We start from the raw sequence: 72089 nt of genomic DNA, 5'->3' as shown, positions 1-72089 counted from the left end.
AGAGCAGAATGAATGATACTGATGGGGACTGTGAGGGTTTGTAGTTAAATTCCTGCTCTTACAGGATCAGTGAGTGTCTGTTTAAAGATTATTAACATACTTTTACATCACTATGGAACACCAGCATTTCTGCAGAGGACAGAACCACCTGCTTTAAACTACCATGATGCTCTGTGTTATGTTGTCATGGCAATATGAAGTCAAATAAATACAAATGTAGAAAAATGCACATTTGAAGGAGGACAAGAAGACAGGCAACTGGAAGAGCTTTTGAAGCAGGAAAACTTTTTATGGATTTCTCTTAATTTAACTGGACATTTTGCGAATACAAGTCAAGGAGGAAACAAGGAGGCAGCTGGTTGGATTATATCTGAGGACAGGACGCATGAAGGAGAAGCATGAGGAGAAAACAGCAGAGCGACGGTGCAGAGCTAATCATGGATCAAGTCAAAGAAGCAAGCATCAAAACTGTGAGTAAACATAACACACAAAGAGTTAAAAATGACTGTGCTGATTAAGGAAACATTAAATTTGGTTAGTTTGGGGTCTGGAGCTTCAGGTTTGTGGATTCAGTTGGTCTCAAAATTGAGGAAAGACAAAAAATGTTTCTTTTGAAAGGTTGTTGGAGGATTCTTACTGTAAGAAATCTGCTTTAATTTAAAAAAACAACAACAAAAGTTGAATTTTATTTATTCACATTGGAAAGGGAAAATTGGAGGATCAGAACAACAATGATTTTGATCTGAACTAGAAATTTTGAAATGGGTTATTTTCTTTCTTCTCTACTGATCACTGTGTCACATGATGAGTTACTTGTCAGTCTACATTAATGTTAATGGTAATTTTTAAAAATGCAGTTTGTTCGTAATTTTGTAGAAAAAGGCTCTGCACCTGTGAAAAAATATGTATCCACACCCCCAAAATCACTGTAGATCAGAGTAGCTAAGCCCTGGTTAACTGCAATTAACAGGAGATGAAAAATATTGGAATGACTGAAAGAAACAAAGATTGCTTTAGGGTTTGAAGATTTGACTTTCTTATTGAAAGAGACGGAAACAAATCTATGTGTCACACTGAGAAAAAAACTGAAAGCTTAAAAGATCTGGAGGTCCAACTGTTGTTATACAAATGTGCAAACTTGTTTTAATGAGATTAGAAAGAAAAATCAGATGTTTAAAAAGGTAATATATAAAATTGATTTTTATATTACTTGAAAAAATGATGTTGGTTAGCGCGGCTGTATTTTGAAAACTGCTGGGTCACCAGTAGGCTGAGATTTAATGTGATAAATTGAGGATAGGTAAGATAATCTACACAGTCGCTATTACTGTTGTAATCCACACACATCCTTTATTGTTGTATCCATACACCAGGTAATATTTTATCAAACATCAATCATAATTGGTGATCAATGCAAGTTTTAAGCAATAATATTTATTTGAATTCACAACTAATTTACAAAACATGAAGAGAATCTTGTTTTTTTTAAGAAAAAAGACGTTTCTAACTGACTTCAAACTTTTGAGCTGTAGAGGAGATTGATGATCACGCAATAAAGTGAACTTGTTAGGGAGAGTTTGCAAACAACTCAATTTTTGATGATAGACACAGCTAAAAAATGAGCGTTTTTTAGACACTGATGTGTGAAAAGATCACATGGTTATAAACCAGGTGAAAATTGACTTCAAAATTTTGAGCTGTAGTGTAGATTGCAATGATAGAGTATAGTTATCTATTACAGAAGAATATATAAAAGTATGAGGACAGGGAGACTGTTAAAAAGTTATGTTAAACTTGGTTTAAAGAGGTTAAAAACAGAAACTGGGATGATCCAGACACATTTATTGTTTCTTTAATCCCCACAATAGTTTGAGTTTGTGCTAAAATGTCTTAAAAAGCTGTTTTGAGTGATAAGTTAGGCTTTTAATGTGTTAAACTTGCATTAGATAAGACAATGTACCACTGAACACAGGAGGGATTATTGCTGAAAATGGGTCTCTGAACACCTCTGTAGATATTCTATTAAAAATCATTCATGATTTGTGATCAGTGTTAATATTAAGCATTTATATGATTATTTACGCTTTTGATTAATTGCTGTGATTCAATTTGAAACCAAATTTGAGTCTATTCAGAAAACAAGACATTTCTAATTCACCTCAGACCTTTGAGCTGTGGTCTACATTGTAATGATAGTGTATGGTTATTGATTAGAGCAGATGATATGAGACCATCAGGAGAGACTGTTAAAAAGTTATGAGCTGTCTTGATGCAGAGAAAGTGGAGTTTGTCATCCTTGAATGATGGGATTCAAGGACTGAATGATGCTCTGCCTCTGTGCTCAAGTTCAGACATAGGCTTTAAGCAACCATGAGCCACTGATGCGCGTGATAGATTAATCAGCATGTATCAAGTGGGCTTGTTAAACAGCTCTGATAGGAGAAAGTCAATGAGCACGCAATAAAGTGGACTTGTTAGGGCCAGTTTACCACCAGCCTTGCTAAAGTTGAACTTCATTTATATTTAAAGACAGACTTTAAAGAAAATTCTTACTTGAAACTGGTGATAAAATCCAGGTCAGATACAGTTACATACAAACATACAGTACACACTGCTGCTCAAAGGTTGGAGGTCAGTTAGAAAAGTCCCTGATTTTAATAAAAAAGTGGCTTTAATATAATATCACATGAAGGTTATCAGTAATGTTTTCACAGCTTTAATCAAATCATTCATCATCCATAAGTTGTGATGGAAAAATGTCTGCAAGCGTGCAGGAGCCCATTTTTAGAGACAATCACTCCTGTGTTATAATGTTAATTGAAGTTTATCAGGTCAGATGACCAATAGATGATAAGAAATATACTCTTACTAATGATTAGAGTTGAAAAGTACTTTGCAAAGCAAAATTAAATGAGGTTAGGCTGCAACTTGAAACGTTTACATAAAAGGTTCAGTTGGTGATGCATGAAAGAAAACTAATTTTCTTCTACAAATCTATTGGAGAATTCTGATTGTAAAAAATGAAAAATATTCAAAGAGTGAAACTGTTAGAAAAGTGAAGGTTTTGTGCAGCTGGGTGTTGCAGCCCCTTTAGAGGAAAATGTAAACTTGGTTTAATGAGGTTAAAAACAGAAACTGGGATGATCCAGACACATTTATTGTTTCTTTAAACCCCACAATAGTTTGAGTTTGTGCTAAAATGTCTTAAAAAGCTGTTTTGAGTGATAAGTTAGGCTTTTAATGTGTTAAACTTGCATTAGATAAGACAATGTACCACTGAACACAGGAGGGATTATTGCTGAAAATGGGTCTCTGAACACCTCTGTAGATATTCTATTAAAAATCATTCATGATTTGTGATCAGTGTTAATATTAAGCATTTATATGATTATTTACGCTTTTGATTAATTGCTGTGATTCAATCTGAAACCAAATTTGAGTCTATTCAGAAAACAAGACATTTCTAATTCACCTCAGGCCTTTGAGCTGTGGTCTACATTGTAATGATAGTGTATGGTTATTGATTAGAGCAGATGATATGAGACCATCAGGAGAGACTGTTAAAAAGTTATGAGCTGTCTTGATGCAGAGAAAGTGGAGTTTGTCATCCTTGAATGATGGGATTCAAGGACTGAATGATGCTCTGCCTCTGTGCTCAAGTTCAGACATAGGCTTTAAGCAACCATGAGCCACTGATGCGCGTGATAGATTAATCAGCATGTATCAAGTGGGCTTGTTAAACAGCTCTGATAGGAGAAAGTCAATGAGCACGCAATAAAGTGGACTTGTTAGGGCCAGTTTACCACCAGCCTTGCTAAAGTTGAACTTCATTTGTATTTAAAGACAGACTTTAAAGAAAATTCTTATTTGAACCTGGTGATAAAATCCAGGTCAGATACAGTTACATACAAACATACAGTACACACTGCTGCTCAAAGGTTGGAGGTCAGTTAGAAAAGTCCCTGATTTTAATAAAAAAGTGGCTTTAATGTAATATCACATGAAGGTTATCAGTAATGTTTTCACAGCTTTAATCAAATCATTCATCATCCACAAGTTGTGATGGAAAAATGTCTGCAAGCGTGCAGGAGCCCATTTTTAGAGACAATCACTCCTGTGTTATAATGTTAATTGAAGTTTATCAGGTCAGATGACCAATAGATGATAAGAAATATACTCTTACTAATTATTAGAGTTGAAAAGTACTTTGCAAAGCAAAATTAAATGAGGTTAGGCTGCAACTTGAAATGTTTACATAAAAGGTTCAGTTGGTGATGCATGAAAGAAAACTAATTTTCTTCTACAAATCTATTGGAGAATTCTGATTGTAAAAAATGAAAAATATTCAAAGAGTGAAACTGTTAGAAAAGTGAAGGTTTTGTGCAGCTGGGTGTTGCAGCCCCTTTAGAGGAAAATGTAAACTTGGTTTAATGAGGTTAAAAACAGAAACTGGGATGATCCAGACACATTTATTGTTTCTTTAAACCCCACAATAGTTTGAGTTTGTGCTAAAATGTCTTAAAAAGCTGTTTTGAGTGATAAGTTAGGCTTTTAATGTGTTAAACTTGCATTAGATAAGACAATGTACCACTGAACACAGGAGGGATTATTGCTGAAAATGGGTCTCTGAACACCTCTGCAGATATTCTATTAAAAATCATTCATGATTTGTGATCAGTGTTAATATTAAGCATTTATATGATTATTTACGCTTTTGATTAATTGCTGTGATTCAATCTGAAACCAAATTTGAGTCTATTCAGAAAACAAGACATTTCTAATTGACCTCAGACCTTTGAGCTGTGGTCTACATTGTAATGATAGTGTATGGTTATTGATTAGAGCAGATGATATGAGACCATCAGGAGAGACTGTTAAAAAGTTATGAGCTGTCTTGATGCAGAGAAAGTGGAGTTTGTCATCCTTGAATGATGGGATTCAAGGACTGAATGATGCTCTGCCTCTGTGCTCAAGTTCAGACATAGGCTTTAAGCAACCATGAGCCACTGATGCGCGTGATAGATTAATCAGCATGTATCAAGTGGGCTTGTTAAACAGCTCTGATAGGAGAAAGTCAATGAGCACGCAATAAAGTGGACTTGTTAGGGCCAGTTTACCACCAGCCTTGCTAAAGTTGAACTTCATTTGTATTTAAAGACAGACTTTAAAGAAAATTCTTATTTGAAACTGGTGATAAAATCCAGGTCAGATACAGTTACATACAAACATACAGTACACACTGCTGCTCAAAGGTTGGAGGTCAGTTAGAAAAGTCCCTGATTTTAATAAAAAAATGGCTTTAATATAATATCACATGAAGGTTATCAGTAATGTCTTCACAGCTTTAATCAAATCATTCATCATCCATAAGTTGTGATGGAAAAATGTCTGCAAGCGTGCAGGAGCCCATTTTTAGAGACAATCACTCTTGTGTTATAATGTTAATTGAAGTTTATCAGGTCAGATGACCAATAGATGATAAGAAATATACTCTTACTAATGATTAGAGTTGAAAAGTACTTTGCAAAGCAAAATTAAATGAGGTTAGGCTGCAACTTGAAACGTTTACATAAAAGGTTCAGTTGGTGATGCATGAAAGAAAACTAATTTTCTTCTACAAATCTATTGGAGAATTCTGATTGTAAAAAATGAAAAATATTCAAAGAGTGAAACTGTTAGAAAAGTGAAGGTTTTGTGCAGCTGGGTGTTGCAGCCCCTTTAGAGGAAAATGTAAACTTGGTTTAATGAGGTTAAAAACAGAAACTGGGATGATCCAGACACATTTATTGTTTCTTTAAACCCCACAATAGTTTGAGTTTGTGCTAAAATGTCTTAAAAAGCTGTTTTGAGTGATAAGTTAGGCTTTTAATGTGTTAAACTTGCATTAGATAAGACAATGTACCACTGAACACAGGAGGGATTATTGCTGAAAATGGGTCTCTGAACACCTCTGTAGATATTCTATTAAAAATCATTCATGATTTGTGATCAGTGTTAATATTAAGCATTTATATGATTATTTACGCTTTTGATTAATTGCTGTGATTCAATCTGAAACCAAATTTGAGTCTATTCAGAAAACAAGACATTTCTAATTCACCTCAGGCCTTTGAGCTGTGGTCTACATTGTAATGATAGTGTATGGTTATTGATTAGAGCAGATGATATGAGACCATCAGGAGAGACTGTTAAAAAGTTATGAGCTGTCTTGATGCAGAGAAAGTGGAGTTTGTCATCCTTGAATGATGGGATTCAAGGACTGAATGATGCTCTGCCTCTGTGCTCAAGTTCAGACATAGGCTTTAAGCAACCATGAGCCACTGATGCGGGTGATAGATTAATCAGCATGTATCAAGTGGGCTTGTTAAACAGCTCTGATAGGAGAAAGTCAATGAGCACGCAATAAAGTGGACTTGTTAGGGCCAGTTTACCACCAGCCTTGCTAAAGTTGAATTTCATTTGTATTTAAAGACAGACTTTAAAGAAAATTCTTATTTGAAACTGGTGATAAAATCCAGGTCAGATACAGTTACATACAAACATACAGTACACACTGCTGCTCAAAGGTTGGAGGTCAGTTAGAAAAGTCCCTGATTTTAATAAAAAAATGGCTTTAATGTAATATCACATGAAGGTTATCAGTAATGTTTTCACAGCTTTAATCAAATCATTCATCATCCACAAGTTGTGATGGAAAAATGTCTGCAAGCGTGCAGGAGCCCATTTTTAGAGACAATCACTCCTGTGTTATAATGTTAATTGAAGTTTATCAGGTCAGATGACCAATAGATGATAAGAAATATACTCTTACTAATTATTAGAGTTGAAAAGTACTTTGCTAAGCAAAATTAAATGAGGTTAGGCTGCAACTTGAAACGTTTACATAAAAGGTTCAGTTGGTGATGCATGAAAGAAAACTAATGTTCTTCTACAAATCTATTGGAGAATTCTGATTGTAAAAAATGAAAAATATTCAAAGAGTGAAACTGTTAGAAAAGTGAAGGTTTTGTGCAGCTGGGTGTTGCAGCCCCTTTAGAGGAAAATGTAAACTTGGTTTAATGAGGTTAAAAACAGAAACTGGGATGATCCAGACACATTTATTGTTTCTTTAAACCCCACAATAGTTTGAGTTTGTGCTAAAATGTCTTAAAAAGCTGTTTTGAGTGATAAGTTAGGCTTTTAATGTGTTAAACTTGCATTAGATAAGACAATGTACCACTGAACACAGGAGGGATTATTGCTGAAAATGGGTCTCTGAACACCTCTGTAGATATTCTATTAAAAATCATTCATGATTTGTGATCAGTGTTAATATTAAGCATTTACATGATTATTTACGCTTTTGATTAATTGCTGTGATTCAATCTGAAACCAAATTTGAGTCTATTCAGAAAACAAGACATTTCTAATTGACCTCAGACCTTTGAGCTGTGGTCTACATTGTAATGATAGTGTATGGTTATTGATTAGAGCAGATGATATGAGACCATCAGGAGAGACTGTTAAAAAGTTATGAGCTGTCTTGATGCAGAGAAAGTGGAGTTTGTCATCCTTGAATGATGGGATTCAAGGACTGAATGATGCTCTGCCTCTGTGCTCAAGTTCAGACATAGGCTTTAAGCAACCATGAGCCACTGATGCGCGTGATAGATTAATCAGCATGTATCAAGTGGGCTTGTTAAACAGCTCTGATAGGAGAAAGTCAATGAGCACGCAATAAAGTGGACTTGTTAGGGCCAGTTTACCACCAGCCTTGCTAAAGTTGAACTTCATTTGTATTTAAAGACAGACTTTAAAGAAAATTCTTATTTGAAACTGGTGATAAAATCCAGGTCAGATACAGTTACATACAAACATACAGTACACACTGCTGCTCAAAGGTTGGAGGTCAGTTAGAAAAGTCCCTGATTTTAATAAAAAAGTGGCTTTAATGTAATATCACATGAAGGTTATCAGTAATGTTTTCACAGCTTTAATCAAATCATTCATCATCCATAAGTTGTGATGGAAAAATGTCTGCAAGCGTGCAGGAGCCCATTTTTAGAGACAATCACTCCTGTGTTATAATGTTAATTGAAGTTTATCAGGTCAGATGACCAATAGATGATAAGAAATATACTCTTACTAATTATTAGAGTTGAAAAGTACTTTGCTAAGCAAAATTAAATGAGGTTAGGCTGCAACTTGAAACGTTTACATAAAAGGTTCAGTTGGTGATGCATGAAAGAAAAATAATTTTCTTCTACAAATCTATTGGAGAATTCTGATTGTGAAAAATGAAAAATATTCAAAGAGTGAAACTGTTAGAAAAGTGAAGGTTTTGTGCAGCTGGGTGTTGCAGCCCCTTTAGAGGAAAATGTAAACTTGGTTTAATGAGGTTAAAAACAGAAACTGGGATGATCCAGACACATTTGTTGTTTCTTTAAACCCCACAATAGTTTGAGTTTGTGCTAAAATGTCTTAAAAAGCTGTTTTGAGTGATAAGTTAGGCTGTAAATGTGTTAAACTTGCATTAGATAAGACAATGTACCACTGAACACAGGAGGGATTATTGCTGAAAATGGGTCTCTGAACACCTCTGTAGATATTCTATTAAAAATCATTCATGATTTGTGATCAGTGTTAATATTAAGCATTTATATGATTATTTACACTTTTGATTAATTGCTGTGATTCAATCTGAAACCAAATTTGAGTCTATTCAGAAAACAAGACATTTCTAATTCACCTCAGACCTTTGAGCTGTGGTCTACATTGTAATGATAGTGTATGGTTATTGATTAGAGCAGATGATATGAGACCATCAGGAGAGACTGTTAAAAAGTTATGAGCTGTCTTGATGCAGAGAAAGTGGAGTTTGTCATCCTTGAATGATGGGATTCAAGGACTGAATGATGCTCTGCCTCTGTGCTCAAGTTCAGACATAGGCTTTAAGCAACCATGAGCCACTGATGCGGGTGATAGATTAATCAGCATGTATCAAGTGGGCTTGTTAAATAGCTCTGATAGGAGAAAGTCAATGAGCACGCAATAAAGTGGACTTGTTAGGGCCAGTTTACCACCAGCCTTGCTAAAGTTGAACTTCATTTGTATTTAAAGACAGACTTTAAAGAAAATTCTTACTTGAAACTGGTGATAAAATCCAGGTCAGATACAGTTACATACAAACATACAGTACACACTGCTGCTCAAAGGTTGGAGGTCAGTTAGAAAAGTCCCTGATTTTAATAAAAAAGTGGCTTTAATGTAATATCACATGAAGGTTATCAGTAATGTTTTCACAGCTTTAATCAAATCATTCATCATCCATAAGTTGTGATGGAAAAATGTCTGCAAGCGTGCAGGAGCCCATTTTTAGAGACAATCACTCCTGTGTTATAATGTTAATTGAAGTTTATCAGGTCAGATGACCAATAGATGATAAGAAATGTACTCTTACTAATTATTAGAGTTGAAAAGTACTTTGCAAAGCAAAATTAAATGAGGTTAGGCTGCAACTTGAAACGTTTACATAAAAGGTTCAGTTGGTGATGCATGAAAGAAAAATAATTTTCTTCTACAAATCTATTGGAGAATTCTGATTGTGAAAAATGAAAAATATTCAAAGAGTGAAACTGTTAGAAAAGTGAAGGTTTTGTGCAGCTGGGTGTTGCAGCCCCTTTAGAGGAAAATGTAAACTTGGTTTAATGAGGTTAAAAACAGAAACTGGGATGATCCAGACACATTTATTGTTTCTTTAAACCCCACAATAGTTTGAGTTTGTGCTAAAATGTCTTAAAAAGCTGTTTTGAGTGATAAGTTAGGCTGTAAATGTGTTAAACTTGCATTAGATAAGACAATGTACCACTGAACACAGGAGGGATTATTGCTGAAAATGGGTCTCTGAACACCTCTGTAGATATTCTATTAAAAATCATTCATGATTTGTGATCAGTGTTAATATTAAGCATTTATATGATTATTTACGCTTTTGATTAATTGCTGTGATTCAATCTGAAACCAAATTTGAGTCTATTCAGAAAACAAGACATTTCTAATTCACCTCAGACCTTTGAGCTGTGGTCTACATTGTAATGATAGTGTATGGTTATTGATTAGAGCAGATGATATGAGACCATCAGGAGAGACTGTTAAAAAGTTATGAGCTGTCTTGATGCAGAGAAAGTGGAGTTTGTCATCCTTGAATGATGGGATTCAAGGACTGAATGATGCTCTGCCTCTGTGCTCAAGTTCAGACATAGGCTTTAAGCAACCATGAGCCACTGATGCGCGTGATAGATTAATCAGCATGTATCAAGTGGGCTTGTTAAACAGCTCTGATAGGAGAAAGTCAATGAGCATGCAATAAAGTGGACTTGTTAGGGCCAGTTTACCACCAGCCTTGCTAAAGTTGAACTTCATTTGTATTTAAAGACAGACTTTAAAGAAAATTCTTATTTGAAACTGGTGATAAAATCCAGGTCAGATACAGTTACATACAAACATACAGTACACACTGCTGCTCAAAGGTTGGAGGTCAGTTAGAAAAGTCCCTGATTTTAATAAAAAAGTGGCTTTAATGTAATATCACATGAATGTTATCAGTAATGTTTTCACAGCTTTAATCAAATCATTCATCATCCATAAGTTGTGATGGAAAAATGTCTGCAAGCGTGCAGGAGCCCATTTTTAGAGACAATCACTCCTGTGTTATAATGTTAATTGAAGTTTATCAGGTCAGATGACCAATAGATGATAAGAAATATACTCTTACTAATTATTAGAGTTGAAAAGTACTTTGCAAAGCAAAATTAAATGAGGTTAGGCTGCAACTTGAAACGTTTACATAAAAGGTTCAGTTGGTGATGCATGAAAGAAAACTAACTTTCTTCTACAAATCTATTGGAGAATTCTGATTGTGAAAAATGAAAAATATTCAAAGAGTGAAACTGTTAGAAAAGTGAAGGTTTTGTGCAGCTGGGTGTTGCAGCCCCTTTAGAGGAAAATGTAAACTTGGTTTAATGAGGTTAAAAACAGAAACTGGGATGATCCAGACACATTTATTGTTTCTTTAAACCCCACAATAGTTTGAGTTTGTGCTAAAATGTCTTAAAAAGCTGTTTTGAGTGATAAGTTAGGCTGTAAATGTGTTAAACTTGCATTAGATAAGACAATGTACCACTGAACACAGGAGGGATTATTGCTGAAAATGGGTCTCTGAACACCTCTGTAGATATTCTATTAAAAATCATTCATGATTTGTGATCAGTGTTAATATTAAGCATTTATATGATTATTTACGCTTTTGATTAATTGCTGTGATTCAATCTGAAACCAAATTTGAGTCTATTCAGAAAACAAGACATTTCTAATTCACCTCAGACCTTTGAGCTGTGGTCTACATTGTAATGATAGTGTATGGTTATTGATTAGAGCAGATGATATGAGACCATCAGGAGAGACTGTTAAAAAGTTATGAGCTGTCTTGATGCAGAGAAAGTGGAGTTTGTCATCCTTGAATGATGGGATTCAAGGACTGAATGATGCTCTGCCTCTGTGCTCAAGTTCAGACATAGGCTTTAAGCAACCATGAGCCACTGATGCGGGTGATAGATTAATCAGCATGTATCAAGTGGGCTTGTTAAACAGCTCTGATAGGAGAAAGTCAATGAGCACGCAATAAAGTGGACTTGTTAGGGCCAGTTTACCACCAGCCTTGCTAAAGTTGAACTTCATTTGTATTTAAAGACAGACTTTAAAGAAAATTCTTACTTGAAACTGGTGATAAAATCCAGGTCAGATACAGTTACATACAAACATACAGTAAACACTGCTGCTCAAAGGTTGGAGGTCAGTTAGAAAAGTCCCTGATTTTAATAAAAAAGTGGCTTTAATGTAATATCACATGAAGGTTATCAGTAATGTTTTCACAGCTTTAATCAAATCATTCATCATCCATAAGTTGTGATGGAAAAATGTCTGCAAGCGTGCAGGAGCCCATTTTTAGAGACAATCACTCCTGTGTTATAATGTTAATTGAAGTTTATCAGGTCAGATGACCAATAGATGATAAGAAATATACTCTTACTAATGATTAGAGTTGAAAAGTACTTTGCAAAGCAAAATTAAATGAGGTTAGGCTGCAACTTGAAACGTTTACATAAAAGGTTCAGTTGGTGATGCATGAAAGAAAACTAATTTTCTTCTACAAATCTATTGGAGAATTCTGATTGTAAAAAATGAAAAATATTCAAAGAGTGAAACTGTTAGAAAAGTGAAGGTTTTGTGCAGCTGGGTGTTGCAGCCCCTTTAGAGGAAAATGTAAACTTGGTTTAATGAGGTTAAAAACAGAAACTGGGATGATCCAGACACATTTATTGTTTCTTTAATCCCCACAATAGTTTGAGTTTGTGCTAAAATGTCTTAAAAAGCTGTTTTGAGTGATAAGTTAGGCTTTTAATGTGTTAAACTTGCATTAGATAAGACAATGTACCACTGAACACAGGAGGGATTATTGCTGAAAATGGGTCTCTGAACACCTCTGTAGATATTCTATTAAAAATCATTCATGATTTGTGATCAGTGTTAATATTAAGCATTTATATGATTATTTACGCTTTTGATTAATTGCTGTGATTCAATCTGAAACCAAATTTGAGTCTATTCAGAAAACAAGACATTTCTAATTGACCTCAGACCTTTGAGCTGTGGTCTACATTGTAATGATAGTGTATGGTTATTGATTAGAGCAGATGATATGAGACCATCAGGAGAGACTGTTAAAAAGTTATGAGCTGTCTTGATGCAGAGAAAGTGGAGTTTGTCATCCTTGAATGATGGGATTCAAGGACTGAATGATGCTCTGCCTCTGTGCTCAAGTTCAGACATAGGCTTTAAGCAACCATGAGCCACTGATGCGCGTGATAGATTAATCAGCATGTATCAAGTGGGCTTGTTAAACAGCTCTGATAGGAGAAAGTCAATGAGCACGCAATAAAGTGGACTTGTTAGGGCCAGTTTACCACCAGCCTTGCTAAAGTTGAACTTCATTTGTATTTAAAGACAGACTTTAAAGAAAATTCTTATTTGAAACTGGTGATAAAATCCAGGTCAGATACAGTTACATACAAACATACAGTACACACTGCTGCTCAAAGGTTGGAGGTCAGTTAGAAAAGTCCCTGATTTTAATAAAAAAGTGGCTTTAATGTAATATCACATGAATGTTATCAGTAATGTTTTCACAGCTTTAATCAAATCATTCATCATCCATAAGTTGTGATGGAAAAATGTCTGCAAGCGTGCAGGAGCCCATTTTTAGAGACAATCACTCCTGTGTTATAATGTTAATTGAAGTTTATCAGGTCAGATGACCAATAGATGATAAGAAATATACTCTTACTAATTATTAGAGTTGAAAAGTACTTTGCTAAGCAAAATTAAATGAGGTTAGGCTGCAACTTGAAACGTTTACATAAAAGGTTCAGTTGGTGATGCATGAAAGAAAAATAATTTTCTTCTACAAATCTATTGGAGAATTCTGATTGTGAAAAATGAAAAATATTCAAAGAGTGAAACTGTTAGAAAAGTGAAGGTTTTGTGCAGCTGGGTGTTGCAGCCCCTTTAGAGGAAAATGTAAACTTGGTTTAATGAGGTTAAAAACAGAAACTGGGATGATCCAGACACATTTATTGTTTCTTTAAACCCCACAATAGTTTGAGTTTGTGCTAAAATGTCTTAAAAAGCTGTTTTGAGTGATAAGTTAGGCTGTAAATGTGTTAAACTTGCATTAGATAAGACAATGTACCACTGAACACAGGAGGGATTATTGCTGAAAATGGGTCTCTGAACACCTCTGTAGATATTCTATTAAAAATCATTCATGATTTGTGATCAGTGTTAATATTAAGCATTTATATGATTATTTACACTTTTGATTAATTGCTGTGATTCAATCTGAAACCAAATTTGAGTCTATTCAGAAAACAAGACATTTCTAATTGACCTCAGACCTTTGAGCTGTGGTCTACATTGTAATGATAGTGTATGGTTATTGATTAGAGCAGATGATATGAGACCATCAGGAGAGACTGTTAAAAAGTTATGAGCTGTCTTGATGCAGAGAAAGTGGAGTTTGTCATCCTTGAATGATGGGATTCAAGGACTGAATGATGCTCTGCCTCTGTGCTCAAGTTCAGACATAGGCTTTAAGCAACCATGAGCCACTGATGCGCGTGATAGATTAATCAGCATGTATCAAGTGGGCTTGTTAAACAGCTCTGATAGGAGAAAGTCAGTGAGCACGCAATAAAGTGGACTTGTTAGGGCCAGTTTACCACCAGCCTTGCTAAAGTTGAACTTCATTTGTATTTAAAGACAGACTTTAAAGAAAATTCTTATTTGAAACTGGTGATAAAATCCAGGTCAGATACAGTTACATACAAACATACAGTACACACTGCTGCTCAAAGGTTGGAGGTCAGTTAGAAAAGTCCCTGATTTTAATAAAAAAGTGGCTTTAATGTAATATCACATGAAGGTTATCAGTAATGTTTTCACAGCTTTAATCAAATCATTCATCATCCATAAGTTGTGATGGAAAAATGTCTGCAAGCGTGCAGGAGCCCATTTTTAGAGACAATCACTCCTGTGTTATAATGTTAATTGAAGTTTATCAGGTCAGATGACCAATAGATGATAAGAAATATACTCTTACTAATTATTAGAGTTGAAAAGTACTTTGCTAAGCAAAATTAAATGAGGTTAGGCTGCAACTTGAAACGTTTACATAAAAGGTTCAGTTGGTGATGCATGAAAGAAAACTAACTTTCTTCTACAAATCTATTGGAGAATTCTGATTGTGAAAAATGAAAAATATTCAAAGAGTGAAACTGTTAGAAAAGTGAAGGTTTTGTGCAGCTGGGTGTTGCAGCCCCTTTAGAGGAAAATGTAAACTTGGTTTAATGAGGTTAAAAACAGAAACTGGGATGATCCAGACACATTTATTGTTTCTTTAATCCCCACAATAGTTTGAGTTTGTGCTAAAATGTCTTAAAAAGCTGTTTTGAGTGATAAGTTAGGCTGTAAATGTGTTAAACTTGCATTAGATAAGACAATGTACCACTGAACACAGGAGGGATTATTGCTGAAAATGGGTCTCTGAACACCTCTGTAGATATTCTATTAAAAATCATTCATGATTTGTGATCAGTGTTAATATTAAGCATTTATATGATTATTTACGATTTGATTAATTGCTGTGATTCAATCTGAAACCAAATTTGAGTCTATTCAGAAAACAAGACATTTCTAATTCACCTCAGACCTTTGAGCTGTGGTCTACATTGTAATGATAGTGTATGGTTATTGATTAGAGCAGATGATATGAGACCATCAGGAGAGACTGTTAAAAAGTTATGAGCTGTCTTGATGCAGAGAAAGTGGAGTTTGTCATCCTTGAATGATGGGATTCAAGGACTGAATGATGCTCTGCCTCTGTGCTCAAGTTCAGACATAGGCTTTAAGCAACCATGAGCCACTGTTGCGGGTGATAGATTAATCAGCATGTATCAAGTGGGCTTGTTAAACAGCTCTGATAGGAGAAAGTCAGTGAGCACGCAATAAAGTGGACTTGTTAGGGCCAGTTTACCACCAGCCTTGCTAAAGTTGAACTTCATTTGTATTTAAAGACAGACTTTAAAGAAAATTCTTATTTGAAACTGGTGATAAAATCCAGGTCAGATACAGTTACATACAAACATACAGTACACACTGCTGCTCAAAGGTTGGAGGTCAGTTAGAAAAGTCCCTGATTTTAATAAAAAAGTGGCTTTAATGTAATATCACATGAAGGTTATCAGTAATGTTTTCACAGCTTTAATCAAATCATTCATCATCCATAAGTTGTGATGGAAAAATGTCTGCAAGCGTGCAGGAGCCCATTTTTAGAGACAATCACTCCTGTGTTATAATGTTAATTGAAGTTTATCAGGTCAGATGACCAATAGATGATAAGAAATATACTCTTACTAATTATTGGAGTTGAAAAGTACTTTGCAAAGCAAAATTAAATGAGGTTAGGCTGCAACTTGAAACGTTTACATAAAAGGTTCAGTTGGTGATGCATGAAAGAAAACTAACTTTCTTCTACAAATCTATTGGAGAATTCTGATTGTGAAAAATGAAAAATATTCAAAGAGTGAAACTGTTAGAAAAGTGAAGGTTTTGTGCAGCTGGGTGTTGCAGCCCCTTTAGAGGAAAATGTAAACTTGGTTTAATGAGGTTAAAAACAGAAACTGGGATGATCCAGACACATTTATTGTTTCTTTAATCCCCACAATAGTTTGAGTTTGTGCTAAAATGTCTTAAAAAGCTGTTTTGAGTGATAAGTTAGGCTGTAAATGTGTTAAACTTGCATTAGATAAGACAATGTACCACTGAACACAGGAGGGATTATTGCTGAAAATGGGTCTCTGAACACCTCTGTAGATATTCTATTAAAAATCATTCATGATTTGTGATCAGTGTTAATATTAAGCATTTATATGATTATTTACGCTTTTGATTAATTGCTGTGATTCAATCTGAAACCAAATTTGAGTCTATTCAGAAAACAAGACATTTCTAATTCACCTCAGACCTTTGAGCTGTGGTCTACATTGTAATGATAGTGTATGGTTATTGATTAGAGCAGATGATATGAGACCATCAGGAGAGACTGTTAAAAAGTTATGAGCTGTCTTGATGCAGAGAAAGTGGAGTTTGTCATCCTTGAATGATGGGATTCAAGGACTGAATGATGCTCTGCCTCTGTGCTCAAGTTCAGACATAGGCTTTAAGCAACCATGAGCCACTGATGCGCGTGATAGATTAATCAGCATGTATCAAGTGGGCTTGTTAAACAGCTCTGATAGGAGAAAGTCAATGAGCACGCAATAAAGTGGACTTGTTAGGGCCAGTTTACCACCAGCCTTGCTAAAGTTGAACTTCATTTGTATTTAAAGACAGACTTTAAAGAAAATTCTTATTTGAAACTGGTGATAAAATCCAGGTCAGATACAGTTACATACAAACATACAGTACACACTGCTGCTCAAAGGTTGGAGGTCAGTTAGAAAAGTCCCTGATTTTAATAAAAAAGTGGCTTTAATGTAATATCACATGAAGGTTATCAGTAATGTTTTCACAGCTTTAATCAAATCATTCATCATCCATAAGTTGTGATGGAAAAATGTCTGCAAGCGTGCAGGAGCCCATTTTTAGAGACAATCACTCCTGTGTTATAATGTTAATTGAAGTTTATCAGGTCAGATGACCAATAGATGATAAGAAATATACTCTTACTAATTATTAGAGTTGAAAAGTACTTTGCTAAGCAAAATTAAATGAGGTTAGGCTGCAACTTGAAACGTTTACATAAAAGGTTCAGTTGGTGATGCATGAAAGAAAACTAACTTTCTTCTACAAATCTATTGGAGAATTCTGATTGTGAAAAATGAAAAATATTCAAAGAGTGAAACTGTTAGAAAAGTGAAGGTTTTGTGCAGCTGGGTGTTGCAGCCCCTTTAGAGGAAAATGTAAACTTGGTTTAATGAGGTTAAAAACAGAAACTGGGATGATCCAGACACATTTATTGTTTCTTTAATCCCCACAATAGTTTGAGTTTGTGCTAAAATGTCTTAAAAAGCTGTTTTGAGTGATAAGTTAGGCTTTTAATGTGTTAAACTTGCATTAGATAAGACAATGTACCACTGAACACAGGAGGGATTATTGCTGAAAATGGGTCTCTGAACACCTCTGTAGATATTCTATTAAAAATCATTCATGATTTGTGATCAGTGTTAATATTAAGCATTTATATGATTATTTACGATTTGATTAATTGCTGTGATTCAATCTGAAACCAAATTTGAGTCTATTCAGAAAACAAGACATTTCTAATTCACCTCAGACCTTTGAGCTGTGGTCTACATTGTAATGATAGTGTATGGTTATTGATTAGAGCAGATGATATGAGACCATCAGGAGAGACTGTTAAAAAGTTATGAGCTGTCTTGATGCAGAGAAAGTGGAGTTTGTCATCCTTGAATGATGGGATTCAAGGACTGAATGATGCTCTGCCTCTGTGCTCAAGTTCAGACATAGGCTTTAAGCAACCATGAGCCACTGATGCGCGTGATAGATTAATCAGCATGTATCAAGTGGGCTTGTTAAACAGCTCTGATAGGAGAAAGTCAGTGAGCACGCAATAAAGTGGACTTGTTAGGGCCAGTTTACCACCAGCCTTGCTAAAGTTGAACTTCATTTGTATTTAAAGACAGACTTTAAAGAAAATTCTTATTTGAAACTGGTGATAAAATCCAGGTCAGATACAGTTACATACAAACATACAGTACACACTGCTGCTCAAAGGTTGGAGGTCAGTTAGAAAAGTCCCTGATTTTAATAAAAAAGTGGCTTTAATGTAATATCACATGAAGGTTATCAGTAATGTTTTCACAGCTTTAATCAAATCATTCATCATCCATAAGTTGTGATGGAAAAATGTCTGCAAGCGTGCAGGAGCCCATTTTTAGAGACAATCACTCCTGTGTTATAATGTTAATTGAAGTTTATCAGGTCAGATGACCAATAGATGATAAGAAATATACTCTTACTAATTATTGGAGTTGAAAAGTACTTTGCAAAGCAAAATTAAATGAGGTTAGGCTGCAACTTGAAACGTTTACATAAAAGGTTCAGTTGGTGATGCATGAAAGAAAACTAATTTTCTTCTACAAATCTATTGGAGAATTCTGATTGTGAAAAATGAAAAATATTCAAAGAGTGAAACTGTTAGAAAAGTGAAGGTTTTGTGCAGCTGGGTGTTGCAGCCCCTTTAGAGGAAAATGTAAACTTGGTTTAATGAGGTTAAAAACAGAAACTGGGATGATCCAGACACATTTATTGTTTCTTTAATCCCCACAATAGTTTGAGTTTGTGCTAAAATGTCTTAAAAAGCTGTTTTGAGTGATAAGTTAGGCTGTAAATGTGTTAAACTTGCATTAGATAAGACAATGTACCACTGAACACAGGAGGGATTATTGCTGAAAATGGGTCTCTGAACACCTCTGTAGATATTCTATTAAAAATCATTCATGATTTGTGATCAGTGTTAATATTAAGCATTTATATGATTATTTACGCTTTTGATTAATTGCTGTGATTCAATCTGAAACCAAATTTGAGTCTATTCAGAAAACAAGACATTTCTAATTGACCTCAGACCTTTGAGCTGTGGTCTACATTGTAATGATAGTGTATGGTTATTGATTAGAGCAGATGATATGAGACCATCAGGAGAGACTGTTAAAAAGTTATGAGCTGTCTTGATGCAGAGAAAGTGGAGTTTGTCATCCTTGAATGATGGGATTCAAGGACTGAATGATGCTCTGCCTCTGTGCTCAAGTTCAGACATAGGCTTTAAGCAACCATGAGCCACTGATGCGCGTGATAGATTAATCAGCATGTATAAAGTGGGCTTGTTAAACAGCTCTGATAGGAGAAAGTCAATGAGCACGCAATAAAGTGGACTTGTTAGGGCCAGTTTACCACCAGCCTTGCTAAAGTTGAACTTCATTTGTATTTAAAGACAGACTTTAAAGAAAATTCTTATTTGAAACTGGTGATAAAATCCAGGTCAGATACAGTTACATACAAACATACAGTACACACTGCTGCTCAAAGGTTGGAGGTCAGTTAGAAAAGTCCCTGATTTTAATAAAAAAGTGGCTTTAATGTAATATCACATGAAGGTTATCAGTAATGTTTTCACAGCTTTAATCAAATCATTCATCATCCATAAGTTGTGATGGAAAAATGTCTGCAAGCGTGCAGGAGCCCATTTTTAGAGACAATCACTCCTGTGTTATAATGTTAATTGAAGTTTATCAGGTCAGATGACCAATAGATGATAAGAAATATACTCTTACTAATTATTAGAGTTGAAAAGTACTTTGCAAAGCAAAATTAAATGAGGTTAGGCTGCAACTTGAAACGTTTACATAAAAGGTTCAGTTGGTGATGCATGAAAGAAAACTAATTTTCTTCTACAAATCTATTGGAGAATTCTGATTGTAAAAAATGAAAAATATTCAAAGAGTGAAACTGTTAGAAAAGTGAAGGTTTTGTGCAGCTGGGTGTTGCAGCCCCTTTAGAGGAAAATGTAAACTTGGTTTAATGAGGTTAAAAACAGAAACTGGGATGATCCAGACATATTTATTGTTTCTTTAAACCCCACAATAGTTTGAGTTTGTGCTAAAATGTCTTAAAAAGCTGTTTTGAGTGATAAGTTAGGCTGTAAATGTGTTAAACTTGCATTAGATAAGACAATGTACCACTGAACACAGGAGGGATTATTGCTGAAAATGGGTCTCTGAACACCTCTGTAGATATTCTATTAAAAATCATTCATGATTTGTGATCAGTGTTAATATTAAGCATTTATATGATTATTTACGCTTTTGATTAATTGCTGTGATTCAATCTGAAACCAAATTTGAGTCTATTCAGAAAACAAGACATTTCTAATTCACCTCAGACCTTTGAGCTGTGGTCTACATTGTAATGATAGTGTATGGTTATTGATTAGAGCAGATGATATGAGACCATCAGGAGAGACTGTTAAAAAGTTATGAGCTGTCTTGATGCAGAGAAAGTGGAGTTTGTCATCCTTGAATGATGGGATTCAAGGACTGAATGATGCTCTGCCTCTGTGCTCAAGTTCAGACATAGGCTTTAAGCAACCATGAGCCACTGATGCGGGTGATAGATTAATCAGCATGTATCAAGTGGGCTTGTTAAACAGCTCTGATAGGAGAAAGTCAATGAGCACGCAATAAAGTGGACTTGTTAGGGCCAGTTTACCACCAGCCTTGCTAAAGTTGAACTTCATTTGTATTTAAAGACAGACTTTAAAGAAAATTCTTATTTGAAACTGGTGATAAAATCCAGGTCAGATACAGTTACATACAAACATACAGTACACACTGCTGCTCAAAGGTTGGAGGTCAGTTAGAAAAGTCCCTGATTTTAATAAAAAAGTGGCTTTAATGTAATATCACATGAATGTTATCAGTAATGTTTTCACAGCTTTAATCAAATCATTCATCATCCATAAGTTGTGATGGAAAAATGTCTGCAAGCGTGCAGGAGCCCATTTTTAGAGACAATCACTCCTGTGTTATAATGTTAATTGAAGTTTATCAGGTCAGATGACCAATAGATGATAAGAAATATACTCTTACTAATTATTAGAGTTGAAAAGTACTTTGCTAAGCAAAATTAAATGAGGTTAGGCTGCAACTTGAAACGTTTACATAAAAGGTTCAGTTGGTGATGCATGAAAGAAAACTAACTTTCTTCTACAAATCTATTGGAGAATTCTGATTGTGAAAAATGAAAAATATTCAAAGAGTGAAACTGTTAGAAAAGTGAAGGTTTTGTGCAGCTGGGTGTTGCAGCCCCTTTAGAGGAAAATGTAAACTTGGTTTAATGAGGTTAAAAACAGAAACTGGGATGATCCAGACACATTTATTGTTTCTTTAAACCCCACAATAGTTTGAGTTTGTGCTAAAATGTCTTAAAAAGCTGTTTTGAGTGATAAGTTAGGCTGTAAATGTGTTAAACTTGCATTAGATAAGACAATGTACCACTGAACACAGGAGGGATTATTGCTGAAAATGGGTCTCTGAACACCTCTGTAGATATTCTATTAAAAATCATTCATGATTTGTGATCAGTGTTAATATTAAGCATTTATATGATTATTTACGCTTTTGATTAATTGCTGTGATTCAATCTGAAACCAAATTTGAGTCTATTCAGAAAACAAGACATTTCTAATTCACCTCAGACCTTTGAGCTGTGGTCTACATTGTAATGATAGTGTATGGTTATTGATTAGAGCAGATGATATGAGACCATCAGGAGAGACTGTTAAAAAGTTATGAGCTGTCTTGATGCAGAGAAAGTGGAGTTTGTCATCCTTGAATGATGGGATTCAAGGACTGAATGATGCTCTGCCTCTGTGCTCAAGTTCAGACATAGGCTTTAAGCAACCATGAGCCACTGATGCGCGTGATAGATTAATCAGCATGTATCAAGTGGGCTTGTTAAACAGCTCTGATAGGAGAAAGTCAATGAGCACGCAATAAAGTGGACTTGTTAGGGCCAGTTTACCACCAGCCTTGCTAAAGTTGAACTTCATTTGTATTTAAAGACAGACTTTAAAGAAAATTCTTATTTGAAACTGGTGATAAAATCCAGGTCAGATACAGTTACATACAAACATACAGTACACACTGCTGCTCAAAGGTTGGAGGTCAGTTAGAAAAGTCCCTGATTTTAATAAAAAAGTGGCTTTAATGTAATATCACATGAAGGTTATCAGTAATGTTTTCACAGCTTTAATCAAATCATTCATCATCCATAAGTTGTGATGGAAAAATGTCTGCAAGCGTGCAGGAGCCCATTTTTAGAGACAATCACTCCTGTGTTATAATGTTAATTGAAGTTTATCAGGTCAGATGACCAATAGATGATAAGAAATATACTCTTACTAATTATTAGAGTTGAAAAGTACTTTGCTAAGCAAAATTAAATGAGGTTAGGCTGCAACTTGAAACGTTTACATAAAAGGTTCAGTTGGTGATGCATGATAGAAAACTAATTTTCTTCTACAAATCTATTGGAGAATTCTGATTGTAAAAAATGAAAAATATTCAAAGAGTGAAACTGTTAGAAAAGTGAAGGTTTTGTGCAGCTGGGTGTTGCAGCCCCTTTAGAGGAAAATGTAAACTTGGTTTAATGAGGTTAAAAACAGAAACTGGGATGATCCAGACACATTTATTGTTTCTTTAAACCCCACAATAGTTTGAGTTTGTGCTAAAATGTCTTAAAAAGCTGTTTTGAGTGATAAGTTAGGCTGTAAATGTGTTAAACTTGCATTAGATAAGACAATGTACCACTGAACACAGGAGGGATTATTGCTGAAAATGGGTCTCTGAACACCTCTGTAGATATTCTATTAAAAATCATTCATGATTTGTGATCAGTGTTAATATTAAGCATTTATATGATTATTTACGCTTTTGATTAATTGCTGTGATTCAATCTGAAACCAAATTTGAGTCTATTCAGAAAACAAGACATTTCTAATTGACCTCAGACCTTTGAGCTGTGGTCTACATTGTAATGATAGTGTATGGTTATTGATTAGAGCAGATGATATGAGACCATCAGGAGAGACTGTTAAAAAGTTATGAGCTGTCTTGATGCAGAGAAAGTGGAGTTTGTCATCCTTGAATGATGGGATTCAAGGACTGAATGATGCTCTGCCTCTGTGCTCAAGTTCAGACATAGGCTTTAAGCAACCATGAGCCACTGATGCGGGTGATAGATTAATCAGCATGTATCAAGTGGGCTTGTTAAACAGCTCTGATAGGAGAAAGTCAATGAGCACGCAATAAAGTGGACTTGTTAGGGCCAGTTTACCACCAGCCTTGCTAAAGTTGAACTTCATTTGTATTTAAAGACAGACTTTAAAGAAAATTCTTATTTGAAACTGGTGATAAAATCCAGGTCAGATACAGTTACATACAAACATACAGTACACACTGCTGCTCAAAGGTTGGAGGTCAGTTAGAAAAGTCCCTGATTTTAATAAAAAAGTGGCTTTAATGTAATATCACATGAAGGTTATCAGTAATGTTTTCACAGCTTTAATCAAATCATTCATCATCCATAAGTTGTGATGGAAAAATGTCTGCAAGCGTGCAGGAGCCCATTTTTAGAGACAATCACTCCTGTGTTATAATGTTAATTGAAGTTTATCAGGTCAGATGACCAATAGATGATAAGAAATATACTCTTACTAATTATTAGAGTTGAAAAGTACTTTGCTAAGCAAAATTAAATGAATTTAGGTTGGAACTTGAACTTTTAATATAAAAGTTTTAGTTGGTGATGTATTTAAGTTTCACACATTAGAAATCTGTGTTCATCATTTTTTTTTGGGTTTTATTCTGAGTTTAGTGTTTATTTGTGAGCGTTGTTTTTATTTGCATGATTTTACTCTGTTTGTATCACATGTTATATGTCATTTATTTTTACATTGTTTTAATCCACTGTGGATTGGCTGGGCATGGGACAAATGAGCTGATAGTGATCACCTGCTGAGGCATGTGTGTGTCCAGTGGTGTCCTTTCAGCTGTTTAAAGGCCTTATTAAAAGGAAGCAAGCTGAGCACTGGAAGGAGAGAGGCCCTAGATTGGAAGAGGAACGCATGAAGGCCAGGTGGAAAAGAGGGAGCCGCTGTGTGAACGTGGGGGTGCGACGCCTCATCTGGAGACCCGTCAGCATGATGTGGTCAACCAGTCCCGACAGCAGGAACGGCGACAGTAGGAGACAACGTGTGATTGACATCAGGGCAGATGTATACCACTGCCTGCATTTGTGAGTAGTATCTCACTGTTGTTCACTGGGTGCAGCCGTGTTGGGAGAGGGTCGCCATGGCTATAAGCCAGGGCAGCTTCCGGGATGATGGTTCTGGCTCCTATTTGTTTTAACTTACAGGTGATGGCATGAGGGGAACCGCGGTGGTATCGAGCGACGGACTCCAATGCAGAATGCGAACTGGGCTGGGATGTGATGGGCCCAGTGGATGGACGAGACTGGGACAGGAGGCTCCTCGTCTGCCTGGCACGAGGCTGGCGTGGAGCCCGCTCAGCAAGAGGAATTTCTGTCCAGCTCAAGAACACACAAGGAATATTCATCCTGGGTTGTGGGACTGGGTGGGATTTCTGTGCATGAAGAGAATTGTATTTTTACCAGTTTTAGAATAATCTTATCTAGTCTCAGTGGGAATTTTAGCATATTGAGAAAAATGTTGTTGTGAATTGTGATTTAAATCAAATTGAACTGCATTCAATTAAAGCCAAATATAACTTGTAATCAAATCTATTCAAATGTAAAGTCATCTCACTCAATTTGGACAACTAGCACTAAAAAATACACTGACATCCTCTGTTTCCCAATTAGCAGATCAGAGGTTGCTGTTTTATTTGTCACTCAGTACTTGAATGGTTTTATCCTGTTTATAAATAAACATTTAAAAATGGCATTGCTTCATTGTATGATTAATTCTTTGTCTGTGTTAGTCCTTTAAATGTTGTTCCTCCATAATTATTCTAGAGTCTTTACAGTGCTCAGCGACTGCTGTGATTTGGTGCTACATACATAAACTTGAAGTGAATGAATCCACCTGTTCACAGGAGATCACAGGAAGATGACACCAAACATCAGATGTTATCGTGCGCCACAGTAAGGGTGGTTTCTTGGGATTAAAAGCACATAATAAACTACAGCAGAAGCTCACATAAAGCAGGAAATAAGCAGGCAGCACTTCATCTGCTAATGCACGTTTTGCACTTTTATTGTTGTCTCATTCACTAACAGTTCAATGGTGCAAGATTACCATACACAGAATTAGGATATCTGCATGACACATCTATGCTGTACAGCGAATGGATTATAATTATTACAAATACAGTAAACATATTTACATTTTAGTTCAAGCTCCATACAACATAGATATTTACAAAGTATGAAAATGAAACCGGTCTGACAAGTAATGTACAGCGTTAATGACGGGTTTTTTTCTCCTTTTCTTTTGGTGAACAAATCTGAAAGGGGGCGGGGTTAACTGTTGGGTCTAAACTCAGACCCCGCTGTATCCCGGACTTATTCCCATGAAAGAAAAACAAGGTAACAGCATTCGATCGATTACTTGCGCAAGGGAGGCCTCGTTGGTATCTTAGCTCATCACGAATGACCCCAACGATGGCCTCCTCTCGCTGCCTTTTATTGAGAGACAGTTCACACAAAACACAGCAAAGCAACGCCCACATGGTTCTAAGGCATTGTATGTATATGTGTGAACTTCTATATGTAAGTAGGAATGTGTGTGTGTGTGTGTGTGTGTGTGTGTGTGTGTGTGTGTGTGTGTGTGTGTGTGTGTGTGTGTGTGGCCTCCTGCTGACCAAAAGGGTCATAAAAGCAGGAAGCTTACAACACAAGAAACAGATCTTTCAGATAGGATGTATCTACAATAAAAGACTACAGCCCCTCACCCAGAACCTCGAGAATCTGGGGAGGGGACTGGAATTCCTTTCATCCTACAGTTAAACAATGTAGAAATGGATGGTAAGCATAAAAATGACAAACATTTAACAATTCACTCTAACACTAACTGATATTAATTGTCAGAGGGGGAAAATATCATGGCTAGTTTTGTTTGAAAGGCATCAGCGGAAAAACAAACACACACACAGAAAAAAGTGATGAGGTGAAGAAAGACACATTAAGTGTGCTGTTGTTTTAAATGTCACAAGCTACTTTGTATAGTCCTATATCCCTGATATGAGAAAAAATTAAAATGAGTTAAAATACACCTTTATTTTGATAGAGTTCAGATGGATGCCTAGCATGACTAATGAGTAGATATCCCCCGCCGCCAAAAAAACAACAAAAAAAACAACAGACTTCTAATTCACTCAAACTGCTTTCTAATAAAGAGGAAGCACTAATGTAACTCACCTCCTCAGTCGAGCTGCAGGGGGTTACATTTTAGGTCTCCTTTTCCTCCCTCCCCCTCTCTCTCTCTTACATTCAAACCCTCTCTTAGTTCACACTAGAACAGGCCGCCACACCATCATTTGGTTTAATATGAGTGGAACAACTAAACCGCACAGACTTTATTTGACCAGTTAGTTGAACCTTTTATTAATATGTGCAAAGAGCTGCAAACTAATATATATACACTGCAAACAATAAATACACAATCCAAAATAAAAACACCTCTGCAAATGAAGTGGAAACGTTTGCTCTGGCGGCGCTTCGCATCAACATGTATATGAGGTACATTGCACTTTTGAGATTTGATCTGTGCATAGGTGCATCTTTGATGTGCAGCTCAGAGATCCACAATCCAGCACGTTTCTGTTTCTCTGACCGTCAGGCTGGCTGACCCGAGGTCACGTCAGAGCTTTGTTTTTTATCTATATGTAACAGACAGTCGGTTCCTCTCCTTCCACGCATTTCATACGACACAGCAGGCAGACTGCTGGTTGGTTGACCAGAGTATTTTAATGTCTGTCATTAACACATCTCGAGAGGCGAAGGCGCCAAAAAGTGAATCCGGAGCCAAATGTAGCAGCTGCAGCACGGCACACAGAGCAAATATTTTCATGGGGTAGTATCAGAAATAAGACCTTTGAATATGTAGTCCCTTTAACTTCTTTCCTTCTATTAAACCCTTTGAGAAACAGCTATCCAGTGTACTCCTGATATGAGCTCTTATCATTTGTTCCTGATGCTCAAATACAATCCTGGACTCAACATATGTGGCTGTGTCTCTGTCCTTGCTATAGATATGTGTTAATGTGCAAAATAAGGTTAAAAAAATTAAGAAATAAATGTGAGTTAGAGCAAGCTAGAGGAGCAGAGAGGAATGTGTTAAATGAGGGTTAACTACCACAACAGACCGCATGTACAAATCAAGTTCTCCCTCTAGTTCGTTTTCATTCTCCTAGTCCTCCTCCTCATCTCCTTGTAACCCTGTTTTTACTCTTGGGATGAAAAAGCAAAAAGGGGCCCGAATCTACTCCTGCAGGAACAATCGGTCTTTTTTTTTTTTAAACTGCTGAGATATGAAGCGATCCTCGCTTGTTTGTCTCTAGTTAGTCTGCAGTTTTTATGTTAACAAGAATGCATGAGTATTTTACTGACTCACTAACTGACACTGGCACTATCGGGGGTTTAGAGGCGGCGTATGTACACAGATTGAGGAGGATCTAAGTATGACGTGGATGACAGTGGAAATCGGGCGTGGCCCTCCTGTCAAATTTCATTCCCACTTTGAGTTTTTGTTTCAAAGATGGTTCAGCCTGATGCAAATCTCACTGCGAGAAGAAAAATACCCTATAAATCTATTAGCAGCTATAGTTTAGGCAGCAGAGCATAAACTAACACGTCACTTGGAGAGATCTGTAGATTTTTCCTTCATGGTTTCAAATGTAAGCTGGCTGATTTGGTTAATTTTTGATTGTATAGGAATTTCTTTTATTTATGTATTAATCACATTATTTTATTGTATAATGCCTTGGTGCCACTGGATTTTAACATGTCTGACACCCATACTGTAAGACAAATGGTGGGGGTGTAGTAAGGAAGTTGGGGGAAGCAGACCACTCCACAAGGGAGTGTGAACCTTAAGGTGTGAAACAGCTGTGTACTGCCTTTTGTTCCTGGAGAAGGTATTTAACTGAGAGCCATGTTAGGCTCAGTGAGACTCTGCTGACCCTGCCCCGCGGTCATGTAGGCTCTTCACAAGCTTGGTTTTCTGTTCTTTGTGTGTTTGGATTATAAAATGTTAGCTACCGCTCACCGCTCGTCTGCAGGCTTTATTTAAATGGAAAACTTCCACAACATGTTTTTTGTTTTAAACTGAGCAAACCTGGTCTTCTCCCGAGGACTGCTGCAGGTATCATGCAAGCATGTTAATTTAATAAAAAACCAACAACAAAAAAAACAAAACCCCAAAATAGAATGGAACTCATTTCAGGAGACAAATAACACTGATAGCGACATTTTTTTGTACAGATGATTGGCAAACGGAAAGTTTCTAGAGAGTCGTGCACACACAAGTAGACTACTACAACATGCTACTTAGTTAGGGGAGTTTGGGAATGACAACGAAGTGGAAAAAAATTAGACCCAAACATTGTCATCTAAACGAAAACACAAAAAGCTGAGGGGAGGGAATAGAGAGGAGGAAAGCTAAGTTGGCAGCGGGATTGCTGGAGGGAAGCGGGGAGGCAAAAGTTCTGTGGAACTTCAACGTTTTAGTCGCATGAAAAGAGACTTAAGCCACAAGTCGACTTACAAGAGAAAACTGTCAAGAATCACAATGTTTAATAAGTTTTAACACTTGGTATTTTCAGTTTGAAGGCTTTTCAGAAAGATAGAAGCGGTGGTTTTCCCGCGTGCCGCTCCGCCCGCTCAGTTCTTCGTCAGGCCGCTGCGCCACCTCGCCGGCTTAGATCTGCGGGGAGAGTTTTACGTTGTGAGGAGAAGGGAATGTTTTTGAAGGGTGCAGAAGCTGCATGTTTGACTGTGGTGTGAGGAGCGTGTGTGTGTACCTTATCGTTCCTGCTAGCAGAGGATTAAAAGCATACAGCCAGTCGTTCATGTCTTTCTCGTTGTTGGCCTGCAGGAGGATGCCTCGATGTTTTGTGCACACTGCAAATGTGTTGGGCACTGAAAAGAAAACATCCCATTATATTCATGTTCATTCAAATGATAAATCCCAGTCCATTTGCAATTTCATCAATCAATGTGTCCAAAACTGGCCAACGTGCATCAAAACAATTTGAATAAATTCTCATTAAAGACAAGCGTGTTACATCCAGCCTTTCTCTATCCTGCCTCAAACCGTACCTTAAGCATGTCCTGCTGGTCTTCGCTGTATTCCACCTGTGCTGCGGAGAGGTTGAGGACGCCTCGCTCCACGGGGTCCTTGTCACCAAAGACCTACAACCTCATCTTGCAGCAGATGGAGTCATTGTGCATCGTTCAACCATTCGGCGCACTTTACACAAGGAGATGCTGTATGCGAGAGTGATGCAGAGGAAGCCTTTTCTCCGCCCACAGCACAAACAGAGCTGCTTGAGGTATGCTAAAGCACATTTGGACAAGCCAGCTTCATTCTGGAATAAGGTGCTGTGGACTGATGAAACGAAAATTGAGTTATTTGGGCATAACAAGGGGCGTTATGCATGGAGGAAAAAGAACACAGCATTCCAAGAAAAACACCTGCTACCTACAGTAAAATATGGTGGTGGTTCCATCATGCTGTGGGGCTGTGTGGCCAGTGGAAGGACTGGGAATCTTGTCAAAGTCGAGGGACACATGGATTCCCCTCAGTATCAGCAGATTCTGGAGACCAATGTCCAGGAATCAGTGACAAAGCTGAAGCTGCGCCGGGGCTGGATCTTTCAACAAGACAACGACCCAAAACACTGCTCAAAATCCACTAAGGCATTCATGCAGAGGAACAAGTACAATGTTCTGGAATGGCCATCTCAGTCCCCAGACCTGAAAATTATTGGAAATCTGTGGTGTGAGTTAAAGAGAGCTGTCCATGCTCAGAAGCCATCAAACCTGAATGAACTACAGATGTTTTGTAAAGAGGAAAGGTCCAAAATACCTCCAACCACAATCCAGACTCTCATTGGAACCTACAGGAAGCGTTTAGAGGCTGTAATTTCTGCAAAAGGTGGATCTACTAAATATTGATTTCATTTCTTTTTTTATGGTGCCCAAATTTATGCACCATCGCCAAGATCTTTCCGTTTACACAGACCCTCAAGACCCTCTGTGAACACAGCAAAATGCCTTTGCATTATTTCTTTTAATCAAGTCTTATCTGATCATTTGAGGAAGAAAGAAAACACAAGCGTCCCCAGTCTGTTTATAGTAAAACCAGAAACGATAAATTAACAGTTCACTTTAATCATGCATTAACAATTCGTTGGCCGCTTAGAACAACATTTAAAAAACAAAAAGCCCATAGCTCAGAGTATAAATCCCTTTGAGGCAATAATAATTTTAGGTTACTTTACAAAAGTAAAAAGAAAAAAAAAGGTACATTTTAAAATCCTTTGTTTATGGACAGAATTCTTCCTGTTGGACACAAGAAGCAGACTCCAAAAAAACTTTGAGACTCTGCAGAAGTCTGATTAGGCTGCTGTTCATGCAACTGGCTCACTGTGGTGTGATAATAGTGTGTTTCTCAAAGCATAGGGTGTAACAAAGAAATGGATGCCTCCTGATGGGAACAGTGAAGATGGTTTGGAAGTCCTAAAACCTCTTCCTTTGTAATGGGCAGCAGTTGGTGACTCCTCTTGTTACAGGCCAGTTATACCACAGACAATCCAGTTAAAATTCTCACAAAATTTCTCACAATTGAGAAAGTTTCTTATTTCCTTCTGACTTTCCCATCTTACTCTTGTTTTTATTTTTTAAGTACATTTCCTGAAAAGTCCACCATTTCTATGATCAGAGATGTGAGCCTGATCTCACAGGTTAGGGTTCGGTAAATGAACAGTCATACCATTTATTTTTTTCATTCACAACATGCTAGATATTATTCTTTGGTTCATAAGGTGGACCAGCTCTACCAAGTTATCTATCACTGTACTATGCAATTAACAGCATTAACCCTTCAATGCCTGTAACAAAAAACTGAACGTCCTTCACATGATCCAAAGTGGGGCCTTCAAACAGTCCAGCACCTGGAACTGTTTGTGTACTTAATAATATATTGCTGAGCTTCTCTAAGTTACAGTAGCTTGTGTTAGGATGTGTACACAAAGACATAAACGTTCAATGATAAAAACACACAGTAGAATAAAATTGTAAAAAGTCATCAGTTGATGCAGTTTAAGGACACTTGTTCTTCTGTGCAGTCTCACCTGGAGCTCACGTTTCTAGTTCATGCCATCATGACCAAAGATTCTTCAATTAATAGTTTAAAGATGTCCATGAATGCACTGCTAACTGCTCTTCAACCCTATAAAAATCAACATGCATTTTGAATAAGAAACACTTTTACAAAACCAAAAGCTTCACTGTGCTTAGTGATTTATCTGTCTAAAAGAACAGGTTCACTTTGTAACTGGGAGAGCGGCTCGGTGGCGCTGAATTATATTTCCAATAGAAACACAATTTCATATATTGTAGTAACAACAGACTGCCACTAGATGGGACCCTAGGCCTACTTTACCATGCTGTTCCAGTAAAAAAGTGACAGAGCCTAGAAAGAGTGACAGTGACACTTTTTATGAACTCATCTGTAATGTGTCACCTTTTCTATAGAATGAAGAAGTGCTTCCCTTCTTTTAAAGTAAATACAGGCTTACAAAGATCCTGTAAACATGTTTCTGAAATAATCCTAAACACAATCATTAAATCAAAAATGCAAGAAACAATTTATTTAATCACTCTTCTTAACTTAATCCCTTAACCTATTACAAAAATAAACAAAGACTTTTCTGCTGTCTCACCCTGTCAGTGTTCATGCTGTTGCAAGAACAGGTGGGATTAATAAGGTATTCTGATTCTGATTGTTTCAGGATGACCTGCCATTATCCAATGACACATCTGCTTACCTGTATCTTTAGCTCGTTTCTCCTCCTCTTCTTTTCTATTTTTTCTAAACTGAGCACCTGATGGCTTTGAACGTTTCTTGTCCATCTTCCATTTGTTTTAATTTTGCACTCCAGTATGAACACCCATCCCCCAACCCGAGGATCGCCACAACATAACCTAATAGACCTACACCTTAGTTCACAGATTCACTTTGTCTAAGGTGTATTTCTGGGATTTCACACAACCCAGGATTCAAATCATGAATACATAATGGGCTTGGATTTACAACATTATAAAATGTGCTCTCTTTGGAAGCAGCCGGCCCCTCCCCTTTCGACGGGTTGTGTGTGAGACTTTGAATCATTAAACTGTAAATTATACATTTTAAATTGTTATTGACCCTTTACCCCTGGTCCTAAAGTGTATATTTATTTTCTTACTCTTCTTATATTTATTGTTTGTTTACTTGCACGTCTCGTCTCTCTATATACTGGACTGTATATAGCAGAGATGACAATAAAGTTTACTTTGACTTCAGCAGCGAGCAGGTGCACCGAGGGCTCTCGCGCTCACTTTTCGCATATAGAATTTCGAAAAAACATCGGTGCAAATTATAAGTTTGTATAATAACGTCTGGTGTTTTCGTGTTTGTTGGTTTGTTTTTATTTTGTTTTATTTTGCGAGTTGGTTATTACATGCTGCTCCAGCCACCAGTGAATCCCTCACCGCCCCGCCCTCTCCTCCCTGTGCCGCAAGCAGCAGGCGCACCTCGCAAACGGAGGGCGCCCTTACTCCCAGCAAATGGGCGATAGAAATCCGATCGGTGCCTATGCCATCCCAGTCATGTAGGCGCCTGTAACGAAGACACAGAGAGCATCCATCTTCAGACACACACTTTTCGTGCGAGAATGTGACAATCACATACCAATAGCACAGAGAGGTTAAATCCGGTGAACACAAATTTTCCACTACACACAACAGGCTCCATTTTTTTCTTTTGTTGCAATATACATAATGTAATTTTTTAAAACGTGTATTTATTATCAAACAGTCTCCTCACCTGGGTTAACTGGGTCACTCAAACATTCAGATTTATGCTGATATTTTTAACAGTGAATGAGTGTAATGTTGATTTATATTTGAGTTTTAGCATCATTACAGCTTCTTCTCTGTGTTGTGTTTGTGCTTCTTTAATGAGTAATCTTGTTTTTGTTTGCTGTCTATCAGTTTTTGGTGAAAAGTTCATCTACAGTTTTTCTTTACTTTTCACACAGAATTAAAATTAGTTTTAACAAACATACCAGAAAATTCAAAACTTGTGTTTGTGTGCACCAACAAGCATTTGAGCAAAAACTCTCACTATCACTTTTTTTACTGTCCCCTTATCAGTCAAATACAGCTTCACAACTGTCACAAAATCCACGATTACAAAAAAATCAAATTTTCTTTATTATTCCTTTTAAAATGTTCAATGTACAACATGTTTCAGTTTTTAGATTTAAAAATGATTCACTGCTTATAACACAAAAATGTTATTATTTTATTATTATTTATTATTTTGCTATAGCAACAGTAGTTTGGAGGCAATTATCAGCTGAAACAGGCCATGAGATCAAATTAGAAAGGTTTGATGGCCTCATCGCTGCTGTGGTTTTCATTTACGTCAGTTAGCTTGATCACTCCCACATCAGGTGGAACATTTTGACTGACATCCTCCACAATGCACTTGGATCCTCCCACATCAACCTGCACGCAAAAGAGACAAAAAACATGTTGTATGTTTGACACTAAATATCTTCATTAACACTTTTAACAGCACATCTAAAGTGTTCTTTCTTGTCTTCCAATTTCAGTGAATTTTTTATAATGAATATGACAGAAGTACTTACCTCGATTCGATAGGATTCCGTTCCATTCTCATGCCCAACAAAGTAATTAAGAGCAAGGAATTCACTGTATATCTTCATGGTCTTTGCCTCCACTAAGAACTTGATCTGTGTTTGAACAAATTAGAATATGATGTAAATCCAGAGTGACGTACAAATCAGAGCTTTTGGTTGTGAAGATTATGAAGAATGAAGATAGAATAAAGCTCACCTGATCACAGATCCTCTGAATTCTTGGAGTAGCAGGAATTGCAGCCATTCTGAAAGAAACAGAGACATAAGATATCTGCGTTTATGAATCCAGTTGGTTATCACACATATTTATACTGAAATTTAGCAGAAGGTGTCTCCCATACATAAAGGGTGGAGCTATGAATCCAAGCACTGCCCTCACATTATTATGTTACTAATTGTTGGTGACTTACTCCCCAGCTCCAGCTTACACTTTTGCATGTCACCTAAATTATAATTGTGAAATACAAATAATGGCAGGCAAAAAAATTCAAATTCACAGACAGAGCAAGATTTACTAAGCTCGGTAAATTAGTCGTGATAACAATGATGTGCCACTGAGAGTGGAAAAAGTCTTTGTGATCTACTAGCAATGCAAAGATGCAGCCAGTTCATTTAAATAATTAGCAACATAAACCAAGAGCAGGCAGACAAACTTGTCGAAAACAAGAATCCAGGAAACTTGGATGAGTGACGAAACGTTTCTCCCACAAAACGCTACGTCCACATGAACAGATTCAACTTTTGGAGACTCTTCCTGCATGGGTTGATTACCAAATAATCTTATGTGAAGGTTGTTCATACCATCTAGATATTGTAATGATCAAAGTTGTGATATGTCAGAGAACTGAAAAGAAGACACATTCACAAAAGGTAAAATCAGAAACTTTATTTCGCGACCAAGATGGAAACGTCAAAACAAAAATTAAGAGGGGAAGATTTATAATTCCTGGAAGACAACAAACACCATATAATGTAAATGTAATGTTATATAATGTAAAATACACATGTTGGTCTGTTTGGTCAAAGAAAATTCTCAAATTTTCTTTGACCAAACCACACAGATGATGAACACAGCCGGTTAAAAATAAAAACATTGTGCTGTATCTTAAAAGACTTGCAGAGAAGTCATAAACATTTGCTGAAGGTACTGGGATTGTCATTCCACGAACAAGAATATAATCAATCAAAATCAAACTTGCAGTAAATTATTGTTACCCTCCTGCTCTCACACTCTGTCTCGCAGATGTATTCAAGTCCTGTAACTGCAGAACAACTGAAGCCATTTCTGGTGAATTTCCATGTGTAAGGAAGTTGTGGAAGAGCAGTACTTTCACACTTCCAAAGAACAACAGAGTGTGATGAAACTTTCCAGTGAAACATTGGAAACAACGTCCTTATCATTTGTTCTCTCAGATAAAACAGTGCATGGAAAACGCTGCAAACCGCAATGCTTCAATGTATTTTATATCACGTGTGTAAGCAGGTGGAAATTGTTTACGAGTGTATAAAGAAACTGAATAAATAAATACATCCAGGACAATTTGATAACTAGAGCAGAATATGTGCAAAACAGTACAGATGACAGCAGACTTCAGGAGGAGCCCATCTCCATTATCCCTGCTCACCTTACTCAGCAGCATCCAATCATCCAATATAGACACTAACATCAAAGCAGTCCAACAGAGCGCTACAGGGCACTGTAATCCTCATGTATATACTCTCTATATAGTAACTACTTATTTTTTGCATATTTTTTTTCAGCATCTTTGCACTCTGCAACATTGCACCATAAATAAAAATATGCTACATGTGCTGTTTTTGTCTGTGTCATGTTGCTACTGTCAGTATTGTCTGCTGCCTTTTCTGTAATGTACATTGACCTCCTGACTAAAAACAATGTATAAAATTAGCATCTTCCAGTCTTCATCTCTACATATTTTGTCTTATTATAATTTTTCTCCGTGTCATGTTTATGCTTCTGTAATGGGAGGCATGGGTGTCTTCTCTTTTTCAGATTATTCATGACCTAATATGAAAATATAAACTTTGAAGAATCAATGTTTTTGATGTAAAAACCACCAAGAGTTTTTCTGCACTTTTCAGGTACAATTAAATATCAACTTTTTGTCCCACCAATGACATTTACTTCATGTCAATAAAACCATGAATTCACATTGTCTATGAGAAATACGACTTCATGACTCAAGGAATCAACAATCAACAAAATATTTTATGATGCTTTATTTGTCATTTAAAAAATTGTTCATTCAACTGTACAGTGCTTATTACTCTCAATAATTGTGGATTTAAAGTAATACACTGTTTGTATGTTATTCCATTGAATTATTTGATGTTAACAGAATAGTACTTCTTTTTTCCCCCCATGAACAGCTGTTTGGTCGCATTGAGCAGCTGAAGTGTGATCAGATCAGAAAGTGTTGATTGGATCATCTTTGGTGTGGTTTTCCTCCACTTTAATCAGCTTAATCTCTTCTCCGTTAAATGGAGGGGCTTGAATGAGGTCCAGATGAAGGTAACTGGGTCCACCAACATGAACCTGGAGTCAAGAGAGATGAAATGCTTGTAGTGTGTTGAAGACTGAGGATGTTCAGGAATTTGAAGAGCTGCCTACACCAATGAGTAGACTTCCCAGAATGGAAACAGCACTCTTTGTGTGGTTTGAGAAAACAGTCAAGTTGTTAAGAACTATGACTGAGAAGAATCCGCCTGTGTACAGCAGCAGGCTGCCTTCCTAGAATTTGGATATCCCCCGTGCGCTCGTCTCTGCATTATGTGCATTACCTCTCTTGGAAAATTAAAACCACAGCAGCTTTTTATAGTATTTTTCATTCACTATCAGCTTACACCAAAAGTCTATTCTGAAGAAGATTATTCAAAACATGCAACACAGTCACCAATCCCAGCAAATTCACCCCTAAGTCAGACTGTACAATACAGAAAACAAAAGAGCTACATCTCAGACTCTACAGGCTTCAGTTAGCATGTTAAATGTGAAAGTTCAGTTAGAAAAAGACTGAACAAAAACGGCCTGAGCTGAGCAATTAACCAAAGTGACAAACATTGCTCTAAATAATACTCCCCTAATCCAAGTAGTCACCCAAACCTGGACGTGGATTTAGAGGCCTGAGGGCCATCTCACACACTTATTCAGAATTAAACAAGTTTAAATTAAAATTAAACAAATCAAAATCTTGATGACGTATGTCTTTTACATGTTGGTACAATGTTTAGGATGAGCTGGAGATATAACACTCATGCACCCTGAAAATTATGAAGGTCTAAATATGTGTCAAAGGGACTCACTGAACATCAGTGGATTTCTATGGGGCAAACGTACTTAAAGCAGCCACTGTGACCATTGCTGCAGAGCAGAATGAATGATACTGATGGGGACTGTGAGGGTTTGTAGTTAAATTCCTGCTCTTACAGGATCAGTGAGTGTCTGTTTAAAGATTATTAACATACTTTTACATCACTATGGAACACCAGCATTTCTGCAGAGGACAGAACCACCTGCTTTAAACTACCATGATGCTCTGTGTTATGTTGTCATGGCAATATGAAGTCAAATAAATACAAATGTAGAAAAATGCACATTTAAAGGAGGACAAGAAGACAGGCAACTGGAAGAGCTTTTGAAGCAGGAAAACTTTTTATGGATTTCTCTTAATTTAACTGGACATTTTGCGAATACAAGTCAAGGAGGAAACAAGGAGGCAGCTGGTTGGATTATATCTGAGGACAGGACGCATGAAGGAGAAGCATGAGGAGAAAACAGCAGAGCGACGGTGCAGAGCTAATCATGGATCAAGTCAAAGAAGCAAGCATCAAAACTGTGAGTAAACATAACACACAAAGAGTTAAAAATGACTGTGCTGATTAAGGAAACATTAAATTTGGTTAGTTTGGGGTCTGCAGCTTCAGGTTTGTGGATTCAGTTGGTCTCAAAATTGAGGAAAGACAAAAAATGTTTCTTTTGAAAGGTTGTTGGAGGATTCTTACTGTAAGAAATCTGCTTTTATTTAAAAAAACAACAACAAAAGTTGAATTTTATTTATTCACATTGGAAAGGGAAAATTGGAGGATCAGAACAACAATGATTTTGATCTGAACTAGAAATTTTGAAATGGGTTATTTTCTTTCTTCTCTACTGATCACTGTGTCACATGATGAGTTACTTGTCAGTCTACATTAATGTTAATGGTAATTTTTAAAAATGCAGTTTGTTCGTAATTTTGTAGAAAAAGGCTCTGCACCTGTGAAAAAATAGGTATCCACACCCCCAAAATCACTGTAGATCAGAGTAGCTAAGCCCTGGTTAACTGCAATTAACAGGAGATGAAAAATATTGGAATGACTGAAAGAAACAAAGATTGCTTTAGGGTTTGAAGATTTGACTTTCTTATTGAAAGAGACGGAAACAAATCTATGTGTCACACTGAGAAAAAAACTGAAAGCTTAAAAGATCTGGAGGTCCAACTGTTGTTATACAAATGTGCAAACTTGTTTTAATGAGATTAGAAAGAAAAATCAGATGTTTAAAAAGGTAATATATAAAATTGATTTTTATATTACTTGAAAAAATGATGTTGGTTAGCGCGGCTGTATTTTGAAAACTGCTGGGTCACCAGTAGGCTGAGATTTAATGTGATAAATTGAGGATAGGTAAGATAATCTACACAGTCGATATTACTGTTGTAATCCACACACATCCTTTATTGTTGTATCCATACACCAGGTAATATTTTATCAAACATCAATCATAATTGGTGATCAATGCAAGTTTTAAGCAATAATATTTATTTGAATTCACAACTAATTTACAAAACATGAAGAGAATCTTTTTTTTTTTAAGAAAAAAGACGTTTCTAACTGACTTCAAACTTTTGAGCTGTAGAGGAGATTGATGATCACGCAATAAAGTGAACTTGTTAGGGAGAGTTTGCAAACAACTCAATTTTTGATGATAGACACAGCTAAAAAATGAGCGTTTTTTAGACACTGATGTGTGAAAAGATCACATGGTTATAAACCAGGTGAAAATTGACTTCAAAATTTTGAGCTGTAGTGTAGATTGCAATGATAGAGTATAGTTATCTATTACAGAAGAATATATAAAAGTATGAGGACAGGGAGACTGTTAAAAAGTTATGTTAAACTTGCATTAGATAAGACAATGTACCACTGAACACAGGAGGGATTATTGCTGAAAATGGGTCTCTGAACACCTCTGTAGATATTCTATTAAAAATCATTCATGATTTGTGATCAGTGTTAATATTAAGCATTTATATGATTATTTACGCTTTTGATTAATTGCTGTGATTCAATCTGAAACCAAATTTGAGTCTATTCAGAAAACAAGACATTTCTAATTGACCTCAGACCTTTGAGCTGTGGTCTACATTGTAATGATAGTGTATGGTTATTGATTAGAGCAGATGATATGAGACCATCAGGAGAGACTGTTAAAAAGTTATGAGCTGTCTTGATGCAGAGAAAGTGGAGTTTGTCATCCTTGAATGATGGGATTCAAGGACTGAATGATGCTCTGCCTCTGTGCTCAAGTTCAGACATAGGCTTTAAGCAACCATGAGCCACTGATGCGCGTGATAGATTAATCAGCATGTATCAAGTGGGCTTGTTAAACAGCTCTGATAGGAGAAAGTCAATGAGCACGCAATAAAGTGGACTTGTTAGGGCCAGTTTACCACCAGCCTTGCTAAAGTTGAACTTCATTTGTATTTAAAGACAGACTTTAAAGAAAATTCTTACTTGAAACTGGTGATAAAATCCAGGTCAGATACAGTTACATACAAACATACAGTACACACTGCTGCTCAAAGGTTGGAGGTCAGTTAGAAAAGTCCCTGATTTTAATAAAAAAGTGGCTTTAATGTAATATCACATGAAGGTTATCAGTAATGTTTTCACAGCTTTAATCAAATCATTCATCATCCATAAGTTGTGATGGAAAAATGTCTGCAAGCGTGCAGGAGCCCATTTTTAGAGACAATCACTCCTGTGTTATAATGTTAATTGAAGTTTATCAGGTCAGATGACCAATAGATGATAAGAAATATACTCTTACTAATTATTAGAGTTGAAAAGTACTTTGCAAAGCAAAATTAAATGAGGTTAGGCTGCAACTTGAAACGTTTACATAAAAGGTTCAGTTGGTGATGCATGAAAGAAAACTAATTTTCTTCTACAAATCTATTGGAGAATTCTGATTGTGAAAAATGAAAAATATTCAAAGAGTGAAACTGTTAGAAAAGTGAAGGTTTTGTGCAGCTGGGTGTTGCAGCCCCTTTAGAGGAAAATGTAAACTTGGTTTAATGAGGTTAAAAACAGAAACTGGGATGATCCAGACACATTTATTGTTTCTTTAAACCCCACAATAGTTTGAGTTTGTGCTAAAATGTCTTAAAAAGCTGTTTTGAGTGATAAGTTAGGCTGTAAATGTGTTAAACTTGCATTAGATAAGACAATGTACCACTGAACACAGGAGGGATTATTGCTGAAAATGGGTCTCTGAACACCTCTGTAGATATTCTATTAAAAATCATTCATGATTTGTGATCAGTGTTAATATTAAGCATTTATATGATTATTTACGATTTGATTAATTGCTGTGATTCAATCTGAAACCAAATTTGAGTCTATTCAGAAAACAAGACATTTCTAATTGACCTCAGACCTTTGAGCTGTGGTCTACATTGTAATGATAGTGTATGGTTATTGATTAGAGCAGATGATATGAGACCATCAGGAGAGACTGTTAAAAAGTTATGAGCTGTCTTGATGCAGAGAAAGTGGAGTTTGTCATCCTTGAATGATGGGATTCAAGGACTGAATGATGCTCTGCCTCTGTGCTCAAGTTCAGACATAGGCTTTAAGCAACCATGAGCCACTGATGCGCGTGATAGATTAATCAGCATGTATCAAGTGGGCTTGTTAAACAGCTCTGATAGGAGAAAGTCAATGAGCACGCAATAAAGTGGACTTGTTAGGGCCAGTTTACCACCAGCCTTGCTAAAGTTGAACTTCATTTGTATTTAAAGACAGACTTTAAAGAAAATTCTTACTTGAAACTGGTGATAAAATCCAGGTCAGATACAGTTACATACAAACATACAGTACACACTGCTGCTCAAAGGTTGGAGGTCAGTTAGAAAAGTCCCTGATTTTAATAAAAAAGTGGCTTTAATGTAATATCACATGAAGGTTATCAGTAATGTTTTCACAGCTTTAATCAAATCATTCATCATCCATAAGTTGTGATGGAAAAATGTCTGCAAGCGTGCAGGAGCCCATTTTTAGAGACAATCACTCCTGTGTTATAATGTTAATTGAAGTTTATCAGGTCAGATGACCAATAGATGATAAGAAATATACTCTTACTAATGATTAGAGTTGAAAAGTACTTTGCAAAGCAAAATTAAATGAGGTTAGGCTGCAACTTGAAACGTTTACATAAAAGGTTCAGTTGGTGATGCATGAAAGAAAACTAATTTTCTTCTACAAATCTATTGGAGAATTCTGATTGTAAAAAATGAAAAATATTCAAAGAGTGAAACTGTTAGAAAAGTGAAGGTTTTGTGCAGCTGGGTGTTGCAGCCCCTTTAGAGGAAAATGTAAACTTGGTTTAATGAGGTTAAAAACAGAAACTGGGATGATCCAGACACATTTATTGTTTCTTTAAACCCCACAATAGTTTGAGTTTGTGCTAAAATGTCTTAAAAAGCTGTTTTGAGTGATAAGTTAGGCTGTAAATGTGTTAAACTTGCATTAGATAAGACAATGTACCACTGAACACAGGAGGGATTATTGCTGAAAATGGGTCTCTGAACACCTCTGTAGATATTCTATTAAAAATCATTCATGATTTGTGATCAGTGTTAATATTAAGCATTTATATGATTATTTACGATTTGATTAATTGCTGTGATTCAATCTGAAACCAAATTTGAGTCCATTCAGAAAACAAGACATTTCTAATTCACCTCAGACCTTTGAGCTGTGGTCTACATTGTAATGATAGTGTATGGTTATTGATTAGAGCAGATGATATGAGACCATCAGGAGAGACTGTTAAAAAGTTATGAGCTGTCTTGATGCAGAGAAAGTGGAGTTTGTCATCCTTGAATGATGGGATTCAAGGACTGAATGATGCTCTGCCTCTGTGCTCAAGTTCAGACATAGGCTTTAAGCAACCATGAGCCACTGATGCGCGTGATAGATTAATCAGCATGTATCAAGTGGGCTTGTTAAACAGCTCTGATAGGAGAAAGTCAATGAGCACGCAATAAAGTGGACTTGTTAGGGCCAGTTTACCACCAGCCTTGCTAAAGTTGAACTTCATTTGTATTTAAAGACAGACTTTAAAGAAAATTCTTACTTGAAACTGGTGATAAAATCCAGGTCAGATACAGTTACATACAAACATACAGTACACACTGCTGCTCAAAGGTTGGAGGTCAGTTAGAAAAGTCCCTGATTTTAATAAAAAAGTGGCTTTAATGTAATATCACATGAAGGTTATCAGTAATGTTTTCACAGCTTTAATCAAATCATTCATCATCCATAAGTTGTGATGGAAAAATGTCTGCAAGCGTGCAGGAGCCCATTTTTAGAGACAATCACTCCTGTGTTATAATGTTAATTGAAGTTTATCAGGTCAGATGACCAATAGATGATAAGAAATATACTCTTACTAATGATTAGAGTTGAAAAGTACTTTGCAAAGCAAAATTAAATGAGGTTAGGCTGCAACTTGAAACGTTTACATAAAAGGTTCAGTTGGTGATGCATGAAAGAAAACTAATTTTCTTCTACAAATCTATTGGAGAATTCTGATTGTAAAAAATGAAAAATATTCAAATAGTGAAAATGTTAGAAAAGTGAAGGTTTTGTGCAGCTGGGTGTTGCAGCCCCTTTAGAGGAAAATGTAAACTTGGTTTAATGAGGTTAAAAACAGAAACTGGGATGATCCAGACACATTTATTGTTTCTTTAAACCCCACAATAGTTTGAGTTTGTGCTAAAATGTCTTAAAAAGCTGTTTTGAGTGATAAGTTAGGCTGTAAATGTGTTAAACTTGCATTAGATAAGACAATGTACCACTGAACACAGGAGGGATTATTGCTGAAAATGGGTCTCTGAACACCTCTGTAGATATTCTATTAAAAATCATTCATGATTTGTGATCAGTGTTAATATTAAGCATTTACATGATTATTTACGCTTTTGATTAATTGCTGTGATTCAATCTGAAACCAAATTTGAGTCTATTCAGAAAACAAGACATTTCTAATTCACCTCAGACCTTTGAGATGTGGTCTACATTGTAATGATAGTGTATGGTTATTGATTAGAGCAGATGATATGAGACCATCAGGAGAGACTGTTAAAAAGTTATGAGCTGTCTTGATGCAGAGAAAGTGGAGTTTGTCATCCTTGAATGATGGGATTCAAGGACTGAATGATGCTCTGCCTCTGTGCTCAAGTTCAGACATAGGCTTTAAGCAACCATGAGCCACTGATGCGCGTGATAGATTAATCAGCATGTATCAAGTGGGCTTGTTAAACAGCTCTGATAGGAGAAAGTCAATGAGCACGCAATAAAGTGGACTTGTTAGGGCCAGTTTACCACCAGCCTTGCTAAAGTTGAACTTCATTTGTATTTAAAGACAGACTTTAAAGAAAATTCTTATTTGAAACTGGTGATAAAATCCAGGTCAGATACAGTTACATACAAACATACAGTACACACTGCTGCTCAAAGGTTGGAGGTCAGTTAGAAAAGTCCCTGATTTTAATAAAAAAATGGCTTTAATGTAATATCACATGAAGGTTATCAGTAATGTTTTCACAGCCTTATTCAAATCATTCATCATCCATAAGTTGTGATGGAAAAATGTCTGCAAGCGTGCAGGAGCCCATTTTTAGAGACAATCACTCCTGTGTTATAATGTTAATTGAAGTTTATCAGGTCAGATGACCAATAGATGATAAGAAATATACTCTTACTAATTATTAGAGTTGAAAAGTACTTTGCTAAGCAAAATTAAATGAGGTTAGGCTGCAACTTGAAACGTTTACATAAAAGGTTCAGTTGGTGATGCATGAAAGAAAACTAATTTTCTTCTACAAATCTATTGGAGAATTCTGATTGTGAAAAATGAAAAATATTCAAAGAGTGAAACTGTTAGAAAAGTGAAGGTTTTGTGCAGCTGGGTGTTGCAGCCCCTTTAGAGGAAAATGTAAAATTGGTTTAATGAGGTTAAAAACAGAAACTGGGATGATCCAGTCACATTTATTGTTTCTTTAAACCCCACAATAGTTTGAGTTTGTGCTAAAATGTCTTAAAAAGCTGTTTTGAGTGATAAGTTAGGCTGTAAATGTGTTAAACTTGCATTAGATAAGACAATGTACCACTGAACACAGGAGGGATTATTGCTGAAAATGGGTCTCTGAACACCTCTGTAGATATTCTATTAAAAATCATTCATGATTTGTGATCAGTGTTAATATTAAGCATTTATATGATTATTTACGCTTTTGATTAATTGCTGTGATTCAATCTGAAACCAAATTTGAGTCTATTCAGAAAACAAGACATTTCTAATTCACCTCAGACCTTTGAGCTGTGGTCTACATTGTAATGATAGTGTATGGTTATTGATTAGAGCAGATGATATGAGACCATCAGGAGAGACTGTTAAAAAGTTATGAGCTGTCTTGATGCAGAGAAAGTGGAGTTTGTCATCCTTGAATGATGGGATTCAAGGACTGAATGATGCTCTGCCTCTGTGCTCAAGTTCAGACATAGGCTTTAAGCAACCATGAGCCACTGATGCGCGTGATAGATTAATCAGCATGTATCAAGTGGGCTTGTTAAACAGCTCTGATAGGAGAAAGTCAATGAGCACGCAATAAAGTGGACTTGTTAGGGCCAGTTTACCACCAGCCTTGCTAAAGTTGAACTTCATTTGTATTTAAAGACAGACTTTAAAGAAAATTCTTACTTGAAACTGGTGATAAAATCCAGGTCAGATACAGTTACATACAAACATACAGTACACACTGCTGCTCAAAGGTTGGAGGTCAGTTAGAAAAGTCCCTGATTTTAATAAAAAAGTGGCTTTAATGTAATATCACATGAAGGTTATCAGTAATGTTTTCACAGCTTTAATCAAATCATTCATCATCCATAAGTTGTGATGGAAAAATGTCTGCAAGCGTGCAGGAGCCCATTTTTAGAGACAATCACTCCTGTGTTATAATGTTAATTGAAGTTTATCAGGTCAGATGACCAATAGATGATAAGAAATATACTCTTACTAATGATTAGAGTTGAAAAGTACTTTGCAAAGCAAAATTAAATGAGGTTAGGCTGCAACTTGAAACGTTTACATAAAAGGTTCAGTTGGTGATGCATGAAAGAAAACTAATTTTCTTCTACAAATCTATTGGAGAATTCTGATTGTAAAAAATGAAAAATATTCAAAGAGTGAAACTGTTAGAAAAGTGAAGGTTTTGTGCAGCTGGGTGTTGCAGCCCCTTTAGAGGAAAATGTAAACTTGGTTTAATGAGGTTAAAAACAGAAACTGGGATGATCCAGACACATTTATTGTTTCTTTAAACCCCACAATAGTTTGAGTTTGTGCTAAAATGTCTTAAAAAGCTGTTTTGAGTGATAAGTTAGGCTGTAAATGTGTTAAACTTGCATTAGATAAGACAATGTACCACTGAACACAGGAGGGATTATTGCTGAAAATGGGTCTCTGAACACCTCTGTAGATATTCTATTAAAAATCATTCATGATTTGTGATCAGTGTTAATATTAAGCATTTATATGATTATTTACGATTTGATTAATTGCTGTGATTCAATCTGAAACCAAATTTGAGTCCATTCAGAAAACAAGACATTTCTAATTCACCTCAGACCTTTGAGCTGTGGTCTACATTGTAATGATAGTGTATGGTTATTGATTAGAGCAGATGATATGAGACCATCAGGAGAGACTGTTAAAAAGTTATGAGCTGTCTTGATGCAGAGAAAGTGGAGTTTGTCATCCTTGAATGATGGGATTCAAGGACTGAATGATGCTCTGCCTCTGTGCTCAAGTTCAGACATAGGCTTTAAGCAACCATGAGCCACTGATGCGCGTGATAGATTAATCAGCATGTATCAAGTGGGCTTGTTAAACAGCTCTGATAGGAGAAAGTCAATGAGCACGCAATAAAGTGGACTTGTTAGGGCCAGTTTACCACCAGCCTTGCTAAAGTTGAACTTCATTTGTATTTAAAGACAGACTTTAAAGAAAATTCTTACTTGAAACTGGTGATAAAATCCAGGTCAGATACAGTTACATACAAACATACAGTACACACTGCTGCTCAAAGGTTGGAGGTCAGTTAGAAAAGTCCCTGATTTTAATAAAAAAGTGGCTTTAATGTAATATCACATGAAGGTTATCAGTAATGTTTTCACAGCTTTAATCAAATCATTCATCATCCATAAGTTGTGATGGAAAAATGTCTGCAAGCGTGCAGGAGCCCATTTTTAGAGACAATCACTCCTGTGTTATAATGTTAATTGAAGTTTATCAGGTCAGATGACCAATAGATGATAAGAAATATACTCTTACTAATGATTAGAGTTGAAAAGTACTTTGCAAAGCAAAATTAAATGAGGTTAGGCTGCAACTTGAAACGTTTACATAAAAGGTTCAGTTGGTGATGCATGAAAGAAAACTAATTTTCTTCTACAAATCTATTGGAGAATTCTGATTGTAAAAAATGAAAAATATTCAAATAGTGAAAATGTTAGAAAAGTGAAGGTTTTGTGCAGCTGGGTGTTGCAGCCCCTTTAGAGGAAAATGTAAACTTGGTTTAATGAGGTTAAAAACAGAAACTGGGATGATCCAGACACATTTATTGTTTCTTTAAACCCCACAATAGTTTGAGTTTGTGCTAAAATGTCTTAAAAAGCTGTTTTGAGTGATAAGTTAGGCTGTAAATGTGTTAAACTTGCATTAGATAAGACAATGTACCACTGAACACAGGAGGGATTATTGCTGAAAATGGGTCTCTGAACACCTCTGTAGATATTCTATTAAAAATCATTCATGATTTGTGATCAGTGTTAATATTAAGCATTTATATGATTATTTACGCTTTTGATTAATTGCTGTGATTCAATCTGAAACCAAATTTGAGTCTATTCAGAAAACAAGACATTTCTAATTGACCTCAGACCTTTGAGCTATGGTCTACATTGTAATGATAGTGTATGGTTATTGATTAGAGCAGATGATATGAGACCATCAGGAGAGACTGTTAAAAAGTTATGAGCTGTCTTGGTGCAGAGAAAGTGGAGTTTGTCATCCTTGAATGATGGGATTCAAGGACTGAATGATGCTCTGCCTCTGTGCTCAAGTTCAGACATAGGCTTTAAGCAACCATGAGCCACTGATGCGCGTGATAGATTAATCAGCATGTATCAAGTGGGCTTGTTAAACAGCTCTGATAGGAGAAAGTCAATGAGCACGCAATAAAGTGGACTTGTTAGGGCCAGTTTACCACCAGCCTTGCTAAAGTTGAACTTCATTTGTATTTAAAGACAGACTTTAAAGAAAATTCTTATTTGAAACTGGTGATAAAATCCAGGTCAGATACAGTTACATACAAACATACAGTACACACTGCTGCTCAAAGGTTGGAGGTCAGTTAGAAAAGTCCCTGATTTTAATAAAAAAGTGGCTTTAATGTAATATCACATGAAGGTTATCAGTAATGTTTTCACAGCTTTAATCAAATCATTCATCATCCATAAGTTGTGATGGAAAAATGTCTGCAAGCGTGCAGGAGCCCATTTTTAGAGACAATCACTCCTGTGTTATAATGTTAATTGAAGTTTATCAGGTCAGATGACCAATAGATGATAAGAAATATACTCTTACTAATGATTAGAGTTGAAAAGTACTTTGCAAAGCAAAATTAAATGAGGTTAGGCTGCAACTTGAAACGTTTACATAAAAGGTTCAGTTGGTGATGCATGAAAGAAAACTAATTTTCTTCTACAAATCTATTGGAGAATTCTGATTGTGAAAAATGAAAAATATTCAAAGAGTGAAACTGTTAGAAAAGTGAAAGTTTTGTGCAGCTGGGTGTTGCAGCCCCTTTAGAGGAAAATGTAAACTTGGTTTAATGAGGTTAAAAACAGAAACTGGGATGATCCAGACACATTTATTGTTTCTTTAATCCCCACAATAGTTTGAGTTTGTGCTAAAATGTCTTAAAAAGCTGTTTTGAGTGATAAGTTAAGGCTTTTAATGTGTTAAACTTGCCTTAGATAAGACAATGTACCACTGAACACAGGAGGGATTATTGCTGAAAATGGGTCTCTGAACACCTCTGTAGATATTCTATTAAAAATCATTCATGATTTGTGATAAGTGTTAATATTAAGCATTTATATGATTATTTACGCTTTTGATTAATTGCTGTGATTCAATCTGAAACCAAATTTGAGTCTATTCAGAAAACAAGACATTTCTAATTGACCTCAGACCTTTGAGCTGTGGTCTACATTGTAATGATAGTGTATGGTTATTGATTAGAGCAGATGATATGAGACCATCAGGAGAGACTGTTAAAAAGTTATGAGCTGTCTTGGTGCAGAGAAAGTGGAGTTTGTCATCCTTGAATGATGGGATTCAAGGACTGAATGATGCTCTGCCTCTGTGCTCAAGTTCAGACATAGGCTTTAAGCAACCATGAGCCACTGATGCGCGTGATAGATTAATCAGCATGTATCAAGTGGGCTTGTTAAACAGCTCTGATAGGAGAAAGTCAATGAGCACGCAATAAAGTGGACTTGTTAGGGCCAGTTTACCACCAGCCTTGCTAAAGTTGAACTTCATTTGTATTTAAAGACAGACTTTAAAGAAAATTCTTACTTGAAACTGGTGATAAAATCCAGGTCAGATACAGTTACATACAAACATACAGTACACACTGCTGCTCAAAGGTTGGAGGTCAGTTAGAAAAGTCCCTGATTTTAATAAAAAAGTGGCTTTAATATAATATCACATGAAGGTTATCAGTAATGTTTTCACAGCTTTAATCAAATCATTCATCATCCATAAGTTGTGATGGAAAAATGTCTGCAAGCGTGCAGGAGCCCATTTTTAGAGACAATCACTCCTGTGTTATAATGTTAATTGAAGTTTATCAGGTCAGATGACCAATAGATGATAAGAAATATACTCTTACTAATGATTAGAGTTGAAAAGTACTTTGCAAAGCAAAATTAAATGAGGTTAGGCTGCAACTTGAAACGTTTACATAAAAGGTTCAGTTGGTGATGCATGAAAGAAAACTAATTTTCTTCTACAAATCTATTGGAGAATTCTGATTGTAAAAAATGAAAAATATTCAAAGAGTGAAACTGTTAGAAAAGTGAAGGTTTTGTGCAGCTGGGTGTTGCAGCCCCTTTAGAGGAAAATGTAAACTTGGTTTAATGAGGTTAAAAACAGAAACTGGGATGATCCAGACACATTTATTGTTTCTTTAATCCCCACAATAGTTTGAGTTTGTGCTAAAATGTCTTAAAAAGCTGTTTTGAGTGATAAGTTAAGGCTTTTAATGTGTTAAACTTGCCTTAGATAAGACAATGTACCACTGAACACAGGAGGGATTATTGCTGAAAATGGGTCTCTGAACACCTCTGTAGATATTCTATTAAAAATCATTCATGATTTGTGATCAGTGTTAATATTAAGCATTTATATGATTATTTACGCTTTTGATTAATTGCTGTGATTCAATCTGAAACCAAATTTGAGTCTATTCAGAAAACAAGACATTTCTAATTGACCTCAGACCTTTGAGCTATGGTCTACATTGTAATGATAGTGTATGGTTATTGATTAGAGCAGATGATATGAGACCATCAGGAGAGACTGTTAAAAAGTTATGAGCTGTCTTGGTGCAGAGAAAGTGGAGTTTGTCATCCTTGAATGATGGGATTCAAGGACTGAATGATGCTCTGCCTCTGTGCTCAAGTTCAGACATAGGCTTTAAGCAACCATGAGCCACTGATGCGCGTGATAGATTAATCAGCATGTATCAAGTGGGCTTGTTAAACAGCTCTGATAGGAGAAAGTCAATGAGCACGCAATAAAGTGGACTTGTTAGGGCCAGTTTACCACCAGCCTTGCTAAAGTTGAACTTCATTTGTATTTAAAGACAGACTTTAAAGAAAATTCTTATTTGAAACTGGTGATAAAATCCAGGTCAGATACAGTTACATACAAACATACAGTACACACTGCTGCTCAAAGGTTGGAGGTCAGTTAGAAAAGTCCCTGATTTTAATAAAAAAGTGGCTTTAATGTAATATCACATGAAGGTTATCAGTAATGTTTTCACAGCTTTAATCAAATCATTCATCATCCATAAGTTGTGATGGAAAAATGTCTGCAAGCGTGCAGGAGCCCATTTTTAGAGACAATCACTCCTGTGTTATAATGTTAATTGAAGTTTATCAGGTCAGATGACCAATAGATGATAAGAAATATACTCTTACTAATTATTAGAGTTGAAAAGTACTTTGCAAAGCAAAATTAAATGAGGTTAGGCTGCAACTTGAAACGTTTACATAAAAGGTTCAGTTGGTGATGCATGAAAGAAAACTAATTTTCTTCTACAAATCTATTGGAGAATTCTGATTGTAAAAAATGAAAAATATTCAAAGAGTGAAACTGTTAGAAAAGTGAAGGTTTTGTGCAGCTGGGTGTTGCAGCCCCTTTAGAGGAAAATGTAAACTTGGTTTAATGAGGTTAAAAACAGAAACTGGGATGATCCAGACACATTTATTGTTTCTTTAAACCCCACAATAGTTTGAGTTTGTGCTAAAATGTCTTAAAAAGCTGTTTTGAGTGATAAGTTAGGCTGTAAATGTGTTAAACTTGCATTAGATAAGACAATGTACCACTGAACACAGGAGGGATTATTGCTGAAAATGGGTCTCTGAACACCTCTGTAGATATTCTATTAAAAATCATTCATGATTTGTGATCAGTGTTAATATTAAGCATTTATATGATTATTTACGCTTTTGATTAATTGCTGTGATTCAATCTGAAACCAAATTTGAGTCTATTCAGAAAACAAGACATTTCTAATTCACCTCAGACCTTTGAGCTGTGGTCTACATTGTAATGATAGTGTATGGTTATTGATTAGAGCAGATGATATGAGACCATCAGGAGAGACTGTTAAAAAGTTATGAGCTGTCTTGATGCAGAGAAAGTGGAGTTTGTCATCCTTGAATGATGGGATTCAAGGACTGAATGATGCTCTGCCTCTGTGCTCAAGTTCAGACATAGGCTTTAAGCAACCATGAGCCACTGATGCGCGTGATAGATTAATCAGCATGTATCAAGTGGGCTTGTTAAACAGCTCTGATAGGAGAAAGTCAATGAGCACGCAATAAAGTGGACTTGTTAGGGCCAGTTTACCACCAGCCTTGCTAAAGTTGAACTTCATTTGTATTTAAAGACAGACTTTAAAGAAAATTCTTACTTGAAACTGGTGATAAAATCCAGGTCAGATACAGTTACATACAAACATACAGTACACACTGCTGCTCAAAGGTTGGAGGTCAGTTAGAAAAGTCCCTGATTTTAATAAATAAATGGCTTTAATGTAATATCACATGAAGGTTATCAGTAATGTTTTCACAGCTTTAATCAAATCATTCATCATCCATAAGTTGTGATGGAAAAATGTCTGCAAGCGTGCAGGAGCCCATTTTTAGAGACAATCACTCCTGTGTTATAATGTTAATTGAAGTTTATCAGGTCAGATGACCAATAGATGATAAGAAATATACTCTTACTAATTATTAGAGTTGAAAAGTACTTTGCAAAGCAAAATTAAATGAGGTTAGGCTGCAACTTGAAACGTTTACATAAAAGGTTCAGTTGGTGATGCATGAAAGAAAACTAATTTTCTTCTACAAATCTATTGGAGAATTCTGATTGTAAAAAATGAAAAATATTCAAAGAGTGAAACTGTTAGAAAAGTGAAGGTTTTGTGCAGCTGGGTGTTGCAGCCCCTTTAGAGGAAAATGTAAACTTGGTTTAATGAGGTTAAAAACAGAAACTGGGATGATCCAGACACATTTATTGTTTCTTTAAACCCCACAATAGTTTGAGTTTGTGCTAAAATGTCTTAAAAAGCTGTTTTGAGTGATAAGTTAGGCTGTAAATGTGTTAAACTTGCATTAGATAAGACAATGTACCACTGAACACAGGAGGGATTATTGCTGAAAATGGGTCTCTGAACACCTCTGTAGATATTCTATTAAAAATCATTCATGATTTGTGATCAGTGTTAATATTAAGCATTTATATGATTATTTACGCTTTTGATTAATTGCTGTGATTCAATCTGAAACCAAATTTGAGTCTATTCAGAAAACAAGACATTTCTAATTCACCTCAGACCTTTGAGCTGTGGTCTACATTGTAATGATAGTGTATGGTTATTGATTAGAGCAGATGATATGAGACCATCAGGAGAGACTGTTAAAAAGTTATGAGCTGTCTTGATGCAGAGAAAGTGGAGTTTGTCATCCTTGAATGATGGGATTCAAGGACTGAATGATGCTCTGCCTCTGTGCTCAAGTTCAGACATAGGCTTTAAGCAACCATGAGCCACTGATGCGCGTGATAGATTAATCAGCATGTATCAAGTGGGCTTGTTAAACAGCTCTGATAGGAGAAAGTCAATGAGCACGCAATAAAGTGGACTTGTTAGGGCCAGTTTACCACCAGCCTTGCTAAAGTTGAACTTCATTTGTATTTAAAGACAGACTTTAAAGAAAATTCTTACTTGAAACTGGTGATAAAATCCAGGTCAGATACAGTTACATACAAACATACAGTACACACTGCTGCTCAAAGGTTGGAGGTCAGTTAGAAAAGTCCCTGATTTTAATAAATAAATGGCTTTAATGTAATATCACATGAAGGTTATCAGTAATGTTTTCACAGCTTTAATCAAATCATTCATCATCCATAAGTTGTGATGGAAAAATGTCTGCAAGCGTGCAGGAGCCCATTTTTAGAGACAATCACTCCTGTGTTATAATGTTAATTGAAGTTTATCAGGTCAGATGACCAATAGATGATAAGAAATATACTCTTACTAATTATTAGAGTTGAAAAGTACTTTGCAAAGCAAAATTAAATGAGGTTAGGCTGCAACTTGAAACGTTTACATAAAAGGTTCAGTTGGTGATGCATGAAAGAAAACTAATTTTCTTCTACAAATCTATTGGAGAATTCTGATTGTAAAAAATGAAAAATATTCAAAGAGTGAAACTGTTAGAAAAGTGAAGGTTTTGTGCAGCTGGGTGTTGCAGCCCCTTTAGAGGAAAATGTAAACTTGGTTTAATGAGGTTAAAAACAGAAACTGGGATGATCCAGACACATTTATTGTTTCTTTAATCCCCACAATAGTTTGAGTTTGTGCTAAAATGTCTTAAAAAGCTGTTTTGAGTGATAAGTTAGGCTGTAAATGTGTTAAACTTGCATTAGATAAGACAATGTACCACTGAACACAGGAGGGATTATTGCTGAAAATGGGTCTCTGAACACCTCTGTAGATATTCTATTAAAAATCATTCATGATTTGTGATCAGTGTTAATATTAAGCATTTATATGATTATTTACGCTTTTGATTAATTGCTGTGATTCAATCTGAAACCAAATTTGAGTCTATTCAGAAAACAAGACATTTCTAATTCACCTCAGACCTTTGAGCTGTGGTCTACATTGTAATGATAGTGTATGGTTATTGATTAGAGCAGATGATATGAGACCATCAGGAGAGACTGTTAAAAAGTTATGAGCTGTCTTGATGCAGAGAAAGTGGAGTTTGTCATCCTTGAATGATGGGATTCAAGGACTGAATGATGCTCTGCCTCTGTGCTCAAGTTCAGACATAGGCTTTAAGCAACCATGAGCCACTGATGCGCGTGATAGATTAATCAGCATGTATCAAGTGGGCTTGTTAAACAGCTCTGATAGGAGAAAGTCAATGAGCACGCAATAAAGTGGACTTGTTAGGGCCAGTTTACCACCAGCCTTGCTAAAGTTGAACTTCATTTGTATTTAAAGACAGACTTTAAAGAAAATTCTTATTTGAAACTGGTGATAAAATCCAGGTCAGATACAGTTACATACAAACATACAGTACACACTGCTGCTCAAAGGTTGGAGGTCAGTTAGAAAAGTCCCTGATTTTAATAAAAAATGGCTTTAATGTAATATCACATGAAGGTTATCAGTAATGTTTTCACAGCTTTAATCAAATCATTCATCATCCATAAGTTGTGATGGAAAAATGTCTGCAAGCGTGCAGGAGCCCATTTTTAGAGACAATCACTCCTGTGTTATAATGTTAATTGAAGTTTATCAGGTCAGATGACCAATAGATGATAAGAAATATACTCTTACTAATTATTAGAGTTGAAAAGTACTTTGCAAAGCAAAATTAAATGAGGTTAGGCTGCAACTTGAAACGTTTACATAAAAGGTTCAGTTGGTGATGCATGAAAGAAAACTAATTTTCTTCTACAAATCTATTGGAGAATTCTGATTGTAAAAAATGAAAAATATTCAAAGAGTGAAACTGTTAGAAAAGTGAAGGTTTTGTGCAGCTGGGTGTTGCAGCCCCTTTAGAGGAAAATGTAAACTTGGTTTAATGAGGTTAAAAACAGAAACTGGGATGATCCAGACACATTTATTGTTTCTTTAAACCCCACAATAGTTTGAGTTTGTGCTAAAATGTCTTAAAAAGCTGTTTTGAGTGATAAGTTAGGCTTTTAATGTGTTAAACTTGCATTAGATAAGACAATGTACCACTGAACACAGGAGGGATTATTGCTGAAAATGGGTCTCTGAAGACCTCTGTAGATATTCTATTAAAAATCATTCATGATTTGTGATCAGTGTTAATATTAAGCATTTATATGATTATTTACGCTTTTGATTAATTGCTGTGATTCAATCTGAAACCAAATTTGAGTCTATTCAGAAAACAAGACATTTCTAATTCACCTCAGACCTTTGAGCTGTGGTCTACATTGTAATGATAGTGTATGGTTATTGATTAGAGCAGATGATATGAGACCATCAGGAGAGACTGTTAAAAAGTTATGAGCTGTCTTGATGCAGAGAAAGTGGAGTTTGTCATCCTTGAATGATGGGATTCAAGGACTGAATGATGCTCTGCCTCTGTGCTCAAGTTCAGACATAGGCTTTAAGCAACCATGAGCCACTGATGCGCGTGATAGATTAATCAGCATGTATCAAGTGGGCTTGTTAAACAGCTCTGATAGGAGAAAGTCAATGAGCACGCAATAAAGTGGACTTGTTAGGGCCAGTTTACCACCAGCCTTGCTAAAGTTGAACTTCATTTGTATTTAAAGACAGACTTTAAAGAAAATTCTTACTTGAAACTGGTGATAAAATCCAGGTCAGATACAGTTACATACAAACATACAGTACACACTGCTGCTCAAAGGTTGGAGGTCAGTTAGAAAAGTCCCTGATTTTAATAAATAAATGGCTTTAATGTAATATCACATGAAGGTTATCAGTAATGTTTTCACAGCTTTAATCAAATCATTCATCATCCATAAGTTGTGATGGAAAAATGTCTGCAAGCGTGCAGGAGCCCATTTTTAGAGACAATCACTCCTGTGTTATAATGTTAATTGAAGTTTATCAGGTCAGATGACCAATAGATGATAAGAAATATACTCTTACTAATTATTAGAGTTGAAAAGTACTTTGCAAAGCAAAATTAAATGAGGTTAGGCTGCAACTTGAAACGTTTACATAAAAGGTTCAGTTGGTGATGCATGAAAGAAAACTAATTTTCTTCTACAAATCTATTGGAGAATTCTGATTGTAAAAAATGAAAAATATTCAAAGAGTGAAACTGTTAGAAAAGTGAAGGTTTTGTGCAGCTGGGTGTTGCAGCCCCTTTAGAGGAAAATGTAAACTTGGTTTAATGAGGTTAAAAACAGAAACTGGGATGATCCAGACACATTTATTGTTTCTTTAATCCCCACAATAGTTTGAGTTTGTGCTAAAATGTCTTAAAAAGCTGTTTTGAGTGATAAGTTAGGCTGTAAATGTGTTAAACTTGCATTAGATAAGACAATGTACCACTGAACACAGGAGGGATTATTGCTGAAAATGGGTCTCTGAACACCTCTGTAGATATTCTATTAAAAATCATTCATGATTTGTGATCAGTGTTAATATTAAGCATTTATATGATTATTTACGCTTTTGATTAATTGCTGTGATTCAATCTGAAACCAAATTTGAGTCTATTCAGAAAACAAGACATTTCTAATTCACCTCAGACCTTTGAGCTGTGGTCTACATTGTAATGATAGTGTATGGTTATTGATTAGAGCAGATGATATGAGACCATCAGGAGAGACTGTTAAAAAGTTATGAGCTGTCTTGATGCAGAGAAAGTGGAGTTTGTCATCCTTGAATGATGGGATTCAAGGACTGAATGATGCTCTGCCTCTGTGCTCAAGTTCAGACATAGGCTTTAAGCAACCATGAGCCACTGATGCGCGTGATAGATTAATCAGCATGTATCAAGTGGGCTTGTTAAACAGCTCTGATAGGAGAAAGTCAATGAGCACGCAATAAAGTGGACTTGTTAGGGCCAGTTTACCACCAGCCTTGCTAAAGTTGAACTTCATTTGTATTTAAAGACAGACTTTAAAGAAAATTCTTACTTGAAACTGGTGATAAAATCCAGGTCAGATACAGTTACATACAAACATACAGTACACACTGCTGCTCAAAGGTTGGAGGTCAGTTAGAAAAGTCCCTGATTTTAATAAATAAATGGCTTTAATGTAATATCACATGAAGGTTATCAGTAATGTTTTCACAGCTTTAATCAAATCATTCATCATCCATAAGTTGTGATGGAAAAATGTCTGCAAGCGTGCAGGAGCCCATTTTTAGAGACAATCACTCCTGTGTTATAATGTTAATTGAAGTTTATCAGGTCAGATGACCAATAGATGATAAGAAATATACTCTTACTAATTATTAGAGTTGAAAAGTACTTTGCAAAGCAAAATTAAATGAGGTTAGGCTGCAACTTGAAACGTTTACATAAAAGGTTCAGTTGGTGATGCATGAAAGAAAACTAATTTTCTTCTACAAATCTATTGGAGAATTCTGATTGTAAAAAATGAAAAATATTCAAAGAGTGAAACTGTTAGAAAAGTGAAGGTTTTGTGCAGCTGGGTGTTGCAGCCCCTTTAGAGGAAAATGTAAACTTGGTTTAATGAGGTTAAAAACAGAAACTGGGATGATCCAGACACATTTATTGTTTCTTTAATCCCCACAATAGTTTGAGTTTGTGCTAAAATGTCTTAAAAAGCTGTTTTGAGTGATAAGTTAGGCTGTAAATGTGTTAAACTTGCATTAGATAAGACAATGTACCACTGAACACAGGAGGGATTATTGCTGAAAATGGGTCTCTGAACACCTCTGTAGATATTCTATTAAAAATCATTCATGATTTGTGATCAGTGTTAATATTAAGCATTTATATGATTATTTACGCTTTTGATTAATTGCTGTGATTCAATCTGAAACCAAATTTGAGTCTATTCAGAAAACAAGACATTTCTAATTCACCTCAGACCTTTGAGCTGTGGTCTACATTGTAATGATAGTGTATGGTTATTGATTAGAGCAGATGATATGAGACCATCAGGAGAGACTGTTAAAAAGTTATGAGCTGTCTTGATGCAGAGAAAGTGGAGTTTGTCATCCTTGAATGATGGGATTCAAGGACTGAATGATGCTCTGCCTCTGTGCTCAAGTTCAGACATAGGCTTTAAGCAACCATGAGCCACTGATGCGCGTGATAGATTAATCAGCATGTATCAAGTGGGCTTGTTAAACAGCTCTGATAGGAGAAAGTCAATGAGCACGCAATAAAGTGGACTTGTTAGGGCCAGTTTACCACCAGCCTTGCTAAAGTTGAACTTCATTTGTATTTAAAGACAGACTTTAAAGAAAATTCTTACTTGAAACTGGTGATAAAATCCAGGTCAGATACAGTTACATACAAACATACAGTACACACTGCTGCTCAAAGGTTGGAGGTCAGTTAGAAAAGTCCCTGATTTTAATAAAAAATGGCTTTAATGTAATATCACATGAAGGTTATCAGTAATGTTTTCACAGCTTTAATCAAATCATTCATCATCCATAAGTTGTGATGGAAAAATGTCTGCAAGCGTGCAGGAGCCCATTTTTAGAGACAATCACTCCTGTGTTATAATGTTAATTGAAGTTTATCAGGTCAGATGACCAATAGATGATAAGAAATATACTCTTACTAATGATTAGAGTTGAAAAGTACTTTGCAAAGCAAAATTAAATGAGGTTAGGCTGCAACTTGAAACGTTTACATAAAAGGTTCAGTTGGTGATGCATGAAAGAAAACTAATTTTCTTCTACAAATCTATTGGAGAATTCTGATTGTAAAAAATGAAAAATATTCAAAGAGTGAAACTGTTAGAAAAGTGAAGGTTTTGTGCAGCTGGGTGTTGCAGCCCCTTTAGAGGAAAATGTAAACTTGGTTTAATGAGGTTAAAAACAGAAACTGGGATGATCCAGACACATTTATTGTTTCTTTAATCCCCACAATAGTTTGAGTTTGTGCTAAAATGTCTTAAAAAGCTGTTTTGAGTGATAAGTTAGGCTTTTAATGTGTTAAACTTGCATTAGATAAGACAATGTACCACTGAACACAGGAGGGATTATTGCTGAAAATGGGTCTCTGAACACCTCTGTAGATATTCTATTAAAAATCATTCATGATTTGTGATCAGTGTTAATATTAAGCATTTACATGATTATTTACGCTTTTGATTAATTGCTGTGATTCAATCTGAAACCAAATTTGAGTCTATTCAGAAAACAAGACATTTCTAATTCACCTCAGACCTTTGAGCTGTGGTCTACATTGTAATGATAGTGTATGGTTATTGATTAGAGCAGATGATATGAGACCATCAGGAGAGACTGTTAAAAAGTTATGAGCTGTCTTGATGCAGAGAAAGTGGAGTTTGTCATCCTTGAATGATGGGATTCAAGGACTGAATGATGCTCTGCCTCTGTGCTCAAGTTCAGACATAGGCTTTAAGCAACCATGAGCCACTGATGCGCGTGATAGATTAATCAGCATGTATCAAGTGGGCTTGTTAAACAGCTCTGATAGGAGAAAGTCAATGAGCACGCAATAAAGTGGACTTGTTAGGGCCAGTTTACCACCAGCCTTGCTAAAGTTGAACTTCATTTGTATTTAAAGACAGACTTTAAAGAAAATTCTTATTTGAAACTGGTGATAAAATCCAGGTCAGATACAGTTACATACAAACATACAGTACACACTGCTGCTCAAAGGTTGGAGGTCAGTTAGAAAAGTCCCTGATTTTAATAAAAAAGTGGCTTTAATATAATATCACATGAAGGTTATCAGTAATGTTTTCACAGCTTTAATCAAATCATTCATCATCCATAAGTTGTGATGGAAAAATGTCTGCAAGCGTGCAGGAGCCCATTTTTAGAGACAATCACTCCTGTGTTATAATGTTAATTGAAGTTTATCAGGTCAGATGACCAATAGATGATAAGAAATATACTCTTACTAATTATTAGAGTTGAAAAGTACTTTGCAAAGCAAAATTAAATGAGGTTAGGCTGCAACTTGAAACGTTTACATAAAAGGTTCAGTTGGTGATGCATGAAAGAAAACTAATTTTCTTCTACAAATCTATTGGAGAATTCTGATTGTAAAAAATGAAAAATATTCAAAGAGTGAAACTGTTAGAAAAGTGAAGGTTTTGTGCAGCTGGGTGTTGCAGCCCCTTTAGAGGAAAATGTAAACTTGGTTTAATGAGGTTAAAAACAGAAACTGGGATGATCCAGACACATTTATTGTTTCTTTAATCCCCACAATAGTTTGAGTTTGTGCTAAAATGTCTTAAAAAGCTGTTTTGAGTGATAAGTTAAGGCTTTTAATGTGTTAAACTTGCCTTAGATAAGACAATGTACCACTGAACACAGGAGGGATTATTGCTGAAAATGGGTCTCTGAACACCTCTGTAGATATTCTATTAAAAATCATTCATGATTTGTGATCAGTGTTAATATTAAGCATTTATATGATTATTTACGCTTTTGATTAATTGCTGTGATTCAATCTGAAACCAAATTTGAGTCTATTCAGAAAACAAGACATTTCTAATTGACCTCAGACCTTTGAGCTATGGTCTACATTGTAATGATAGTGTATGGTTATTGATTAGAGCAGATGATATGAGACCATCAGGAGAGACTGTTAAAAAGTTATGAGCTGTCTTGGTGCAGAGAAAGTGGAGTTTGTCATCCTTGAATGATGGGATTCAAGGACTGAATGATGCTCTGCCTCTGTGCTCAAGTTCAGACATAGGCTTTAAGCAACCATGAGCCACTGATGCGCGTGATAGATTAATCAGCATGTATCAAGTGGGCTTGTTAAACAGCTCTGATAGGAGAAAGTCAATGAGCACGCAATAAAGTGGACTTGTTAGGGCCAGTTTACCACCAGCCTTGCTAAAGTTGAACTTCATTTGTATTTAAAGACAGACTTTAAAGAAAATTCTTATTTGAAACTGGTGATAAAATCCAGGTCAGATACAGTTACATACAAACATACAGTACACACTGCTGCTCAAAGGTTGGAGGTCAGTTAGAAAAGTCCCTGATTTTAATAAAAAAGTGGCTTTAATGTAATATCACATGAAGGTTATCAGTAATGTTTTCACAGCTTTAATCAAATCATTCATCATCCATAAGTTGTGATGGAAAAATGTCTGCAAGCGTGCAGGAGCCCATTTTTAGAGACAATCACTCCTGTGTTATAATGTTAATTGAAGTTTATCAGGTCAGATGACCAATAGATGATAAGAAATATACTCTTACTAATTATTAGAGTTGAAAAGTACTTTGCAAAGCAAAATTAAATGAGGTTAGGCTGCAACTTGAAACGTTTACATAAAAGGTTCAGTTGGTGATGCATGAAAGAAAACTAATTTTCTTCTACAAATCTATTGGAGAATTCTGATTGTGAAAAATGAAAAATATTCAAAGAGTGAAACTGTTAGAAAAGTGAAGGTTTTGTGCAGCTGGGTGTTGCAGCCCCTTTAGAGGAAAATGTAAACTTGGTTTAATGAGGTTAAAAACAGAAACTGGGATGATCCAGACACATTTATTGTTTCTTTAAACCCCACAATAGTTTGAGTTTGTGCTAAAATGTCTTAAAAAGCTGTTTTGAGTGATAAGTTAGGCTGTAAATGTGTTAAACTTGCATTAGTTAAGACAATGTACCACTGAACACAGGAGGGATTATTGCTGAAAATGGGTCTCTGAACACCTCTGTAGATATTCTATTAAAAATCATTCATGATTTGTGATCAGTGTTAATATTAAGCATTTATATGATTATTTACGCTTTTGATTAATTGCTGTGATTCAATCTGAAACCAAATTTGAGTCTATTCAGAAAACAAGACATTTCTAATTCACCTCAGACCTTTGAGCTGTGGTCTACATTGTAATGATAGTGTATGGTTATTGATTAGAGCAGATGATATGAGACCATCAGGAGAGACTGTTAAAAAGTTATGAGCTGTCTTGATGCAGAGAAAGTGGAGTTTGTCATCCTTGAATGATGGGATTCAAGGACTGAATGATGCTCTGCCTCTGTGCTCAAGTTCAGACATAGGCTTTAAGCAACCATGAGCCACTGATGCGCGTGATAGATTAATCAGCATGTATCAAGTGGGCTTGTTAAACAGCTCTGATAGGAGAAAGTCAATGAGCACGCAATAAAGTGGACTTGTTAGGGCCAGTTTACCACCAGCCTTGCTAAAGTTGAACTTCATTTGTATTTAAAGACAGACATTAAAGAAAATTCTTATTTGAAACTGGTGATAAAATCCAGGTCAGAAACAGTTACATACAAACATACAGTACACACTGCTGCTCAAAGGTTGGAGGTCAGTTAGAAAAGTCCCTGATTTTAATAAAAAAGTGGCTTTAATGTAATATCACATGAAGGTTATCAGTAATGTTTTCACAGCTTTAATCAAATCATTCATCAGCCATAAGTTGTGATGGAAAAATGTCTGCAAGCGTGCAGGAGCCCATTTTTAGAGACAATCACTCCTGTGTTATAATGTTAATTGAAGTTTATCAGGTCAGATGACCAATAGATGATAAGAAATATACTCTTACTAATTATTAGAGTTGAAAAGTACTTTGCAAAGCAAAATTAAATGAGGTTAGGCTGCAACTTGAAACGTTTACATAAAAGGTTCAGTTGGTGATGCATGAAAGAAAAATAATTTTCTTCTACAAATCTATTGGAGAATTCTGATTGTAAAAAATGAAAAATATTCAAAGAGTGAAACTGTTAGAAAAGTGAAGGTTTTGTGCAGCTGGGTGTTGCAGCCCCTTTAGAGGAAAATGTAAACTTGGTTTAATGAGGTTAAAAACAGAAACTGGGATGATCCAGACACATTTATTGTTTCTTTAAACCCCACAATAGTTTGAGTTTGTGCTAAAATGTCTTAAAAAGCTGTTTTGAGTGATAAGTTAGGCTGTAAATGTGTTAAACTTGCATTAGTTAAGACAATGTACCACTGAACACAGGAGGGATTATTGCTGAAAATGGGTCTCTGAACACCTCTGTAGATATTCTATTAAAAATCATTCATGATTTGTGATCAGTGTTAATATTAAGCATTTATATGATTATTTACGCTTTTGATTAATTGCTGTGATTCAATCTGAAACCAAATTTGAGTCTATTCAGAAAACAAGACATTTCTAATTCACCTCAGACCTTTGAGCTGTGGTCTACATTGTAATGATAGTGTATGGTTATTGATTAGAGCAGATGATATGAGACCATCAGGAGAGACTGTTAAAAAGTTATGAGCTGTCTTGATGCAGAGAAAGTGGAGTTTGTCATCCTTGAATGATGGGATTCAAGGACTGAATGATGCTCTGCCTCTGTGCTCAAGTTCAGACATAGGCTTTAAGCAACCATGAGCCACTGATGCGCGTGATAGATTAATCAGCATGTATCAAGTGGGCTTGTTAAACAGCTCTGATAGGAGAAAGTCAATGAGCACGCAATAAAGTGGACTTGTTAGGGCCAGTTTACCACCAGCCTTGCTAAAGTTGAACTTCATTTGTATTTAAAGACAGACATTAAAGAAAATTCTTATTTGAAACTGGTGATAAAATCCAGGTCAGAAACAGTTACATACAAACATACAGTACACACTGCTGCTCAAAGGTTGGAGGTCAGTTAGAAAAGTCCCTGATTTTAATAAAAAAGTGGCTTTAATGTAATATCACATGAAGGTTATCAGTAATGTTTTCACAGCTTTAATCAAATCATTCATCAGCCATAAGTTGTGATGGAAAAATGTCTGCAAGCGTGCAGGAGCCCATTTTTAGAGACAATCACTCCTGTGTTATAATGTTAATTGAAGTTTATCAGGTCAGATGACCAATAGATGATAAGAAATATACTCTTACTAATTATTAGAGTTGAAAAGTACTTTGCAAAGCAAAATTAAATGAGGTTAGGCTGCAACTTGAAACGTTTACATAAAAGGTTCAGTTGGTGATGCATGAAAGAAAACTAATTTTCTTCTACAAATCTATTGGAGAATTCTGATTGTAAAAAATGAAAAATATTCAAAGAGTGAAACTGTTAGAAAAGTGAAGGTTTTGTGCAGCTGGGTGTTGCAGCCCCTTTAGAGGAAAATGTAAACTTGGTTTAATGAGGTTAAAAACAGAAACTGGGATGATCCAGACACATTTATTGTTTCTTTAATCCCCACAATAGTTTGAGTTTGTGCTAAAATGTCTTAAAAAGCTGTTTTGAGTGATAAGTTAGGCTTTTAATGTGTTAAACTTGCATTAGATAAGACAATGTACCACTGAACACAGGAGGGATTATTGCTGAAAATGGGTCTCTGAACACCTCTGTAGATATTCTATTAAAAATCATTCATGATTTGTGATCAGTGTTAATATTAAGCATTTATATGATTATTTACGCTTTTGATTAATTGCTGTGATTCAATCTGAAACCAAATTTGAGTCTATTCAGAAAACAAGACATTTCTAATTCACCTCAGACCTTTGAGCTGTGGTCTACATTGTAATGATAGTGTATGGTTATTGATTAGAGCAGATGATATGAGACCATCAGGAGAGACTGTTAAAAAGTTATGAGCTGTCTTGATGCAGAGAAAGTGGAGTTTGTCATCCTTGAATGATGGGATTCAAGGACTGAATGATGCTCTGCCTCTGTGCTCAAGTTCAGACATAGGCTTTAAGCAACCATGAGCCACTGATGCGCGTGATAGATTAATCAGCATGTATCAAGTGGGCTTGTTAAACAGCTCTGATAGGAGAAAGTCAATGAGCACGCAATAAAGTGGACTTGTTAGGGCCAGTTTACCACCAGCCTTGCTAAAGTTGAACTTCATTTGTATTTAAAGACAGACTTTAAAGAAAATTCTTACTTGAAACTGGTGATAAAATCCAGGTCAGATACAGTTACATACAAACATACAGTACACACTGCTGCTCAAAGGTTGGAGGTCAGTTAGAAAAGTCCCTGATTTTAATAAATAAATGGCTTTAATGTAATATCACATGAAGGTTATCAGTAATGTTTTCACAGCTTTAATCAAATCATTCATCATCCATAAGTTGTGATGGAAAAATGTCTGCAAGCGTGCAGGAGCCCATTTTTAGAGACAATCACTCCTGTGTTATAATGTTAATTGAAGTTTATCAGGTCAGATGACCAATAGATGATAAGAAATATACTCTTACTAATGATTAGAGTTGAAAAGTACTTTGCAAAGCAAAATTAAATGAGGTTAGGCTGCAACTTGAAACGTTTACATAAAAGGTTCAGTTGGTGATGCATGAAAGAAAACTAATTTTCTTCTACAAATCTATTGGAGAATTCTGATTGTAAAAAATGAAAAATATTCAAAGAGTGAAACTGTTAGAAAAGTGAAGGTTTTGTGCAGCTGGGTGTTGCAGCCCCTTTAGAGGAAAATGTAAACTTGGTTTAATGAGGTTAAAAACAGAAACTGGGATGATCCAGACACATTTATTGTTTCTTTAAACCCCACAATAGTTTGAGTTTGTGCTAAAATGTCTTAAAAAGCTGTTTTGAGTGATAAGTTAGGCTGTAAATGTGTTAAACTTGCATTAGATAAGACAATGTACCACTGAACACAGGAGGGATTATTGCTGAAAATGGGTCTCTGAACACCTCTGTAGATATTCTATTAAAAATCATTCATGATTTGTGATCAGTGTTAATATTAAGCATTTATATGATTATTTACGCTTTTGATTAATTGCTGTGATTCAATCTGAAACCAAATTTGAGTCTATTCAGAAAACAAGACATTTCTAATTCACCTCAGACCTTTGAGCTGTGGTCTACATTGTAATGATAGTGTATGGTTATTGATTAGAGCAGATGATATGAGACCATCAGGAGAGACTGTTAAAAAGTTATGAGCTGTCTTGATGCAGAGAAAGTGGAGTTTGTCATCCTTGAATGATGGGATTCAAGGACTGAATGATGCTCTGCCTCTGTGCTCAAGTTCAGACATAGGCTTTAAGCAACCATGAGCCACTGATACGCGTGATAGATTAATCAGCATGTATCAAGTGGGCTTGTTAAACAGCTCTGATAGGAGAAAGTCAATGAGCACGCAATAAAGTGGACTTGTTAGGGCCAGTTTACCACCAGCCTTGCTAAAGTTGAACTTCATTTGTATTTAAAGACAGACTTTAAAGAAAATTCTTACTTGAAACTGGTGATAAAATCCAGGTCAGATACAGTTACATACAAACATACAGTACACACTGCTGCTCAAAGGTTGGAGGTCAGTTAGAAAAGTCCCTGATTTTAATAAAAAAATGGCTTTAATGTAATATCACATGAAGGTTATCAGTAATGTTTTCACAGCTTTAATCAAATCATTCATCATCCATAAGTTGTGATGGAAAAATGTCTGCAAGCGTGCAGGAGCCCATTTTTAGAGACAATCACTCCTGTGTTATAATGTTAATTGAAGTTTATCAGGTCAGATGACCAATAGATGATAAGAAATATACTCTTACTAATTATTAGAGTTGAAAAGTACTTTGCAAAGCAAAATTAAATGAATTTAGGTTGGAACTTGAACTTTTAATATAAAAGTTTTAGTTGGTGATGTATTTAAGTTTCACACATTAGAAATCTGTGTTCATCATTTTTTTGGGGGTTTTATTCTGAGTTTAGTGTTTATTTGTGAGCGTTGTTTTTATTTGCATGATTTTACTCTGTTTGTATCACATGTTATAAGTCATTTATTTTTACATTGTTTTAATCCACTGTGGATTGGCTGGGCATGGGACAAATGAGCTGATAGTGATCACCTGCTGAGGCATGTGTGTGTCCAGTGGTGTCCTTTCAGCTTTTTAAAGGCCTTATTAAAAGGAAGCAAGCTGAGCACTGGAAGGAGAGAGGCCCTAGATTGGAAGAGGAACGCATGAAGGCCAGGTGGAAAAGAGGGAGCCGCTGTGTGATCGTGGGGGTGCGACGCCTCATCTGGAGACCCGTCAGCATGATGTGGTCAACCAGTCCCGACAGCAGGAACGGCGACAGTAGGAGACAACGTGTGATTGACATCAGGGCAGATGTATACCACTGCCTGCATTTGTGAGTAGTATCTCACTGTTGTTCACTGGGTGCAGCCGTGTTGGGAGAGGGTCGCCATGGCTATAAGCCAGGGCAGCTTCCGGGATGATGGTTCTGGCTCCTATTTGTTTTAACTTACAGGTGATGGCATGAGGGGAACCGCGGTGGTATCGAGCGACGGACTCCAATGCAGAATGCGAACTGGGCTGGGATGTGATGGGCCCAGTGGATGGACGAGACTGGGACAGGAGGCTCCTCGTCTGCCTGGCACGAGGCTGGCGTGGAGCCCGCTCAGCAAGAGGAATTTCTGTCCAGCTCAAGAACACACAAGGAATATTCATCCTGGGTTGTGGGACTGGGTGGGATTTCTGTGCATGAAGAGAATTGTATTTTTACCAGTTTTAGAATAATCTTATCTAGTCTCAGTGGGAATTTTAGCATATTGAGAAAAATGTTGTTGTGAATTGTGATTTCAATCAAATTGAACTGCATTCAATTAAAGCCAAATATAACTTGTAATCAAATCTATTCAAATGTAAAGTCATCTCACTCAATTTGGACAACTAGCACTAAAAAATACACTGACATCCTCTGTTTCCCAATTAGCAGATCAGAGGTTGCTGTTTTATTTGTCACTCAGTACTTGAATGGTTTTATCCTGTTTATAAATAAGCATTTAAAAATGGCATTGCTTCATTGTATGATTAATTCTTTGTCTGTGTTAGTCCTTTAAATGTTGTTCCTCCATAATTATTCTAGAGTCTTTACAGTGCTCAGTGACTGCTGTGATTTGGTGCTACATACATAAACTTGAAGTGAATGAATCCACCTGTTCACAGGAGATCACAGGAAGATGACACCAAACATCAGATGTTATCGTGCGCCACAGTAAGGGTGGTTTCTTGGGATTAAAAGCACATAATAAACTACAGCAGAAGCTCACATAAAGCAGGAAATAAGCAGGCAGCACTTCATCTGCTAATGCACGTTTTGCACTTTTATTGTTGTCTCATTCACTAACAGTTCAATGGTGCAAGATTACCATACACAGAATTAGGATATCTGCATGACACATCTATGCTGTACAGCGAATGGATTATAATTATTACAAATACAGTAAACATATTTACATTTTAGTTCAAGCTCCATACAACATAGATATTTACAAAGTATGAAAATGAAACCGGTCTGACAAGTAATGTACAGCGTTAATGAAGGGTTTTTTTCTCCTTTTCTTTTGGTGAACAAATCTGAAAGGGGGCGGGGTTAACTGTTGGGTCTAAACTCAGACCCCGCTGTATCCCGGACTTATTCCCATGAAAGAAAAACAAGGTAACAGCGTTCGATCGATTACTTGCGCAAGGGAGGCCTCGTTGGTATCTTAGCTCATCACGAATGACCCCAACGATGGCCTCCTCTCCCTGCCTTTTATTGAGAGACAGTTCACACAAAACACAGCAAAGCAACGCCCACATGGTTCTAAGGCATTGTATGTATATGTGTGAACTTCTATATGTAAGTAGGAATGTGTGTGTGTGTGTGTGTGTGTGTGTGTGTGTGTGTGTGTGTGTGTGGCCTCCTGCTGACCAAAAGGGTCATAAAAGCAGGAAGCTTACAACACAAGAAACAGATCTTTCAGATAGGATGTATCTACAATAAAAGACTACAGCCCCTCACCCAGAACCTCGAGAATCTGGGGAGGGGACTGTGGAATTCCTTTCATCCTACAGTTAAACAATGTAGAAATGGATGGTAAGCATAAAAATGACAAACATTTAACAATTCACTCTAACACTAACTGATATTAATTGTCAGAGGGGGAAAATATCATGGCTAGTTTTGTTTGAAAGGCATCAGCGGAAAAACAAACACACACACAGAAAAAAGTGATGAGGTGAAGAAAGACACATTAAGTGTGCTGTTGTTTTAAATGTCACAAGCTACTTTGTATAGTCCTATATCCCTGATATGAGAAAAAATTAAAATGAGTTAAAATACACCTTTATTTTGATAGAGTTCAGATGGATGCCTAGCATGACTAATGAGTAGATATCCCCCCCCCCCCCCCCCCCCCCCCCGCCAAAAAAACCCAAAAAAAACAACAGACTTCTAATTCACTCAAACTGCTTTCTAATAAAGAGGAAGCACTAATGTAACTCACCTCCTCAGTCGAGCTGCAGGGGGTTACATTTTAGGTCTCCTTTTCCTCCCTCCCCCTCTCTCTCTCTTACATTCAAACCCTCTCTTAGTTCACACTAGAACAGGCCGCCACACCATCATTTGGTTTAATATGAGTGGAACAACTAAACCGCACAGACTTTATTTGACCAGTTAGTTGAACCTTTTATTAATATGTGCAAAGAGCTGCAAACTAATATATATACACTGCAAACAATAAATACACAATCCAAAATAAAAACACCTCTGCAAATGAAGTGGAAACGTTTGCTCTGGCGGCGCTTCGCATCAACATGTATATGAGGTACATTGCACTTTTGAGATTTGATCTGTGCATAGGTGCATCTTTGATGTGCAGCTCAGAGATCCACAATCCAGCACGTTTCTGTTTCTCTGACCGTCAGGCTGGCTGACCTGAGGTCACGTCAGAGCTTTGTTTTTTATCTATATGTAACAGACAGTCGGTTCCTCTCCTTCCACGCATTTCATACGACACAGCAGGCAGACTGCTGGTTGGTTGATCAGAGTATTTTAATGTCTGTCATTAACACATCTCGAGAAGCGTAGGCTCCAAAAAGTGAATACGGAGCCAAATGTAGCAGCTGCAGCACGGCACACAGAGCAAATATTTTCATGGGGTAGTATCAGAAATAAGACCTTTGAATATGTAGTCCCTTTAACTTCTTTCCTTCTATTAAACCCTTTGAGAAACAGCTATCCAGTGTACTCCTGATATGAGCTCTTATCATTTGTTCCTGATGCTCAAATACAATCCTGGACTCAACATATGTGGCTTTGTCTCTGTCCTTGCTATAGATATGTGTTAATGTGCAAAATAAGGTTAAAAAAATTAAGAAATAAATGTGAGTTAGAGCAAGCTAGAGGAGCAGAGAGGAATGTGTTAAATGAGGGTTAACTACCACAACAGACCGCATGTACAAATCAAGTTCTCCCTCTAGTTCGTTTTCATTCTCCTAGTCCTCCTCCTCATCTCCTTGTAACCCTGTTTTTACTCTTGGGATGAAAAAGCAAAAAGGGGCCCGAATCTACTCCTGCAGGAACAATCGGTCTTTTTTTTTTTTAAACTGCTGAGATATGAAGCGATCCTCGCTTGTTTGTCTCTAGTTAGTCTGCAGTTTTTATGTTAACAAGAATGCATGAGTATTTTACTGACTCACTAACTGACACTGGCACTATCGGGGGTTTAGAGGCGGCGTATGTACACAGATTGAGGAGGATCTAAGTATGACGTGGATGACAGTGGAAATCGGGCGTGGCCCTCCTGTCAAATTTCATTCCCACTTTGAGTTTTTGTTTCAAAGATGGTTCAGCCTGATGCAAATCTCACTGCGAGAAGAAAAATACCCTATAAATCTATTAGCAGCTATAGTTTAGGCAGCAGAGCATAAACTAACACGTCACTTGGAGAGATCTGTAGATTTTTCCTTCATGGTTTCAAATGTAAGCTGGCTGATTTGGTTAATTTTTGATTGTATAGGAATTTCTTTTATTTATGTATTAATCACATTATTTTATTGTATAATGCCTTGGTGCCACTGGATTTTAACATGTCTGACACCCACACTGTAAGACAAATGGTGGGGGTGTAGTAAGGAAGTTGGGGGAAGCAGACCACTCCGCAAGGGAGTGTGCACCTTAAGGTGTGAAACAGCTGTGTACTGCCTTTTGTTCCTGGAGAAGGTATTTAACTGAGAGCCATGTTAGGCTCAGTGAGACTCTGCTGACCCTGCCCCGCGGTCATGTAGGCTCTCCACAAGCTTGGTTTTCTGTTCTTTGTGTGTTTGGATTATAAAATGTTAGCTACCGCTCACTGCTCGTCTGCAGGCTTTATTTAAATGGAAAACTTCCACAACATGTTTTTTGTTTTAAACTGAGCAAACCTGGTCTTCTCCCGAGGACTGCTGCAGGTATCATGCAAGCATGTTAATTTAATAAAAAACCAACAACAAAAAAAACAAAACCCCAAAATAGAATGGAACTCATTTCAGGAGACAAATAACACTGATAGCGACATTTTTTTGTACAGATGATTGGCAAACGGAAAGTTTCTAGAGAGTCGTGCACACACAAGTAGACTACTACAACATGCTACTTAGTTAGGGGAGTTTGGGAATGACAACGAAGCGGAAAAAAATTAGACCCAAACATTGTCATCCAAACGAAAACACAAAAAGCTGAGGGGAGGGAATAGAGAGGAGGAAAGCTAAGTTGGCAGCGGGATTGCTGGAGGGAAGCGGGGAGGCAAAAGTTCTGTGGAACTTCAACGTTTTAGTCGCATGAAAAGAGACTTAAGCCACAAGTCGACTTACAAGAGAAAACTGTCAAGAATCACAATGATTAATAAGTTTTAACACTTGGTATTTTCAGTTTGAAGGCTTTTCAGAAAGATAGAAGCGGTGGTTTTCCCGCGTACCGCTCCGCCCGCTCAGTTCTTCGTCAGGCCGCTGCGCCACCTCGCCGGCTTAGATCTGCGGGGAGAGTTTTACGTTGTGAGGAGAAGGGAATGCTTTTGAAGGGTGCAGAAGCTGCACGTTTGACTGTGGTGTGAGGAGCGTGTGTGTGTACCTTATCGTTCCTGCTAGCAGAGGATTAAAAGCATACAGCCAGTCGTTCATGTCTTTCTCGTTGTTGGCCTGCAGGAGGATGCCTCGATGTTTTGTGCACACTGCAAATGTGTTGGGCACTGAAAAGAAAACATCCCATTATATTCATGTTCATTCAAATGATAAATCCCAGTCCATTTGCAATTTCATCAATCAATGTGTCCAAAACTGGCCAACGTGCATCAAAACAATTTGAATAAATTCTCATTAA

Source organism: Pelmatolapia mariae, linkage group LG22 (genome assembly GCF_036321145.2).
Source record: "Pelmatolapia mariae isolate MD_Pm_ZW linkage group LG22, Pm_UMD_F_2, whole genome shotgun sequence".
NCBI lineage: Eukaryota > Metazoa > Chordata > Actinopteri > Cichliformes > Cichlidae > Pelmatolapia > Pelmatolapia mariae.
The sequence above is the reverse complement of the archived record's forward strand: the minus strand, read 5'-3'. Positions refer to the sequence as shown.